This window comes from Budorcas taxicolor, chromosome 5 (assembly GCF_023091745.1).
Source record: "Budorcas taxicolor isolate Tak-1 chromosome 5, Takin1.1, whole genome shotgun sequence".
In the NCBI taxonomy this organism is placed as follows: Eukaryota; Metazoa; Chordata; class Mammalia; order Artiodactyla; family Bovidae; genus Budorcas; species Budorcas taxicolor.
The window spans coordinates 4,369,865-4,430,812 of record NC_068914.1 but is presented as its reverse complement, the minus strand read 5'-3'; the positions used below and the strand labels follow the sequence as shown (position 1 = coordinate 4,430,812).

The window sequence follows — 60,948 nt, the reverse complement described above, 5'->3', positions numbered from 1 at the left end:
AGCAGGAGACCCTGGTTTGATTCCTGGGTTGGGGAGATCTGCTAGAGAAGGGACAAGCTACCCACTGCAGTATTCTTGGGCTTCCAAGAGATTTATTCAAACACAATAAATGTAATGTGCTTGAATCATCACAAAGCCATCCACTGCCACTCCCAACCCCCACCGCCGATCTGTGGGAAAACTGTCTTTCACGGAACTGGTCCCTGGTGTCAAAAAGGTTAGGGACCACTGTGGTAGTAACCTCAAGGCTCACACTCATGGATAAAGGAGAAAATACATGTGTCTCATGTATGCCCTTCCTCTGTCCCTGTGCGCAGAATACTCTGTGGCTGTTAAGGGACTTCCCTGGTATCTCAGCTGGTAAAGAATCCACCTGCAAAGCAGGAGACCCTGGTTCAATTCCTGACTTGGGGAGATCTGCTGGAGAAGGGATAGGCTACCCACTGCAGTATTCTTGGGCTTCCCTGGTGGCTGTTAAGAATGAGAAAAATGTACATATATCATTAGGGAACATGTACAAATGAGTTAGTAACATGTGAAATATGTATGTAGAACTAGTTCACTTTTTTCAAAGCAAACAAGAAAACTGGTAGAATATATATGTGTATGTATATAGCAAATGTTAACCATGTCTGTATGTATATAAAATATTAACCGTGTGCAACTCTGTGTTTCTTTGGAAATATGAGGAATCCTCACTTTTTCTATTATATAAATGTAAATGATGCTTGAATTTAAGAGAAAACCAATACAGATATATTTTGAAATGTGGTTATGGAGGCCACATTCTAGCTTATTGAAGACTGCTTCCTAGTTAAGTGCTTCTTAAAGTTTGCTGGTTTCATATTTGAAAACCAGTGTGATAGGAAAGTACCTTTGTGTTCTATTACGAGTTGATCACTAAAAGGATCTCCTGTAAGCTTAAATTTTAGGTAAGGGCCTGTCTCTGGAAAACCTGCCTCCCAGGTAACAAGCATTAAGCTAAAATACCTTTATTTAGCTCTCAGGAAACATGCTGACCAGGCATACCTGCTAGAGTCGGACACGACTGAGTGGCTTCACGTTCCCTTTTCACTTTCATGCACTGGAGAAGAAAATGACAACCCACTCCAGTGTTCTTGCCTGGAGAATCCCAGGGACGGGGGAGCCTGGTGGGCTGCCGTCTCTGGGGTCGCAGAGTTGGACACGGCTGAAGCGACTTAGCAGCAGCAGCAGCAGCAGCAGGCACACCTGTGAATGACGACAGGGAGGGAGAAATGAACACATCTCTCCTGGAGGCTGATGGGAACCAGGAAGTGTTTGACTTTACCCCTTCCCCTTTTTGTGTGAAAGAACCCAACCTCAGGCAGGATGGTTCTGTGGAATGTGAGGCCACCATCTTCTTGTGTGCTGGCTTTCTGAATGAAGTTGTTAATCCTTGCCCTAACAACTCATTTCTCCACTTATCGGCCTATAGTGTGGGGAGCAGCATGAGCTGCACCAAAATTTGTTAGAGTTCAAGATTTGCTACTCATGGCTAGCCAGCCCTTGTTGGGGAGTTTTCGGGGAAGGCCCTAGCAACTGCCGGGCCACTTAACCTGAGAATCTTGCCTTCAAAATTCCCCGAAGCAGCACCGACTTCCCCAGAACTTGACAACTGGAGCAACAAATCGACATTTAGGAGTTGACAAGCTCCATCCACACAGTAGGGTAAGTTGCTCTGGTGTGTTCAGCCAGAAACTTTTCTCTTCATTTGGGGCTTTTCCTTGGGAATAAGCCAACTTGTTTTATATTTGAGTGGAGTGCCCTGCTGGAAAGCGTAGAATTGTTGGGCTTTTACTAGACACATGACCAGTTCCTTTGCTGCTTTGGATGCTAGCATTGTGTGTGAGGTTTGTGTTTTGTTTGTCTTGAGTTTCTTTCTTTAAAAATGGGGAATATTTTACATATGGTAATATGGATGTTTCAGTGTGCAAGTTCGATGCATGAATCAGGGCACGCAAAGCTGGTGATCTGGGACAACCCAGAGGGATGGGGTAGGGAGGGAGGTGGGGGGGTTCAGGACAGGGGAACACGTGTACACCAGTGGCTGACACGTGTTGAAGTATGGCAGAAACCACCACAATCTTGTAAAGTAATTAGCCTCCAATTAAAATAAATAAATTGATTTTAAAAATAAATACAAAAATATGTAATTGCAAGATTGAAAGAAAAAAAAATGGAGACTGTTTGAATTAACCCTAAAGAAAGTTCTCTGAAGCTTATTTTGGATAAGTCATCTGATTACAGCTATGAACCCTGGGTGAGAGGAAGATGCTGTTTTATTGTACTGATAACAATGTGTGAGCACAGTACCTGTTAGGATCCCTACAAGGGATTTAGGCAGGGTTATCGTGGGACCCTGTGCACCATGTCCTGCTGTCCTTGCTGTGTTAAGTACTTCACTTATGGTCTCCTATGTTGTTGGCGTCAGAGAAGGCGATGGCACCCCACTCCTGTGCTCTTGCTTGGAAAATCTCACGGATGGAGGAGCCTGGTGTGCTGCAGTCCATAGGGTCGCTAAGAGTCAGACACGACTGAGTGACTTCACTTTCACTTTTCACTTTCATGCACTGGAGAAGGAAATGGCAACCCACTCCAGTGTTCTTGCCTGGAGAATCCCAGGGACGGGGGAGCCTGGTGGGCTGCCATCTATGGGGTCGCACAGAGTTGGACACGACTGAAGTGACTTAGCAGCAGCAGCATGTTGTTGGCGTATGTAACATCCCCAAAACCAAACCTGAGGGTTTGTTTAGGATTTTCTGTTTGTCCTTTGGGTTTGTCATTTCATTTTGTTTGGTATAGCCAAATCAGTTTTGTGATATTTGAAACTTTTAATGATGTCAAATGGAGGAAAGGAATAGGAAAAAAAAACAAAAACAAAAACTCTGTCTCCTCTTGTCTAAAAGTGGGACATTCTGAGGAAGAAAAGGTTCCACTTCATTTCTAAAATCACCAAAAGTTACAAATAGAAGTAAAATAAATATTTATAAAAAGTGTTTAGTCATCTAGACCAGTGATCTTGATTTGCCCCATTTGCCAAAACCCAACCTCTTTTGTAACTGATAGGTTTTTATGTTGTTGTACCTGAGTCAGGGCTGAAATTCTGGAGTGGGAACTGTGAGGTCCTGGTGTGTGTGTGTGTATGTTTGTATATGTTATAGATTGTAGAAATGCCAGCATTACTTAGTAAAACAGCTCTATTGAATTCAGTTCAGTTCAGTCGCTCAGTCATGTCTGACTCTTTGCGACCCCATGAATTGCAGCACGCCAAGCCTCCCTGTCCATTACCAACTCCCAAAGTCCCACACAAACCCATGTCCATTGGGTCGGTGATGCCATCCAACCATCTCATCCTCTGTCGTCCCCTTCTCCTTCTGCCCTCAATCTTTCCCAGCATCAGGGTCTTTTCAAATGAGTCAGCTCTTCGCATCAGGTGACCAAAGTATTGGAGTTTCAGCTTCAACATCAGTCCTTCCAATGAACACCCAGGACTGATCTCCTTTAGGATGGACTGGTTGGATCTCCTTGCAGTCCAAGGGACTCTCAAGAGTCTTCTCCAACACCACAGTTCAAAAGCATCAATTCTTCGGCGCTCAGCTTTCTTTATAGTCCAACTCTCACAACCATACATGACCACTGAAAAAATCATAGCCTTGACTAGACGGACCTTTGTTGACAAATTAACATCTCTGCTTTTTAATATGCTGTCTAGGTTAGTCATAACTTACCTTCCAAGCAGTAAGTGTCTTTTAATTTCATGGCTGCAATCACCATCTGCAGTGATTTTGGAGCCCAAAAAAATAAAGTCTGCCACTGTTTCCACTGTTTCCCCATCTATTTCCCATGAAGTGATGGGACCAGATGCCATGATCTTAGCTTTCTGAATGTTGAGCTTTAAGCCAACTTTTTCACTCTCCTCTTTCACTTTCATTAAGAGGCTGTTTAGTTCCTCTTCACTTTCTGCCATAAGGGTGGTGTCATCTGCATATCTGAGGTGGTTAATATTTCTCCCGGCCATCTTGATTCCAGCTTGTGCTTCTTCCAGCCCAGTGTTTCTCATGATGTACTCTGCATTTAAGTTAAATAAGCAGGGTGACAATGTACAGCCTTGACGTACTCCTTTTCCTATTTGGAACCAGTCTGTTGTTCCATGTCCAGTTCTAACTGTTGCTTCCTGACCTGCTTACAGGTTTCTCAAGAGGCAGGTCAGGTGGTCTGATGTTCCTGTCTCTTTCAGAATTTTCCACAGTTTATTGTGATCCACACAGTCAAAGGCTTTGGCATAGTCAGTAAAGCAGAAATAGATGTTTTTCTGGAACTCTCTTGCTTTTTTGATGGTCCAACGGATGCTGGCAATTTGATCTCTGGTTCCTCTGCCTTTTCTAATACCAGCTTGAACATCTGGAAGTTCATGGTTCATGTATTGCTGAAGCCTGGCGTGGAGAATTTTGAGCATTACTTTATTAGCGTGTGAGATGAGTGCAATTGTGTGGTAGTTTGAGCATTCTTTGGCATTGCCTTTCTTTGGGATTGGAATGAGAACTGACTTTTTCTAGTGCTGTGGCCACTGCTGAGTTTTCCAAATTTGCTGGCATATTGAGTGCAGCACTTTCACAGCATCATCTTTCAGGATTTGAAAGAGCTCCACTGGAATTCCATCACCTCCTCTAGCTTTGTTCGTAGTGATGCTTCCTAAGGCCCACTTGACTTCACATTCCAGGCTGTCTGGCTGTAGGTGAGTGATCACACCATCGTGATTATCTGGGTCATGAAGATCTTTTTTGTACAGTTCTTCTGTGTATTCTTGCCACCTCTTCTTAATATCTTCTGCTTCTGTTAGATCCCTACCACTTCTCTCCTTTATTGAGCCCATCTTTGCATGAAATGTTCCCATGGTATCTCTGATTTTCTTGAAGAGATCTCTAGTCTTTTCTGTTCTATTGTTTTCCTCTATTTCTTTTGCATTGATCTCTGAGGAAGGCCTTCTTATCTCTCCTGGCTTTTCTGTGGAACTCTCCATTCAGACAGTATATCTTTCCTTTTCTCCTTTGCTTTTCACTTCTCTTCTTTTCACAGCTATTTGTAAGTCCTCCCCAGACAGCCATTTTGCTTTTTTGCATTTCTTTTCCATGGGGATGGTCTTGATCCCTGTCTTCTGTACAGTGTCATGAACCTCCGTCCATAGTTCATCAGGCACTCTGTCTACCAGATCTAGGCCCTTAAATCTATTTCTCACTTCCAGTGTATAATCATAAGGGATTTGATTTAGGTCATACCTGAATGGTCTAGCGGTTTTCCCTACTTCCTTCAATTTAAGTCTGAATTTAGCAATAAGGAGTTCATGATCTGAGCCACAGTCAGCTCCTGGTCTTGCTTTTGCTGACTTTAGAGCTTCTCCATCTTTGGCTGCAAAGAATATAATCAATCTGATTTTGGTGTTGACCATCTGGTGATGTCCATGTGTAGAGTCTTCTCTTCTGTTGTTGGAAGAGGGTGTTTGCTATGACCAGTGTGTTCTCTTGGCAAGACTCTATTACCCTTTGCCCTGCTTCATTCCGCATTCCAAGGCCAAGTTTGCCTGTTACTCCAGATGTTTCTTGACTTCGTACTTTTGCATTCCAGTCCCCTATAATGAAAAGGACGTCTTTTTTGGGTGTTAGTTCTAAAAGGTCTTGTAGGTCTTCATAGAACCTTTCAGCTTCTTCAGCATTACTGGTCGGGGCATAGACTTGGATTACCATGATATTGAATGGTTTGCCCTGGAAACGAACAGAGATCATTCTGTCGTTTTTGAGATTGCATCCAAGTACTGCATTTCAGACTCTTTTGTTGACCATGATGGCTACTCCATTTCTTCTAAGCGATTCTTCCCACAGTAGTGTAGATACAATGGTCATCTGAGTTAAATTCACCCATTCCAGTCCATCTTAGTTCTCTGATTCCTAGAATGTCGATGTTCTCTCTTGCCTTCTCCTGTTTGACCACTTCCAATTTGCCTTGATTCATGGACCTAACATTCCAGGTTCCTATGCAATATTGCTCTTTACAGCATCAAAGCTTGCTTCTATCATCAGTCCTATCCACAACTGGGTGTTGTTTTTGCTTTGGCTCCATCCCTTCACTTTTTCTGAAGTTATTTCTCCACTGATCTCCATTAACATATTGGGCACGTACCAACCTGGGGAGTTCATCTATTGAATTAGCTTGAAGGAAATTAAGCACTTATATAAATACTCAAATATAAAAGACTCTAGCTAGAATGAATTTTGTGTTCATGTGATCTAGGAAATATTCATTATTAAATTAATATCTGGTATGAAAGTTTGTATAAGCTTGTTGGTTTGATTTATATGGATTTGTGCTTAGGGTCGTCAACATTAAGTATATTACTTTTATTGTACCTAAGTTTATTAGAAATCAAAGAAGACCTGTTCTTGCTACAAAGTTTCTCAGCAAGAAAAATAACAAATGACAAAGCTTTTAAGTAAATAAAATAGAGTTATATGAAGTAAAATTTAGGTAAATTCTATAGGAATAATTGGGCTTCCCAAGCAGTGCCTAGTGGTAAAGAACCTGCCTGCCAATGTAGGAGACGTAAGAGACGTGGGTTTAATCCCTGGGTTGCGAAGATCCTCTGGAGCAGGGCATGGCAACCCACTCCAGTATTCTTGCCTGGAGAATCCTATGGAAGAGGAGCCAGGAAAGCTACAGTCCATGGGGTCATGAAGAGTCGAACACGACTGAGGCGCCTTAGCACGCATAGCACAGCACATAGGAATAATTATATTTGGGGAATGTCTATCTGAAATAGTCTCTCTAGATTTTTATAACTTGAAACTAAGTTAAATGAAGAGAATCATTGACTATGTAGCTCATTTCAAATAGGATAAAATATTAGAACATTAATTGCTGCTGCTGCTGCTAAGTCGCTTCAGTCGTGTCCGACTCTGTGTGACCCCATAGAGGGCAGCCCACCAGGCTCCCTGTCCCTGGGATTCTCCAGGCGAGAACACTGGAGTGGGTTGCCATTTCCTTCTCCAATGCATGAAGGTGAAAAGTGAAAGTGATGTCGCTCGGTTGTGTCCGACTAGTAGCGACCCCATGGACTGCAGCCCGCCAGGCTCCTCCGTCCATGGGATTTTCCAGGCAAGAGCACTGGAGTGGGGGGCCACTGCAGGCATGTCTAAATTTACCAACTTCTGCCTTCTTAGAAGAGGAAGACTAAAGCATAAGTGTGTCAATCAGGAAATGCTGATTTGACAGTTTCAAAATTACTTCTTGGGTTTTCACTGGAGATTAAAGTTTTAAGGTTAAGAATTGTAAGGAGAGTATTTCAGTATGCAAGATGTAGTGTGTGTGTGTCTTTAGCAAAGAAGGTATGAGGCATGAAAATGTATTTTGTTAAAGGGAAAAATGTGATTTTGTTCTAGAGCTTGTTCTGAATGGAAAAAGTGAGGGACAGATTAATATGCATATAGAAAATTGCATAAGGTTTTTGGAGGCAGAACACTGAAAGTTTTTTGTGTGTGATCGGGATTAGCTAAGATTGAATTTAAGAAAGCAGAGTTTAAAGGTAAAGTGGTGCAAAACCTGAATTTGGTTCTCTAAGAGGACAAAGTTTTCTTAAAATATTAAAATGCTTTTGGTAATTGTTTCTTTAAGTGATCTGTATTTGCTACTGAGATCTTTTCTTTTTTTTGAGATCTTTTACCACTGGTTAAAACTTTTGATACTTTTGATAAACTTCCTAAAGATCAAATTCTAAATGAAGTTCATTTGAAGCTAGTTAACTTTGAAGTTTTCCTGGGGGTTGTAACATCTCAAATTATTTGTTTTCTTTTTGTCTCAGAGGAATATTAAACTAATTAGGCTTATTTGGTATGTTAAATTATGTGGGAAGCATTGTCAAATAAGGGGTGATAAAAATTCTTGCAGTGTATCATATGTAAATGAGGTCCACAGCAGTACTTTGAACAATTTTTTTCTCAGAACTCCTTAATAAATAAGCATGGTGATGTTGGAAAAAAAAAAAAAACACCACCACATTTACATCATGTGGTAAAATGATTAACCTACATGTTCTAGAAATTATATGGAGCTCCTAAAATTCTGGTGTGTGCATGAGTGTGTACTAAGTCACCTCAATTGTGTCTGATTCTTTGTGACACCATGAACTGTAGCCTGCCAGACTTCTCTGTCCATGGGTTTCTCTAGGCAAGGATACTGGAGCTGGTGGCCATACCCTCATCCAGGGCATCTTCCCGACCCACGGCTTGAACTCTCATCTCTTACTTTCTCTGCACAGTGACTTTTGAATGACTCTATAGCTATTTTGTGAAGAAGTGGGGAAGAGGGATGAAATCCTTTGTGAGCAAGCATTTGTGCTATTACATCGGGAAATGAAGGAGATGAGAGCGAGGCTATGTTGCTTGAAACCTTAACTCCTCTGGCTGAGCTAGCAGTCCCAGCCATTCTGGCCATTATGCCAATTATATCCAACCCTCTAGCGCCTATCAGGAGAAGGCAATGGCACCCCACTCCAGTACTCTTGCCAGGAAAATCCCATGGACGGAGGAGCCTGGTAGGCTCCAGTCCATGGGGTCGCTACTAGTCGGACACGACTGAGCGACTTCACTTTCACTTTTCACTTTCATGCATTGGAGGAGGAAATGGCAACCCACTCCAGTGTTCTTGCCTGGAGGATCCCAGGGACGGGGGAGCCTGGTGGGCTGCTGTCCATGCGGTCGCACAGAGTCAGACACGACTGAAGTGACTTAGCAGCAGCAGCAGCAGCAACATCTATCATTCCTACACAGCCCCAATTTCTGACACTGGGGCTCACGACTTCCCTTCCTAATAGAGGTCAATTAGAAAATCCCGTGTTAGGTTTTGGGGCACAAGTACTTGGTCTGGTATCATATAAGATCTGACAGGGCACTCAGTTTGGGCCAGAAGCCACTCCCAGGGGAAGACAGTTTCCCTTCCCCATTATCTCATAGGGAAAGTGAAAGTGAAGTTGCTCAGTCATGTCTGACTCTTTGCAACCTCATGGACTGTAGCCTACCAGGCTCCTCTGTCCATGGCATTTTTCAGGCAAGAGTAATTGAGTAGGGTTGCCATTTCCTTCTCCAGGGAATCTTCCCGACCCAGGGATCGAACCCAGGTCTCTGGCGTTGCAGGCAGACGCTTTACTGTCTGAGCCACCAGGGAAGCCTAATCTCATAGGGAACCTAAGTGCAAATGATCAGCCCACTGGGTTTCTCAGTTATTTAATTGGAGAGATTGCAACCTTCCTCAAAAGGGAGGATCTTCCACACCCAAAGCCCACTTGGCAGTACCCTGAGCTGAACCAAATTGGGACCCCAATGAAGGAAGAATGCCCTTATTAGAAAATAAATGCATCTTGGCAAAACTTTATAAAGGAGAACCAAAGCAAAAAGAGTTTCAAACAATTCAGCAAAACAGATGAAGACCTCTCTGAATTTTTAGAAAGGACTTGTCAGGTTTATAGATGTCACACTAATGCAGATCCCAAGGCCCCTGAAAACATTAGAATGGCAAATTTGATGTTTTTGTAGGGGTGGGGGCAACGTACCTCAGATATTGTGAGAAAGTTGCAAAGATTAGATATTTGGAATGAACGCTTTTTAATCTGTAGATGTTGCTTTTAAAGTGTTCAACAAGGAACAACAGAGGAAAAGATGCAAAACAAAGCCACTATTTTTGTCTGTGAGTCACCACCGGGGCCCCTCTAGGGGGCTGTACATGAAAACACAGGAAAACCCTAAAAGAAGAGAGCCTCTTACTGGCAGAAAGAAAGAAACCGTCTGGTGAATGAGAAGGCTTAGGGGCTCCCTTGGACTTGAGGCAGTATGAGGTGGTAAATAACAGTTTAAGCAAGTTTAAAAAAACAATCAGTTTAAAAGGAAAAACTGGGGGCTAAAATGTCCTTTCGGGGCTTTGAAAATTCCCAACTTACTTTGAAGATTCCCAATACACTGCTGGGAATATAGGCCATGAACATGTGTGAGGCCATAGTTCAGTAAAGACCTGAGAAGGCCTGAGGTTCGGCTCTCATCTTTAACCCTGAGGATTTGTGCAAGCAGGATGTGAGAACCAAGGCCAACATGTAAACTGCCTGGCTTAGTGTTGAAGGTGAGGCCCAGCATGCACAGAGTCTTGGCAAAGACAGGAGACCTACTGATTCTAGGTCCTGGAAGAAATCTCTGTCCAGTCATTAGCTGACCACTAAGCTAGCTGAGGAGAAATTTCAGTGGCTACGTGCAACAAAGAACACTGACTGTTAGAATTAGGCAAGAGCACTGGTGTGGCTTGCCATTTCCCTGGTGGCTCAGAGGTTAAAGCGTCTGCCTCCAATGCGGGAGACCCGGGTTCGATCCCTGGGTCGGGAAGATCCCCTGGAGAAGGAAATGGTAACCCACTCCAGTATTCTTGCCTGGAGAATCCTATAGACAGAGGAGCCTGGCGGGCTACAGTCCATGGGGTCGCAAAGAGTCGGACACGACTGAGCGACTTCACTTCACTTTTCCAGCCACGACTTGATGGCCACCACTAAAAGCCAGAAAAAGGTAAGAAGTTCTTCCCTTTGGGCTTCAGGGAAAGCATGGTCCTGCTGACACCTTAGCTTATTGCAGCCCAAACTACAAGACAGTAAAGTTCCATGTGTTTTTTAAAAAATGTTTGTTTAGCTATTTGTCTTTGGCTCTGTTGGGTCTTAGCTGCCGTGGCACATGGGATCTTCGTTAAAGTACGTGTGATCTTCTGTTGTGGCATGCAGGCTTTGCTAGCTGTAGCACGTGGCTCAGTAGTTGTGATCCAGACTTAATCCCCAACCAAAGATCAAACCCATGTCCCCTGCTTTGGAAGGTGGATTCTTAACCACTGGACCACCGGGGAAGTCCCCAAAGTTCTGTGGTTTTAAGCCATCCAGTTTGTGGTACTTTAAGTCAGCCTTGGGGAACTGATACAAATGATGTTGGCACTGTTAAAAAAAAAATCAGTTAACCATAGACGTTTCTGGACTCTCAATTCTATTCCATTGGTCTGTAGCTTTATAAGGCTTTCACCTCCTTGGTTAAATTTATTTCCTTCCAGACATTTTATTCATCTGGATGCTATTGTAAATGAAATTGTTTTCTTAATTTCCTTTACAGATTGCTTTTTGCTGATGCATAGGAAAACTGATATTTGAGTGTTGGTCTTGTGCCCTGTAACTTTGCTTAGTTTATTAGTTCCAGTAGAGTGTGTGTGTGTGTGCGCGCGTGTGTGTGTGTGTGTGTGTGTGTGTTCTATGGGATTTTCTATATATAGAATCGTGTCATCTGTAAAGTTTCTCTTGTTTTCCAATTCAGATGGCTTTTTTTTTTTTTTTTTTTGCCTAATTGCTCTGGCTGGGACTTCCAGTATCATGTAGAATAACAGGGTGAAGGCAAGGACATTGTTCTTCAGGGAAAGCTTTCTATTTTTCACCGATGAGTATAATATTAGCTGTAGGTTTTTCACAAACGTTGTTTATGTTTAGAAATGGCCTTGAATTTTGTCAAGTACTTTTTCCACAGCAATTGAGATTATGTGTCCCCTCTCCACTTTGTTCAGTTAATGGGGTTTATTAGATTGATTTCTTCATTTTCATACAGTGAAAACTTTTATATTTAGAATTAGCCAGTTGGACTCATTTTAGACGATCCCAGTTTTGTTTGCAATATCTAAAGTATTGTAGTTAGGAGCCAGTTAAACACATGCCTTCCTCAGGTCTGATCAGGGTGCTGACCTTAGCCATGTCAACATCATAGTGCTTTTTCACTGCATGTTTAATCTAGTGCTGTTGGCCTTGCCATCCGCAATGAATACCAGTGTGTTGTCTGTTTCCATCGGGGCTGACTCAGCGGGGAGGGGGAGCTTGATGATGGCATAGCGGTCAAACCTGTTTCTGTTCCGGGTGCTCTTCTAAGGATATTCGGCTGCCTCTTGAGTCAGTGTTTTGGGCTGTCAGAACATGTGCGATGTCCAGGTCTCCTTTTTTTGTGGCTGTGGATGCCTTTGAACACTGCTTTGTTGGCTTTCCAAAGCCTTTACTGTAGCTTTGGCTTTGAGAGGGCAGCAGCTTCGGTGGAGACCCTTTGGCGCCATCTTCATTCATAAAAAAGGTTTCAGATTGATTCCTTATGTTGATCCATCCTTGCATTCCTGGGATAAATCCTACATGATCATGACGTATGTATGATGTATATGCTGCTGCTAAGTCGCTTCAGTCGTGTCCGACTCTGTGCAACCCCATAGACGGCAGCCCACCAGGCCCCCCAATCCCTGGGATTCTCCAGGCAAGAATACTGGAGTGGGTTGCCATTTCCTTCTCCAATCCATGAAGGTGAAAAGTGAAAGTGAAGTCGCTCAGTCGTGTCTGACTCCTAGCAACCCCATGGACTGCAGCCCACCAGGCTTCTCCGTCCATGGGATTTTCCAGGCAAGAGTACTGGAGTGGGGTGCCATTGCCTTCTCCATGATGTATATACTTATGTGCCATTGGATATGGTTTCTGAATACTTTTGTGTCTTTGTTACTAAGGGGTATTTTTTAAAATTGAGGAATAATTAACTTATAGTGCCGTGTTAGTTCCTGGTATACAGCAAAGTGGTTCAGTTACACATATGCCTTTTCATTATGGTTTATTATAGGATAATGAATATAGGTCCGTGTTATACAGTAGGGCCTTGTTTATCCATCCTATATGCTCAATCACACATGGTAATCCAAAACTCCCGGTCCTTCCCTCCCCTACTTCCCTCTCCCTTGGCAACCACAGGTCTGCTCTCTGAGTCTTGTCTGGCAGGTCTGTGCGTTTGACATGTTTTAGATTCCACGTCTGAGTGATGTGATCTGGTTCTTGTCTCCTGATTTACTCCGCTTGCTGTGGTGATTGCAAGGTTCCTCCCTGTTGCTGCAGGCTGTGGTATTTCATTCTTCTGTGTGGCTGAGTGATGTTCCATTGTGTGCACCGCAGCTTCTTTATCCATTTATCTGTCAGTGCACATTGAGCTTGTCTCCATGTCCTGGCTATTCTGTTATGCTGCTCTGAACATAGGGATCCAGGTATCATTTTGGACTAGAAATTTGTCTGGAGACATGCCCGAGAGACAGATTTCTGGACCATATGGCACCTCTAGTTTTTTTTTAGTAACTTCCACACTGTTTTCTATAATGTCTATAGCAATTTATAATCCCATTAACAGGGTAAGATGGTTTCCTTTTCCCAACATACTCTCCGACATTTATTATTTGTAGACTTTTTTAAATGATGGCAGTTCTGACTCGTATTACAGGATATTGAATATCATTTATATATATATATCTATCTCATATACTGTTTGGTTGCCACGCTGTGTCTGACTTTTTTGCACCCCATGGACTGTAGCCCACCAGGTTTCTCTGTCCATGGGATTTTCCTGGTGATAAGACTAGAGAGGGTTTTCATTTCCTTCTGCAGGGGATCTTCCTGACCCAGGGACTGAACCTGTCTCCTGCATGGCAGCTGATTTTCACTGCACGGCGCTGAGCCACCTGGGAAGCGCAGGTACACACACACACACGGGATATTGGTGTGTCATCTTCTTGCCTTTGCCTGGCTTTGGTGTAAGGATAATACTAACCTCATAGGTGTTCGGGCCTCCCTGGTGGCTCAGCGGTAAACAGTCTGCCTGCAATGCCGGAGACGCAGCATGACTATATAAATGCTCCCAATATGTCAGCCCAAGACCACACCAAGATTTATCACCCCACTCTCACATGGCCTGAACGCTACTCACCTACCTGGTACTGTTCCAAAGAGTCTGGAGCTTGTTTTCACATCTTTCCCCGCCGCCCCATCCCTATTTTGATGTTCCATTTAGAATGCAAATAGACATTGGGAAGGGCCTGCCATGACCACAGGGCCATGGGCTTATTTACTCCTTGCCCAGATGCTCAGAACCATGGAGAGACAGACTCAGTACAAAACAGACACTAAGTTCAGCTGACAGTTATGTTCCAGATTTGCCAGCTATATAAGCTGGTGGACTCAGGTCTGGAATCCAGTTGTTGATTACGGATACTACGATTACTATCAATCATATGAATACTATGATTATTAGTATTCTGTCTTGTTATATCCTTTGACTAAATTATTAGAAACAAAACCATAATCAACAAAACCTCCCTTTGTTAAAAACTACTTATATATAAAAAAAGGTATATAAATTATGTTGGTACATCAGTTTTAAGCCCTAGAACCTCTTCCCTGAGAACAGCCACTGATAATGTTTCATAGAATAAAACACAAAAGAATCCAAGAATCAAATTTGGGCTGCTCAATATAATCCAAAGATACGTTATGTATGTGTTTGTTTCAAAAATTTCAGAAACCCAATTATAGTTTTATCATGTACTGAAAGAGGCAAACATATCAAATACAAAAACACAGAAATGAAACATAAGCTTTGGAAAAGGTAGTCTTTTTAATAACTGTTTTATCACCAGGTTAAGTCATGCAGTTACAAAGTAGTTAGAAATTTCTAAAAGGATATTATTGTTAAAAAAAAAAAAAAGAAAAGCTCATTCTTACATAAATACTCTCTAGTATTTCATTGGGGCACTACTGTTCAAAGGCCCTGGCCAAACAACTCCCAACAAAACAGAACCCCGAGTTGCTTCCAGCCCACTAGGGACGAAGCTGTGCACAAAGATGAGGCCTCTAAACGAGGACACCAAGTCAGGGCGAGTTGGGGCCATTGGCAATGCTGCCAGCCAGACTCCGAAGAGGGAGCCCACGTGGTTTTTTCTGGGATACTCTACTTGAATTATCGTTCAATTAGTCAATGCAACAGATCTTCAAAAGAGAACAATTGATTAACATGATAAGGAGGTCACTACATTCTTTGGACTATATATCATAATTGTGGTTAGCAAATTCCGACAGCCTTAACAAAAATAGCCTCCATCATTTGCAGGTATGAAGATAACTTAATTCTCTACTGGGCTTTTTATTTTTGCTGGATGACAGTATGCAATTGACAAGCTATAAATGATACTGTTTTATGTTATAAAAATACTAGCTTTTTTCATTTATTACGTTTATAGGCATTCACTGCTTGAGTCAAGGTTAGGCTTGTTAAATGATTAAAGGCAATTTTCTTACAGCAGCATGTACTTTTTCTAAAAGAATAAAATACATAAAGAGAGACAGTTTTGTTTTTTTTTGTTGTTGTTTGTAACCTATAAAATCGAGTTATTTTGCTGATGTAAAATACCAGTAACTCACTTGAGAACCATGCTGCCTCCTGAAAATGCCATATACCTGCTTCTTACATGTGTCAAAGCACCTGACAGACGTGTTCAGAGCTGAAGCGGCGAGTGACTGACTGGTCTTGGCCGAGAGGGGCTTTCCTAGGGCCACAGCTGACCGTGCTGGAAGCAGCCATGGAGGGAGGCAGCACAGGCAGACGGAGAACCCTTAGTTAAAGGCAAAATGCCCAAACGACTCTCTGGAGTAGCTGATTTCTACGATCACCTATTAGCTTATATATGATCCCCTAACCTTAATTTCTTTTTCTTAAAGGGCTGATTTGGATTGACTTGCTGCGAATGGTGTCCGTTATCTATTATGTCATGAGAGAGAGATTTCTGTGGTTACATGTAAACTTGTGATAGGTCTGCAGATGAAGAGGTGAAAGGGCAGTGAGGATGTCAGCCACAGCCTGGTCTATGTGAAGGTCACACCAGCTTCATTGTACACCTTGAAGACTTTCTCGATGGCGTTGACGTAGGCGGCCGTTCTCAGGTCCAGTCCCAGGTTATACTTCATGGCTGTGCGCATGATTTGCTGAGATGAAGGAGAAAACGCAGTGATTATCACCCCGACTCAAGCAGCCAATCCGTGAACACACAAGGTGGATGTGAGCCTGGTACAGCTTGCCCGGGTGCCACTTTAGGGCTGGATTTGTATAGCCAAAGAGAAACTGCATAGGCGGTAGAACAACTTCTAGTTGGGAAGGATTAAGTCTCTGGAATTGATACAAACTATTGTTTAGGCAACAAGAAGGTGCTACTCTACTCTTCAAGATTTAAGATGTGAGCTATCTCTAGGCCCCTTAGACATCTAGTAATCTGAAGCAAGTATGATATACACTAATAATGTAAATGAACTAAGGATGGGGTGATGGAAATGTTCTGGAGTTAGTGGTGATGGCTACACAGCTTTGTGAATAAACTTAAAGGCTGTTTTGTTATATATTTTAAAAGGGTGAATTTACGGTATGCTAGTTATCTCAAAAAATTAACGGCAAACACCATGATCAATATCTGCTCTGCTATTTCAACTTAATGCCAAGTGGATAGAATCTGAACTTGAGAAGAAATTAACACTCTCCGACATAAATCACAGCAGGATCCTCTATGACCCACCTCCCAGAATTCTGGAAATAAAAGCAAAAATAAACAAATGGGACCTAATTAAAATTAAAAGCTTCTGCACAACAAAGGAAACTATAAGCAAGGTGAAAAGACAGCCTTCAGAATGGGAGAAAATAATAGCAAATGAAGCAACTGACAAAGAATCTCAAAAATATACAAGCAACTCCTGCAGCTCAATTCCAGAAAAATAAATGACCCAATCATAAAATGCGCCAAAGAACTAAACAAACATTTCTCCAAAGAAGCCATACAGGTGGCTCACAAACACATGAAAAGATGCTCAACATCACTCATTATCAGAGGAATGCAAATCAAAACCACAATGAGGTACCATTTCACGCCAGTCAGAATGGCTGCGATCCAAAAGTCTGCAAGCAATAAATGCTGGAGAGGGTGTGGAGAAAAGGGAACCCTCCTACACTGTTGGTGGGAATGCAAACTAGTACAGCCACTATGGAGATCAGTGTGGAGATTCCTTAAAAAACTGGAAATAGAACTGCCTTATGACCCAGCAATCCCACTGCTGGGCATACACACCAAGGGATCCAGAATTGAAAGAGACACATGTACCCCAGTGTTCATCGCAGCACTGTTTATAATAGCCAGGACATGGAAGCAACCTAGATGTCCATCAGCAGACAAATGGATAAGAAAGCTGTGGTACATATACACAATGGAATATTACTCAGCCATTAAAAAGAAAACATTTGAATCAGTTCTAATGAGGTGGATGAAACTGGAGCCTGTTATACAGAGTGAAGTAAGCCAGAAAGAAAAACACCAATACAGTATACTAACGCACATATATGGAATTTAGAAAGATGGTAATGATAACCCTGTATGCAAGACAGCAAAAGAGACACAGATGTGTAGAACAGTCTTTTGGACTCTGCGGGAGAGGGCGAGGGTGGGATGATTTGGGAGAATGGCATTGAAACATGTATAATATCATATGTGAAATGGATTGCCAGTCCAGGTTCGATGCAGGATACAGGATGCTTGGGGCTGGTGTACTCAGATGACCTAGAGGGATGGTGTGGGGAGGGAGGTGGGAGGGGAGTTCAGGATGGGGAACACGTGTACACCCGTGGTGGATTCATGCTAATGTATGGCAAAACCAATACAATATTGTAAAGTAATTAGCCTCCAATTAAAATAAATATATATTAAAAAATAATAAAAAAAGAAAGAAAACTGGACTACAAACTGTGCTTGAAAGGCTTTGCAATAATGATCAAGTTGTCAAGAAAACTTTCATATAGACCAAATTCTATGCAGTAAGGTAGCTTCCTATAGCTGTGACAGAGTAATGTGCACTGAGCTGCAATCCAGTTTGGCTGACTAAGCTAAACATCACTCCTCCTAACTTGGCATTATTTATTTCAAAGTCTGGAAATCGTATTGAGGACCCTAGAAACAACGCTCATCATTTAAGAATGAAAAAGCACACGTTCTGGAACATTTAAACAGACTGATATTTCCTGTCACTGCTCACACAGTCGGGCAGCTGAGGTGCCGCAGCTGAGCTGCACTTCATGCAGCCAGCAGAAACACCAACGGCATCTGTATACGTACCCTGGCAGAGCGCTCCATGGTGTAAGCTAAACCAGAGTGCACGATGTCTTTCTCAGAGGCACCCTGTTAGGAAAAAGAAGAGTTTAACCAAAACCATACAAAGACATGCTTCACCTGTCAGAGCGCAAAGGATTCTTAAGTCAATATACAGCGAGATAGAATTGTTTTCTTTCAGGCAAGATATACTTAATTTAAAACATTTGTATAACATTTGTATCAATTAAGAAACATGGGTTAAACCTTATTCCAAACTTGTTCTACCAAAGTAGGAAACACTTACTTTACAAGTGGAATACTGCTATGCCTTTCACTCACGCACTCATTCATTCAAATATTGTATATATACTATGTGCTAGGAACTCTTCTAGGTATTGGGGACACAGCAGAAAACAAAACAATGAAACTTCTCTCTTCTCATAGTTTAGATTCTAGCAGAGGAAACGGCATACACACTTAAAAACCAGGCCGCTAAGATCACCAGAATTTTGAATTCAGACTGAGAATGGCTCAGGGCCTGAGGGCTTCCACTGTTAACAGGGCAGAGTGATGGCAGGCCTCAGCAGAAGGGCCGGCGAGTGAAGCAGGGAGAAATCCAGGAGGATGCAGCGCCCTGGGAGCTTAGACGCATTTCCACGGAGGGTGATCACCTGTGAGCAGCGAAGTAGCTGAGAACTGGACAACGACAACGTGGCAAATGACAGCTTGGCAATGCTGCCAAAGCGGTTACCTGGACAAGAAGAGCTTTGGTGGCGTGCTGGGCAGAATAGGAGGTATGGATACAGAACTGAGAACAGAGCACGTGCGCCTCTTACGGAGGTATGCTGATTAGCAGCGGCCCCTACTTTTGGCACCGGGGACGGATTTTGGGGAAGACAATCTTCCCATGGACTGGGGAGGAAGGACAGTTCTGGGGTGACTCAAGCACATTTACTGTGCACTTTATTTCTATTATCACACTGTGGTATATAATGAAGTATACAGCTCACCATCATTTCCCACTCGCTGACAGCGTTCTGATATGAGCTGCAAGCAACTGATTTATTGCGGTCTCTGTGCAGGCAGATCTGTTGATGACCTGTATCTGCGGCTGCTCCACAGTGCTAGCGCCACTGCTTCAGCTCCGCCTCACATCATCAGGCACTAAATGCTGTGGGGCATGTGCAAGTCACAGTAGGGCTTGCGAGGCGGAGCTCAGGTGGTACTGCCAGCAATGGGCAGTGGCTGTAACTACAGATGAGGCTTCACTTATTTGCCTGCTGCTCACCTCCCGCTGTGCAGCTGGTTCCTAAAAGGCCACGGATGGTACCCAGGGGCTGGAGGCCCTTGCTATACAGGAAATAAAAATGACAAGACCTGGAAGGGCAAGTGTGATTGAAAGATCTATATTTTCTTAAGAAAGCATTTGTTACATTGATAGCAAAGACTGAAGAGGGAAAACTGATGGTGCAAAAGAGACAAAGGTTTGCTGGAAGTTGAAAGCAGGTCATCTAGTTGCCCAGAACAAGGTGTGGGCTGAGATGGAAGCACAAAGCGTTGCTCTGTAACAGCAACAGGGCACAGACACCAGAAGCTGTGTAGAGGTGCACGTTCCCTGATGCTTCAATCTTCTGTGAACAGATTCCAGGACATGAACTGGAGTGCAGGGAAGGGGAAAAGGAGAAAATATGATACAATCACCAGGAAAGTGAGAAGATGAGTGGAACAGGGAAAGTAACTCAATTGCTGGGGAACTGAGAGCCTACTTGAAGTTAGAGTTTGAAGAGTCACTGGGGCTTCCTGCTACAGGGAAGGAACGGAGGAGGCAGAGCACGGAATTTCATCAGGTTCTGATGAAATTCACAAGGGGGTGTGATGAAGCAAAACAAGACCAGGGAGTGCCTGCAATGATGGTGAATGGAATTTAAGTGAAGATAGGGGTAATGAGGGACAGCGAAAAGATGATCAGGTCAATGATACAGGTCCTGGCAGGGCCAGATCATGGCTGGGGAGGGGGAGCCTAGAGGAAAGGAGCTGGGGGCAAAAACTTGTTTTTCAGCTAAAACTTATTACAAAACTCCTGTAATAAATAAGTCAATAAGAGGTGAGAAACAGCCTTAAAGTTGAAAATTGGAAGCACTGAAAGCATCTGAAAGTTGCAAGGCCGATACACTGGCTGCTACGTGGCAGGCCATGTGCTGAGACATGGGGCGAGCTGCTGCAGCGGCGGGAGCTGGGAACGCACGTGACTCCCCTGGGATGGAAGGACAGGTGACATGCTGGCACACAGAGGGAACTTCCAGGGAACAGAGATGTGATGATACTTGAGCAGGGCGTGGGTCTGGGTATTCCAGAAGGAGGGACCAAAACTAAGGGATACACAGTTGTGGAGAAGAGGAAGGTTCTTTGAAGAGAACAGTTAGTATCCAGAGTGGAAAAAAACATTGTCTCGTTCAAAACAAAGCCCTTAACATTTCCCCATGTGGTAACAGTCTTAAATTATTTTCTATGATGGACTATTTCATAAGATATATAATTTAGCCATTTTCTGGCCCTCCCCCACCACCAGAATGTTAAATCAAACCTAATTTTGAAAATGACTACACACACAGTTCAGTGACATCATGCACAGAATCATTCCTCTCCTGTTTTTATAACTGTTTCTGTAGGATTAATTCCCAGAAGGGATGTTATTATAGTGTCAAAGAGCAGGAACACTTTAATAACATTTTTGCACTGTCATCAGAATAAAGGTACAACTGCTTCACCACAGACATGGTGAGTATAAGATCCATTGTTTATGCTAGTTTAATACATTAAAGGATCCTTACTTTAATTTGTATTTCTTTAACAATGAGGTTAAACATTTCTTCTAAGCCTATTTCCTGTGATTTTTTTCCATGATGTCTGCCATTTACTGGTAAAGAGATTCTCTTTATGATGTGTATCAATATATTCTATTGAGAACTAAGTAACATAAAACATCTGTTCTCATCTGTTTTCTTAATGTGTCCATGTTACAATTTCCATCTTTATATAAGTTAATCTAATATTTACTTTTCAGTTCTATTTCTCTAAAGCTTGAGAGTCAGAGTACACAATAATTCTTCACAATCGTGTTAGAATCACTCGTTGAGTCATCTATATTGTGAAAGTATCAAAAGCAGTAGAACCATGAATTATTTCACACTAAGATACTCCATTTTTAGAACATAATAAAAAGGGAAGTCATGTAATTGTCATGTTGATCACCACCCCTCAAGCCCATTTAACCTGCCTGGCCTCATCTAAAGAAGAGAGCAGGCCGTGTATGGAAAATACTGTCACGAGCACACTCACCGATATCCTGTCTTGGAACTCTGCTGTGGGTACAATGGGAATAGTTCCACCATGTTTTCCAAATTTCCTTTCCAAACTCTCTTGAACAGACACTATAAAAAGCCGAGAAATGAAGATAAAATTTTGCTAGTAGGAGAAAACAAATGAAATACAACCAAAAGTAATCCCAAACTATATTCACAATCCTAAACTGAGTAGTTTTAGAAACCTTCAACGCTAATGACATAAAAGGGCTACTCATTTAAAACTGAGCTAAAAAGAATAAAGCACTTTGCCAAATTCCTATGTAAGTGTGAATTTAGGTCACCGATCTGTTTCCATAACACCCATTACCAGGGTTTTCCTTGGCTCTTTTAAAAAGAAAAAGGAACAGAAATTGATGGAAAACTTCACCCAGATTCTCAGTGGGCTCAGTAAAGCTCAGCTGGAGGTCTTGGTCTTATTTTAGCTTGAGGAAAATACTAGTGTTAACTCTGAAGCCTACTCTAGTCAAAGACAAACAGCATTCTTATCAGAAGATGCAAAAAAATTCTTGACACTAGATAGGTCTTTACCAAGAGCAACCTGAGAAAGAAATGGATGAATATCAACAGGGTTTAAAATGATACTCTTTATATACTACTAACTTACAGATTATGTTCTGGGAACACTTGCAGAATAAACACTGGAATATAAACACATTCTAGAGAGTTCATATATTGAATACCTCTAAAGGAATTGTATAGTTTTGGTCTAAGACTCATGAGACAGAATGGTTTCCTATTCTGAGATTAAACAAGAAGGGAGGGAGGAAGGTTCCAGAGGGAGGGGACTTACATATACCTATGGCTGATTCATGTTGATGTATGGCAGAGACCAACACAATATTGTAAAGCAATTATCCTCCAGTTAAAAAATTTTTTTTAAAAACTAAAAGAAAAAAACATCTAATTATGTAACTATTACTCACTTAATACCACTGTATCATTATTGGTCAACAGAAAAATAACAGAATTCTATATCACCGAAACTACCACTTAATAGAAAAACCTGTAATTACTTTTTAAAACCCAGATGCATATCAGAATTATCTTGGAATTTTTTTTGGGGGGAAAAAAAAAAAAGAAATTAGTCCTTTTATTAAACACAAGCTTTCCCCAACCTTTTAGATGGTCCAAAAGGTTACTCTTAGAGAATACAATAATCAGAACTCACTAAGCAAGTGGTAGTTAGAATCCCTTTCATATTTGAAGGTCAAGCGACCGTAGCTGACGTGATTCAGATTCTTCAGCCACTCAAAGTAGGACACTGTCACTCCCCCAGCATTCAAGTAGAGGTCCTAGAGACAAAGAAACGAGATGACGGCTTTAGTAAAAGCTTACCGTGAACATAAGAGCTCGGTGTGAAAGCAGATTAAATTTCAGACTTCCCATATGTATCTTAGACAGGGGCAGAAATTTTGTCCTTAAGAAATTCACTTTAACTGAAATTTTTAAAGTGCCTGCAGCAAAAGGAATTCTTCAAAATGCATCGCAAGTCAACACGAACTTCTAATGGCTTTTTGCTACAGACCCCATGCTTAACCACTGGAAAACTTAAGCACATGTTACTCGCATTGGCTTTCTGAGTGGAAGGAGCGAGGGGCACTTGCCAGCTACAGCAGAATTCCTAGCACGTGTAACACTCACACAGCTGGGTTTAAGAAGTCTAAACACATACTTAAGAAAGAGCCTCAAGTTGAAAGAAAATGTTCAGGTCCAAGTGAACTATCTTTTTTTTTGGACAGGCTTATTATATTAGCCACACTTCCACTTTATTTTCTTGAAAGCAAAATAAAGATGAAAAATTCACTAAGGCTTGGGAAGCTAATAATCCTCTCCCCACAATTCCTTGCAAAAAAACCAGTATGACTCTGAGTACATATAAAACCTGGCAAACATAGTTTACTTACTGGGATAACCATGATGTTCCTCTCTAGGAAAATCTTATCAGCTTCTGGAGTTGTTGGTCCGTTGGCACCTTCAGCAATGATCTGCAAGAAAGTTAGAAACATAGAGAAATGCTGACAACACTGTGAAATCCCCTCCAGCTGAGCCTCAGAGATATGTGTGCACGGGAGAAGGCTGTGAGAGAGACAAAAAACTCCCCTTTAAACTGCATGCTGGGGAACTATATGTGCATTACACCCCAGTAAAGCTACTTTTTTAAAGAACAAGCCCGTTGGAGCCTTTCTGCGACCTTCAGTCCCATCAGTAAGGCTGGGCCCGCCAGCATGTCACCTTGGCTTTCACTCTGGGTGCATTGGACCTGGTCAGCTGCTTCTCGCTGGCGGCAGGGATCAGTATGTCACAGTCGACCTCCAAGATGCTCCCTTCATAGATCTTTGCTTTGGGGAAGCCCAGGATTGTTCCATGTTGCTATAATTGATTAAAAATCAGAATTAATGGCTGCAACAGAGTTTAAATGTTTATGTTCAGTGCCTATAATAGGAAGTCTCATAAGCAAACAAAGTGAAAAGACAACACACAGAAGGGAGAAAATATTTGCAAATGAAGAGACCAACAAGGGATTAATCTCCAAAATATACTCATGCAGCTCATTAAAAAAACAAACAAAAGAATGAATGGAAGACCTAAATAGATATTTCTCCAAAGAAGACATACAGATGGCCAAGAGGCACATGAAAAGATGCTCAGCATCACTAGTTATTAGAAAAATGCAAATCAAAACTACAGTGAAGGGCTTCCCTGGTGGTTCAGTGGATAAGAATTCACCATGCAATGCAGGGGACACCAGTTTGATCCCCGATCCGGGAACAATCCCCATGCCTTGGGGCAACTAAGTCTGTGCACTTCAACTACTCAGCCTGCGCCCCAGAGCCCAGGAGTGGCAACGGCCGAGGCTCTTGTGCCCTACAGCCTGTGCTGCAACAAGAGAAACTACTGCAATGAGGAGCCCCCGCATGGCAACTAGGGAGTAGCCTCCTCTCACTGCAACTAAAGCACAGCAATGAAAATGCAGCACAGCCCATAAATAAATAAAATATTAAAAACAAAACAGCTGTACAATGAGGCACCACCTTACCCTGGTCAGAATGGCCATCAACAAGAAATCTACAAACAATAAATGCTGGAGAGGTTGTGGAGAAAAGGGAACCCACCTATACTGTTGGTGGGAATGTAAATGGGCATAGCCAATAGGAAGCACAGTATGGAGGTGGCTACAAATAGAGCTACAGTATGATTCAGCAATCCCACTCCTGGGCATATATCTGGAGAAAACTATAATTCAAAAAGATATATGTAAGTAGCCAGGGCATAGAAGCCACATAAATGTCCACTGACAGAGGAACGGACAGAGAAGAGACGGTACATATACACAGTGGGGTATCACTCAGCCAGAAAAAAAGCACGAAGCAATGCCGCTGGCAGTGACGCAAAAGGGCCTAGAGACTGTCCTCCTGAGTGAGGAACGTCAGACAGAGAAAGACAAACGCGTGACATTGCTTGTATGTGCAATCTAAACAGGGGCATAACGAACCTGTCTATAGAACACAGACAGAGCCACAGGTGCAGAAAGTCAACTTATGGTTACCCAGGGGGAAAGCGGGGGAGGGATAAATCGAGAGCTTGGGACTGACAGACTGCTACATATAAAAACAGATAACCAGTAAGAACCTACTGTATGGCCCAGGGAACTCCACTCAGTACCCTGTAAATGACCTACCTGGGCTAGAACCCAAAAAGTGGATATATGTATAACTGATTCACTTCACTGTACAGTAGAAACTAATGCAACATTGTAAATCAGCTAAACCCCAATAAAAATTAATCTAAAAAGAGCAATGGAAACAGATTTCAATAATGCTTATTTCAACTTTATAACACCCAGGTGGTCAAACTCCTCAGATATTAGAATAACATACCAATTTGAAGTCTTCCAGTTCCTTTGGGTCAATACCATCTGGATTCCATATGCTGCCATCAGACTCACCAACAGCAACACATTTAGCACCAAAACGATGTAAATATCTCATAGAGTGCAGGCCCACATTACCAAATCCCTGTGAACAACAGTTGTACATGAAACAAAAATCAAAGTCCCAGCACAGATGGTTAAGTCATATTCTGACCAATACGCATTCTATTAGTTTAGAAGTAATCCTCAAAATTCTTTTGACAAAAGAATCCATGTCTCTCTTCAATAATAAATTTCTGTGTTTTGGAATTCAGAACTCAACCCTTTGTAATTTGTGCTAGTGAGTCCTGAAGACATTGAGTTATGAGCAGCTTGCTGACTTATAAAGAAATGGCAACTACCTAGGACCTCAGGCCCTGATGGCCAGATGTCCTATGGTCATGAAAAGATAAGTCACTAACTGGGAGGAATATGAGTCTTATTTTAAAGTAGCATTCAACTTAATTTCGATTCTTCTAAGCAAACTAATCAAACATCAATCAAAAGCTGAAATCTGGATCACTGTGTATACACATAATAGTTTAAGAGGATGTATTACCCTGCAAATGTCCATTTTAAACCTTAAGAGATCCAAAGGATCAAATTTTTAAAACTGCAAATCTAGAGGCTCCAACGGAGAGCATGTGGAACTCGCCTCTTCCCAGAAATACATGAAAAATAGCTCTACGAATGGAACAATTTCCACAGAATACCAACTAATCACTAGGCCTCAAACACCTGAAAGGACAAGAAAGATCTATTAGTTTAGATCTTTCCATTAATAGATCTTTAGGATGAAAGAAAAAAAAAAAAGGGAAGTAGAATGGGACCTGTGTCCCTGCAATTAAAGTGTAAAAGTGTTAACCACTCAGTTGTGTCCGACTCTTCGTGACCCCATGGACTGTGGCCTGTCAGGCCCCTCTGTCCATGGAATTCTCCAGGCAAGCATACTGGAGTAGGTAGCCATTCCCCTCTCTAGGGAGTCCTCCCCGACCCAGAGAGTGAAGCGGGGTCTCTTGCACTATAGGTGGATTCTTTACTGTCTGGACCCCTAGGGAAGCCCTGGAAGGGAGCTACAGAAGGGGAGAGGGTCCTGTATCCTGGGAAGCCGCCTTGCAGGTAGGGGAGATCAGGAAAGGGGTTGAGAGGCTCAGAAGAGAGCACAACTGTTCTGTGGCAGGCAGGGCAGAGAAGAGACCTGCACAGACTGCCCATGCCACCACCCAGCGCACCTAGCCTGAAATACACATCTGCTGGTAGAGGTGGGGGTGAGTGCTGAAACTCGGAGCTGAGAGGACAGACCTAGGGGAGGACTGCTGTTGGCTGCATGGAGACAGAGTGAGTGTGGTATGGCTGCAACAGAGTGTGTGTGAAGAAGCCTGGCCCTGCCATAGACACAGCAGTATAAGGATGTGCCACTGTTAAGGGCATGTGAAGCGAGGGGCAGGGCTGCCACAGCACCCTCTTTCTCTGCAGGCACTGGGAACACGCACCCTGCTGCCCCCTTGCTGGGCTCTTGGAGTTGGCACCAGCAGATTTCCCATGCACAGAGAGGGGCTGAAATCAGAGCTGAGCCCTTGGGCCGTGCATAGGAAAGGGGTGGCCTCGCTGAATATCCAGTGCAGGCTTTGGTCACAACCCCAGTCACACTTCCTATCCAGGGGATAACGGCTAGCATACACTGAGGAAAGAGGCGGCAGGCATCCACACTACAGACGGCCCTCGCACGAAACAACACTACACCCACGCAGGCTACATAGGGATGCACCCACACGAGAAACAGTCCCCTAAGACCACAGGAGACCATTGCTTCTACTCACAGACAGAGAGCAGCCATGTAGTGGCAAGGGGGAGGGGGCGAAGGAGGAGTGGACTGGGAGTCTGGGATGAGCAGATGTGGACATGCGATGGGTAAAAAGCAAGGTCCTGCTGTACAGCACAGGAAAACGCACTCACTATTCTGTGACAAAGCATAATGGAAAAGAATCTACATACGTGTATACCTGAATCACTGCTGCACGACAGAAACTAACACAGCACGGCAAGTCAACCGTACTCCAGCAGAATTGTTAAACCTTGCAAATCTACAAACACTGAAAAACTCATGGCCTATTTATCAGTCATTCCTTAAGAGAGCAACAAACATTTTTACCTGAACCGCAAATGTTTTATCTCCAAATCCTGGTGTCATTCCTAAAATACTCATGTAAGAAGCCTCATTGATGAAGTTTTCAATCCCATGGAAAACTCCCCGGCCAGTAGCAGAGATCCGTCCATGGATTCCACCCTGACTGATGGGCTTACCAGTAACACAGGCATGGGCATTAATATCCTGTAAAAAAAAAAAAAAGGCACAAAACTTAAAATTATACTCATTAGAAGTGAGTGTGTCTTTAAGGTATACTTTCATCAACAGAGACAAATCTCCCTTTTTCAGATTCTTGTTCCTAGAAAATATATAATAAAGTATATTGTACTTTCTGATGGGAGAAACAGGGTTTCTAGGAATTTAACATAAAGTAAGGACAGTAAAGGACAGAAATGGTATGGACCTAACAGTAGCAGAAGATATTAAGAAGAGGTGGCAAGAATACACAGAAGAAATGTACAAAAAAGATCTTCATGACCCAGAGAACCACGATGGTGTGATCACTCACCTAGAGCCAGACATCCTGGAATGTGAAGTCAAGTGGGCCTTAGAAAGCATCACTACAAACAAAGCTAGTGGAGGTGATGGAATTCCAGTTGAGCTATTTCAAATCCTGAAAGATGATGCTGTGAAAGTGCTGCACTCAATATGCCAGCAAATTTGGAAAACTCAGCAGTGGCCACAGGACTGGAAAAGGTCAGTTTTCATTCCAATCCCAAAGAAAGGCAATGCCAAAGAATGCTCAGACTACCTCACAATTGCACTCATCTCACATGCTAGTAAAGTAATGCTCAAAAAAAAAAAAACAAAAAAAGGTAATGCTCATAAACTGAAATTCCAGATGTTCAAGCTGGTTTTAGAAAAGGCAGAGGAACCAGAGATCAAATTGCCAACATCCACTGGATCAACAAAAAAGCAAGAGAGTTCCAGAAAAACATCTATTTCTGCTTTATTGACTATGCCAAAGCCTTTGACTGTGTGGATCACAACAAACTGTAGAAAATTCATCTAGAGATGGGAATACCAGACCACCTGACCTGCCTCCTGAGAAATCTGTATGCAGGTCAAGAAGCAACAGTTAGAACTGGACATGGAACAACAGACTGGTTCCAAATTGGGAAAGGAGTACGTCAAGGCTGTATATTGTCACCCTGCTTATTTAACTTATATGCAGAGTACATCATGAGAAATGCTGGCCTGGAAGAAGCACAAGCTGGAATCAAGGTTGCTGGGAGAAAATATCAATAACCTCAGATGTGCAGATGACACCACCCTTATGGCAGAAAGTGAACTAAAGAGCCTCTTGATGAAAGTGAAAGAGGAGAGTGAAAAAGTTGGCTTAAAGCTCAACATTCAGAAAACTAAGATCATGGCATCTGGTCCCATCACTTCATGGGAAATAGATGGGGAAACAGTGACAGACTTCATTTTCTTGGGCTCCAAAAATCACTGCAGATGGTGACTGCAGCCATGAAATTAAAAGATGCTTGCTCCTTCGAAGAAAAGTTATGACCAACCTAGACAGCATATTAAAAAGCAGAGACATTACGTTGCCAACAAAGGTCTGTCTAGTCAAAGCTATGGTTTTTGCAGTAGTCATGTATGGATGTGAGAGTTGGACTAGAAAGAAAGCTGAATGTCAAAGAATGGAAGTTTTTGAACTGTGGTGTTGGAGAAGACTCTTGAGAGTCCCTTGGACTACAAGGAGATCCAACCAGTCCATCCTAAAGGAGACCAGTCCTGAATATTCATTGGAAGGACTGCTGCTGAAGCTGAAACTCCAACACTTTGGCCACCTGATGCGAAGAACTAACTCATCTGAAAAGACCCTGATACTGGGAAAGATTGAAGGGGGGAGGTGAAAGGGACAACAGAGGATGAGATGGTTGGATGGCATCACTGACTCAATGGACATGAGTCTGAGTGAGCTCCGGGAGTTGGTGATGGACAGCGAAGCTTTGCGAGCTGCAGTCCATGGGGTCAAAAAGTGTCAGACACAACTGAGTGACTGAACTGAACTGAACTGAAAATTGTAGCAACCAGAACAGTGTGCAATAGATAAATCGATGGGTGGGACATGAGAAAACAGTCTTAATATATATAGGAAGTCAATATAAAATACAAGAAGCATTTTACGTCAGTGGCTAAAGTATGTACAGTTTAATAAACTGAGGGAATTTGTCACCCGTATGAAATAAGATAAAGTGCCTTATTTCATACCATATCCCTTACCCTCCAATGTTCTAGCTGGAGAAGTTAAAAAATGACTATAAATACTTTTACAAAGAGAATTTAGGATTGTGTTAGCTGTATCATTACCAACAAAGAGGATAAAATAAAAAAACCAAAATGGTCCAGTAAAATGATTTATGGTATTAGTAGTTTTCCCACAGTTTTCCTTCATGAATAGTTAATGCCTATGAATACAGAATTACAAACCAGGTGCCAAATGCTTTTGAACAGAGAAAATGCAAATGTTGGAGCTGACAGTGATCCTCTCTGAGGTCAGGCACTGTGCCGGCTGGCTGTGAGCTGCCCCGCATACCTAATTGTTCTGGAAAGCCTGGGCCAGGGTGGAGAACTTGCTTGCTTTCCAGTGCCCTCACATCTGAACACAAGTAACAAAAACTATGGCTTCTTATCTGAGGCCTGGCCCTGATTTTGGATTTCCTATCACTTTAAGGACAGTCTTTTACCAGCGTTTAGTTTAAGGTTTAGTTGGCAAAGCCTCACGAGACTTTCTTTTGTCACCTCTGGGAATGAGCTAGGAAATAACAATGTACTGCCCACTGCTTTGTCCTATTCAGTCTAATGCTTTGCTTAAAAAGACCATACCCAGAGCTCATTTAACGTAAGAAGGTAACACAGAAAAGCAACCTTTTGGGAATGGCAGTCAAAACCAAAATTCTCTGAAGTGCCTCAGACTGCTCCTGTTTTAGGGGATTTGCAGAATTTGCCTTGTGTAGTATTTATACTTACTTCTTGTGGTTACCAAGAGCCACATTATTCTCTGACTCACTTAATCCTAATGGCTATCACATGAAGTAGGTGCTACTGTCATTTTCTAGAAGAGGAATGCGAGACAGAGCTTAAGGCACTTGCCGCAGGTCACAGAGCTGGCATGTGAAGGAGCCCGTTCTAGAACCCAGGGTGTTTACCCGTGCTCCCGACTACACACACACTGCGTCACCTCAGGAAACGAGACAAGTCTAAACTTCTCCACTAGATGCTGTGGCCACCTTCCTCTCTTTCCCAGGAAACAATATTCCTCCTCTTCTAAGGCTGATTTTCCACTCAGGCCCTTAAAAGACGAAGCTGCGGCCCACAGCCAATCGACATGCCAAACAACAACAAAACCTTTCTCTTTGGAAAACAGGCACCTTTCAAGTTGCCTTCTAGCCAGCGCCGCTTTTCTTAAGTGAAGGCTACTGTTCATGCCCTACTTCACTCTCCACGGCCCCCCCGGAGTCTGGCTCCATCCTCGCCATTCCAGCCTAGCTGCTGAACTGGCGTCTCCTCAGAACCACCCCCAGCATCCACAACGCAGAGCTCTTGGTACTTCTCATTCTTCTGTAACTAATTGCTTCCCCCTCCACCCCGCAAACAGTCTGCAGTCTGTCCATTCCTCTCGATTCTATGGCAGGCCAGTAGCGCTCTGGGGCTCCTGGGTAGCCTTCTCTCCCCAGCAATCCCATTTTCTGCTGCACACACGGTGAAGCTTCCTGTGGCACACACCTGCTCACTTAGCACCTCACTGGCTTCCCTCTGTTTTCAGGACAAAGACCAAAGTCCTTGCTGTCGCCTACAAGGTAGGAATCTGGTCTGACTCTCTTCTGCGGGCCTTTCTCATGCCCTCTCTACTCTGGCTACCACAGTCTTCCCTCAGCCTCTCGGGTTCGCTTCTTTTCACATAAGGACCCAGGTGCTTCCTTCTGCCTCTAACCCTTGGCTAGCACCACTTCCCCTGGTTGATTAGTACTCCTCTTTCAGAGTGTAGACCAAAGGTTACATCTCAAGGAGGCTTTTCTGATCCTACTCCAGAGATGTGGTTAGGTTCCCAGTACTCTTTTCATGCCATCAAAACGCTTCCTTCTAGCCTTTACCCCAATTGTATTGAACACCTTGCTTGTACTTTATTTCATTCTCCAATTAAAAAAAAATTAATTTATTTATTCTAATTAGAGGCTAATTACTTTACAATATTGTAGTGGTTTTTGCCATACATTGACATGAATCAGCCATGGGTGTACATGTGTCCCCCATCCTGAACCCCCCTCCCACCTTGCTTGTACTTTATAAGCCTCACATATAGTAAGTGATCTCTCTATATTTTTAGAATTGTGAGCAGTTAGGGTATGGAGTTCTTAGAGGAAGAGAATCAGGAAAAGCCTTCCTCACAAAAGAAAAGCCATTCTGTTACCTGAGCCTGCCCACAGTGCTTGTACTTGGACAGGTCTCAGAACTCAACCATCAGATCAGCTGAAATCTAAAGGAAGATGCTGACCTTTTCTGCTCTTAGTAAGTTCAGTCACCTAAAGCTTGGACTCTGCCAACCACCCAAGCCCCTCCATGAATATGCATGTACCCTTAGCTTAACAGGCTCCCGCTCTTGCTGTTCTGGGACACGCTGCTTTGGGAAAGATCCCTAGTGCTGACTGGTAAACCTAGCCTATCTTCAGTCTGGTCATGTCTTGGCCTAACACCCATCCAGGTGAATCCAGGTTTTGGGTAACAAAGTGTCTTTCTTCAGTTACTTTCTCTTCCTATTCCTAAGTGGTTTTCAAGGCTCCACCCCTTCAAGGACAGAACGTCAACGGTCCTTGTGTTCTGTCTCAGCGGCACTACTTCCACGAAGCCCAGAGACTCAAGTCCTCCTGGTGTCCTCTGACTCGACCTTGTCCTTTGCCTTGGTCCCACACGTGCAGCCCGGTGCTGCTGAGTCTACCTCTGAGCCAGTGCTTCTCCCTAGCCACGTGGCTCCCAGGCTAGGAAGGCGGATGCTGACACTGTGGAGGCCGTCTCTCTGCTCTAGCCTAACACTGCGGCCAGCCCCTCTCCCCTAAGGAAGAGTCAGCATCAAAGGCTCCCCGCTGACTAGCAAGTAAAACAAAAACACCGGGACTTGAGTATTTTCTTATTCTTTCATGTACTTCTTCATTCTGTTACCTTTCTAAATGTGCCTTGTCTTCAGGCAATCCGAGCTCTACAGTTTCTCTGCCTATTCCCCAAATCCCCACATTTGAATTCTATCCATTTTCAAGGTCTCAGTTCAGTTCAGTTCAGTCGCTCAGTTGTGTCCGACTCTGCAACCCCATGAATCGCAGCACGGCAGGCCTCCCTGTCCATCACCTATATGCAGGTCAGGAAGCAACAGTCAGAACTGGACATGGAACAACAGACTGGTTCCAAACAGGAAAAGGAGTACATCAAGGCTGTATACTGTCACCCTGCTTATTTAACTTATATGCAGAGTACATCATGAGAAACGCTGGGCTGGAAGAATCACAAGCTGGAATCAAGATTGCCGGGAGAAATTTTAAGGTCTACCCCTGACCAAACACCTCCTTCCAGGAAGCCTGCCTTCAGAAACTCTCCCACCCTGCTATCACAGTATCTCCATACCTTATGTGCTTAATGTGTCTTAGTTTCTTTGAGGGAAAAGCCCGACTTGAACGCTTCTTTATTTCCCATCTACTGTCTTATAAGGAATCCTGCCCTGGTAGGTGATCTTTGAGGGTCCCATCCCAGTGTTGAGAACAGGATTGCATGTGAGTAAAAGCCTAACCCAAGTTCACTACGTTTATGATGTAAGATTGTTGTTTAGTCACTAACTTGTGTCTGACTCTTTTGCAACCCCGCAGACTGCAGCCTGCCAGGCTCCTCTATCAGTGGGATTTCCCAGGGAAGAATACTGGAGTGGGCTGCCATTTCCTTCTCCAGGGGATCTTCCTGACCGAGGGATTGAACCTGCATCTCCTGCATTGGCAGGCAGATTCTTTACCACTGAGCCACCAGGGAAGCTCATGATGTAAGACGGACAGGAAGTAAAATAATATATAAAACGAGGCATAATTCAAGGAGAGGAGACAAGCTCGATGAATTTTCCCCTTATATAATCATCATTCGAACTGTCACTTCTGACAGATAACAAACGGAGCCTTCAGGGGCTCGGTGGGTACTCACATAGTGCCCTATGGTGCTAGCGTAGGTGTCCGCAATCCAGGACATCTCCCGCTCGCCTGTGCTCATGTCTGGGGCAGGCACGTCAATGCCAGGACCTGGGGACACAGAGAAAGGGCACGGCACCAATGTTTAAGACAAATGCATCTCAAACACACCCTTGCAGTTCTCTATAATAACAAAGCTACCATGGCTAGAAAACTTCAGATTTCATCTAGGTTACTAATTCAAATCATAGAAATACTAAATGTTCCATTACAAAGTTGACACACACAGTGTTACATAACTTCTCCCACTAGTGTTCACTCGCTCTGAGTTTGGAAATTAGCTCCGTACATGAGATACACCACTCAACAGACTTCTGAATGTGCAAGCATGGGCAAACCAGTCTAACCTCTCTTGACCTCAGTTCCTTAAACTGCACTTAGAGATTACAGTGGCATATGGAGGCTGCAGCTAGAAAGTTTATGTGTATGACACAGCTCAATGACATACCTGCTTCCTGGGGATGTAAGCCCTCCTCACCAAGTAGAAAAAGCAAAAACACACAGTGCTGAGGCAACTGTGTTAAGCCCATAATACTTTTGCCTGTGACAGAATCCTGCTTTGACCTATTATTACAAGCTTACTCTGTACAGAAAGTTTTAGACCTTGGCTTTCAGTTCCTCAGAGCAGCAAATTAAATGGTTTGAAGGTAACAAGAACTTAGGCCACAGGCAGTGACAAGTAACAATGACAGTCTTAATGCTGATGTCCTATGAGATCTCAGATGGAAATGTATTAAATGGTGCCCACTTAAATCTGTAAAGGCAGGAATATATAGAAATATACTCATCAAAATGGTAAGTAAGAATACAAAACAACCTGTTTAGTGGATCAGTTAACTAAAATACAGTATATCATGCAAAGAAATACTATTCAGCAGTTACAAGGAATGATGTGCACCCATGTAAATGACTTGGAATCATCATTAAAACGTACATGTGGAGAAAAAAGCAGGTTTTGTATAGCAAGTCCAAGTTCCCATTCATATAAATTTTTCTTTCTTTATACATTTGTTATTGTTTAGTCACTAAGTTGTGTCAGACTCTCTGCAAGCCCATAGATTGTAGCCTGACAGATTCCTTTGTCCATGGAATTTTCCAGGCTAGAATACTGGAGTAGGCTGCTATTTCCTTCTTTGGGGAATCTTCCCAACCTAGGGATCAAACCTGCATCTCCTGCAAGTCTGGGAGGCATATTCTTTACCGGTGAACCACTAGAGAAGTCCGTCTCTATATATACCCATGTGTAACAACTATACTTATTTCCATATAAATGTATGCAGAGGTTTAGAAAGGTAAACTTTTTCATTATATTTAGAGTTCAGTCTTGTTTATAGCTTTCTATATTGCTTCAACTGTAAAATACAAACTCACTGCCTTTATAAAAGGAAAACCACAACTTTAAAATGACAAATTGCTCCTGCATCCTTTTAGAGGTTCCCAGATGGCTGAGCAGTAAAGAATTCACCTGCAATGCAGTAAACATGGTTCGATCCCTAGATCGGGAAGATCCCCTGGAGAAGGAAATGGCAACCCACTCCAGTATTCCTGCCTGAGAAATCCCGTGGACAGAGGAGCAGGAAAGGCTACATACAGTCTATGGGGATGCAAAAGAGTCACATGACTCAGAGACTGTTACCACCACCACCCAAAGTAAAACTACAAAGTATTATTACTACCTCATACAAAATCAATGTATAGGGATACACAGATTACAGATAATTCCCGAGAAGAGTTACAGGTAAATTCTCAAATACCTTACACAAAGTACAGGTGTGAAAGTCTAGCCTTTTAACACTCAATCCTGTAACAGTAAAATAAGATAAAAAGTTGACTGAAAAAAGCAACTGCTTTCGCAGGAGCATAGAGGAAAAGCTAAACAGGTAATTTTGGGGCACAGAGATATAGGGGGATGAAAAGGGAGCTCCACAGTTTAAAAGACGATATCCAAATGCACATAACAGAATTAACACCCTTTCACAAAGTAAAAAAAAAGAAAAATGAAGGACTACTTCTCTCAGTTCATTCTATGAGGCTAGTATTATCTTGATATGAAAGACTTCATAAGAATACTGAAGACCAGTATCTCTTAGAACAGTATCAGAAAAAATAAAATACTTATGAATAAACTTAACAATAGGTAGTACAAAACTTGTACCTAGAAAACTATAAAATATGATTAAACAAATGGAAAGACATTCAGTACTCATGGACGGGAAGACTCGGTATGGTTAAGATGGCAACACACTACAGATAAGTCAACAGATTCAAAGCATCCCTACCAAAACCCCAGGCGACATTTCTTTTTGGAAAAAATTGAAAAGCTGACCTTAAACTCATTCAATATGACAGGGCTAAGACCCAGACTCAGGTCTAACTCATAATCTGAAACTCTGTGGAAAGGCAAGTCAGAAAATAATGATGTCAGTTCCAAAGGCTTGCTCAGGACTAATTCTGTGCCCTAGGGAGAGGAAAAGAAAGCCAACCGCCTCCCTCTTAGGCTACAAAGCTTTCTGGGCCCACATGTCAGCTTAGTTGCAGAGTGGCTTAGTAAAGCTTTTATACATAAACAAAAAAAGTTAAATTGCTAATATTTAAGCTTTCAGCGTTTTAATGAATCACTTTTTAACCTTTGAAATTACAGGGTTCTTATCAATATAGAGAAAATTAAGTTGTATATACTCTATATAAGGGCAATAAAAACAACTGAATAAAGTCTGATACCACTCAAGACTATTAAATATGTTTGAGGTTTAAGCTAAGCTATGATGTAAAAAATTACGAAGGCTACCAGAATTGGTAGTCACTCTGCCACCTCATTAGTGCTTCCCCTGTACAGTGACTGCAAGCAAAGCCCACAGCAGGGCCAGGGAGGACGTGCCAAGAAGCCAAATGCCTTTTAAATTATGAAAGACAGGACAAACCTAGTAAAGTTCTCGTGTTACTAGAAGGGGAACTGCAAAATAGGAATACATTAAGTCAATAGGAACTTGTCAACAGTGAGAAGAATACTAAGAAAGAAAAACAGAGGGTCAGGAAAACAGAAAAAGGAGCTTTTCTTTCCTGCTTAGTTTTCCGAGTTTACTATGTTAAACTACAGTAGCAAAATTCTATCAAACCATTTTATTTATTTATTTATTTTTTACCACAAATCAATCTTTCGGGACAATAAACAGGTTTAATTTGCTTGAAACTTAAACAGATTAAAGAATAATTATAGATCAAAGAATAGTCACATTTCACACAAAATAATGTATGATACACATAATACTATGATACAAAAACATAAAGAAATGAGTATCAGTACCCTCAGAAATTTAGTCTGACCAGCAAAAACTCCTAGTAACAAACAGTAGGAGCCCCAGGAATCAGCCAGTGATGGCAGAGTGAGTCATGGGAATGAGCCTGCACACCTCCCAGCCTGCGCCCACTTCTCTGAAGGGAAAGGCCTGCTTCAGCCTCCGACTCCAAATAGCATGTTTTCTCACTGCTTTCCGAACAGGATTACTATTGCAAAACTCCTTTTCGCATATTAAAAATTATTTATGATGAAGGTATTATTTAGTTCCTAAAATCTTTTCGGATGTCACAATTGTGACTGTGCCTGTGGTTCAATGCTATTACAGTGATCAAAAATCTTATAATGTTATGTCTGTACAAGGAGAAGAGGTGCAAGTGACCTCCGCCGCTGTCCACACTGTATACCGAGAACGTGAACTTTTCTATTAGAGCGGAGTCACGAACGTGCTCTGGTGTGCTCACCATGTTTCACACAGAACCCAAGTTCTCAAAGGAAAAGGACAAGTCCATCCATGTCTGTATCCATATACAGACAAAAGCAGGAGTTTAAAATCATGACAACTACTTTTTAGATGTTCCCACACTGTGGAAACCTACATGGCAATACATACCAATAAAGCCCTTCTTTGCCAGCTCCATGGTGAACCTCCTTGTGATCTTTTCCAATTCGTTATCCTGTAAAGGAGAAAGGTGAAAACATAGACAACAATGAAAAAATAATTTTTGATAGAAAAACCACTAGAGGAAGTAACTAACAGGAGCATCCTATTTTCTACTTATAGAACATGTTCATATTATCTTGTATAATCTTCAGAAAAACAACTCCTGAAGTAGGCATTTCCATTCTAAATGGAAATTAAAATTTAGATTTCTGAGACCAAAAATTAGGTTACCTAAAAAGGACAGGGAAGTCTAGCATGCCGCAGTCCACGGGGTCGCAGAGTTGGACAAGATTTAGTGATTGAATAGCAAGCAACAGAGGAGCACAGTGCTCACACTTGTTCTTCTTGCATTGATATAGGAGCCTGTGAGCAATCCTCATGGTTTATTTTCATTTAATCACAATTTAAAAAACATATATATTGTTTGTATGCAGATATTAATTCATATAATCTATTAAACGTAATACAGAGGCTAATTAGTAACATTAACTTGGAATTGATAGGATAAATAAAATTTTTACCAAATTACATATCACTAGAACCTTGAGATCCCAACATAAAAACCTCAGATCATAGCTGTATTAGTATATGATATATTTATATATAGTGTATTTACATTACAGCCATATATGATAAACATGTACACAAATGCCTAAGAATATGAATGTATACTTACTACCTTTTAACCAAGTCGGAAAATGAAACAGGACACTGCTGTGAGCAGGCGAGCTTTATCTGGCAGAACATTCAAGGCGCTAGTTGTCTACTTGTTTGTCCATTGCTTTTCAAAGCTAGGGAACCACTAATCTCACTGGTGTAAGGGATGCACAGACGCACAGTGATTTCAAGCCCTTTATGAATGTGCCATGTGCACTAATGTCATTTTGATACTTACAGTATAGTTCTTGGGATTGATCTTAACACCAGCTTTGGCACCCCCAAATGGCACATCTGAAAGAGAAGTTGGAAAGCCGTTATTCCATATAAAGGATAAAAGAAGTAAACAGGCAGAAAGCACTATGTAACACTATAACAGTATGATGCTTTTAGCTTTAGTTTCGGAAAGTTCAGTAAATAAGCCCGCAATGATCTCTCCTCAAATGATGTGATATAAATTCTAAGAGGATGCAAATTACAGTGCATATCTAATCAGAGTCCTTACTTCTAAAATGTAACAAAGTATTTTTCTTGTATTATGAAAAGTATACTATGAATAAGACTATGTTTGGTCTTATTCACAGAGTAGAGAAAGGGATTTAAACAAATATCTACACTTTAGGAAAATTCAGTTAATTCCTATAAAAAGTTTCCCATTTAGAAAAAGGTAAACCAAGACTTATAGAAAAAAATGATGTAAGTCTTTCGCAACCTAAAAAAAAAAAGCAAAACAAACACCAAACACTTCTCCTAAGGTACATTTCTCTAACATCTTAAAAGTAACCTTGTATGCAAACATATTTTCCCGGAGTTCTTATTAGGCAGCAACAAAGGAGATCACTTACCAACCACTGCACACTTATACGTCATCAGAGAAGCCAGAGCTTTAACTTCGTCTACACTCACATCGGTGCTGTAACGGATACCTGGTTGTTTAAAAAAAAAAAAAAAAAAAAGATGGGGTAAGAAAGAGGGGATGTATTTAGAACATCCTTCCAGCATGTTAAAAAAAATACAAGAACTTAAAAATGTCCACACTTTTTAAAGAACAATCAAAGTAGCTTATAATTAAAGAGTCAGTAACGGATGGAGTTCCCTGGTGTCCCAGTGGTTAAGACTTTGCCTTCCAATGCAAGAGGTACAGGTTTGATCCCTAGTCAGAGAACTAAGATCCTGTATGCCCCAACAGAATAAGCACTGGATCTGATGCAAGTATTCTGACATTTTAGAGAAAAAGATTTGCCCACAAAGGTCTGTATAGTCAAAGCTATGGTTTTTCCAGCAGTCATGTATGGATATGAGAGTTGGACCACAGAAAAGGCTGGGCACCAAAGAACTGATGCTTTCGAATTGTGGTGCTGGAGATGACTTAAGCCCCTTGGATAGCAAGGAGATCAAATCAATCAATCCTAAAGGAAATCAACCCTGAAAATTCATTGCAAGGATTGATGCTGAAGCTCCAATATTTTGGCCAACAATACAGAAAGCTGACCCATTGGAAAAGATCCTGATGCTGGGAAAGACTGAGGGCAGGAGGAGAAGGGGGCGACAGAGGATAAGATGGTTTGATGGCATCACTGACTCAATGGACATAAATTTGAGCTAATTCTGGGAGATAGTGGAGGACAGAGGAGCCTGGTGTGCTGCAGTCCATGGGGTCACAAAGAGTCAGACATGACTTAGCAACTGAATAACATATAGATATTCAAATGGATAGAATATAGAAAATACATGCACACCACATCTTTATCTGCTCATCGGTTGGACACTTCGAGTGCTTCCATATTTTGGCTATTACAAATAATGCTGCTCTAAACACTGAGGTGCGTGTATCTTTTTGAAATTAGTTATTTTCATTTTTTTCATATACATTCCCAGAAGTGGAACAGCTAAATCATATGATAGTTCTGTCTTTATTTTTCTTGAGGAAGCTCCAGTTTTCCAGAGATTGGCTGCACCAATTAACACTCCCACCAGCTCTACCGTGTTCCCTTTCCTCTGCTTCCTCACCAACATTTGCTATTTGTGGTCTTCTATTTTTAAATTAGATTGTCTTTTTAGTATGGAGTTGTAGGAGCTGTTTATACACTTTAGATGTTTAACCCAAATGTTTTCTCCCAGACAGTAGATAATGTCTTTTCACTTTGTTGCTGGTTTCCTTTGCCTTAGGAGACAGATCCAAAAAAAATATTGCTATGATTTATGTCAGAGTGTTCTGCCTTTGTTTTTCTCTAAAAGTTTTATGGTTTCCGATCTTACCTTTAGGTCTTTAAGTTTTGAGTTTATTTTTGTATCTTTTCCCAATTGTATAGTCTTGCCTCCTTTTTGGTAGATTAATTGAAGACTCTTGAGGGTCCGTTGGACTGCAAGATCCAACCAGTCCATTCTGAAGGAGATCAGCCCTGGGATTTCTTTGGAAGAAATGATGCTAAAGCTGAAGCTCCAGTACTTTGGACACCTCATGCGAAGAGTTGACTCATTGGAAAAGACTCTGATGCTGGGAGGGATTGGGGGCAGGAGGAGATGGCTGGATGGCATCACCGACTCGATGGACATGAGTTTGGGTGAACTCTGGGAGTTGGTGATGGATAGGGAGGCCTGGGGTGCTGCAATTCATGGGGTCGTAAAGAGTTGGACACGACTGAGCGACTGAACCGAACTGAACTGAATTGACTGTTAAGTGTGTGGGCTTATTTATGGGCTCTTTATTCTGTCCCATTGATCTATGTGTCTTTTTTGTGTCAGAAATACACTGTTTTGATTGCTGTAACTTTGTAGTATAGTCTGAAGTCAGGGAGCGTGATACCACCAGCTTTACTCTTTTTTCTCCAGACTGTTTTGGCTATACAAGATCTTCTGTGGTTCCATACAAATTTTAGGTTTATTTTTTTCTAGTTCTTTGAAAAACTGTTATGAGATTTTGATAGGGGTTACATTAAACCCATTGATTACTTTGGGTATTATGGACATTTTAATATTATGAATTCTTCCAGTCTATGAACACAGGATATTTTCCACTTCTTTTTATCTTCAATTTCCTTCACAAACATCTTAGATCTTTTATCTCCTTGGTTAAGCTAAAAAATTGCTTAAATACTAAAATGTGTTTATACAAATTAATGAATAGGAAGGACTGATGCTGAGGCTGAAACTCCAGTACCCTGGCCACCTCATGCGAAGAGCTGACTCATTGGAAAAGACTCTGATGCTGGGAGGGATTGGCGGCAGGAGGGGATGGCTGGATGGCATCACCGACTCGATGGACGTGAGTTTGGGTGAACGCTGGGAGTTGGTGATGGACAGGGAGGCCTGGCTGCTGAGATTCATGGGGTCGCAAAGAGTCGGACACGACTGAGCGCCGGAACTGAATGAATAGGCATTACTTAGGCACGTTCATGGGGCTTCCCTGGTGGCTCAGCAGTCGTCTGTCTGCAATGCAGGAGACCTGGGTTTGATCCCTGGCTTGGGAAGATACCCTGGAGGAGGGTATGACAACCCACTCTAGGACTCTTGCCTAGAGAACCGCATAGACAGAGGAGCCTGGCAGGCTGCACAGAGTTGGACGTCACTGAAATGACTAAGCAGCAGGCATATCATTTAGTGGAAACTAAGCTAGGCCAGGAATCTGGGTTGGGTGCAGTGCCCATCATTTTCTAACAAGTGAATCCCCACCCAAACAGCAACTGCAATGGATGTCTACACCTGCTCACCTGGTTGAGCAATGAGGTATAAGCAATGCTCTTAGGCTTCACGCCAGAATTGCTTGGGATAATGTGTATGAGCCAGCTGGAGCGGTGTCTGCATGTGGTCAACACTTCACTCTCAACTAGTTTCACTTCTATAATAAGTACTACAAAGTAGTGGCAAATAGCAAAGAAATGTACATTTCAAAAGTCTAAATGGATAGCACTTTAAGCAGTTCAGTGAACTTTGACTTGAACTTCTCAAGATAAATTCATATGGGTGGTAAAGTAGTGCACTATTAAGAACCAGCATTTTTCTTATTATATATAAAGCCCTTTTATCAGTGTGCTTTTAGAGTCTGTGCAGTTCAGTTCAGTCGCTCAGTTGTGTCTGACTCTTTGCGACTCCATGTATCGCAGCACGCCAGGCCTCCCTGTCCATCACTAACTCCTGGAGTTCACCCAGACTCAGGTCCATTGAGTCGGTAATGCCATCCAGCCATTTCATCCTCTGTCGTCCCCTTCTCCTCCTGCCCCCAGTCCCTCCCAGCATCAGGGTCTCTTCCAATGAGTCATCTCTTCGCAAGAGGTGGCCAAAGTCCTGGAGTTTCAGCCTCAGCATCAGTCCTTCCAATGAACACCCAGGGCTGATCTCCCTTAGGATGGACTGGTTGGATCTCCCTGAAGTCCAAGGGACTCTCAGGCGTCTTCTCCAACACCACAGTTCAAAAGCATCAATTCTTCGGTGCTCAGCTTTCTTCACAGTCAAACTCTCACATCCATACATGACCACTGGAAAAATCATAGCCTTGACTAGATGGACCTTTGTTGGCAAAGTAATATCTCTGCTTTTGAATATGCTATCTAGGTTGGTCACAACTTTTCTTCCAAGGAGTAAGTGTCTTTTAATTTCATGGCTGCAGTCACCATCTGTGGTGATTTTGGAGCCGCCCAAAAAAGAAAGTCTGACAGTGTTTCCCCATCTATTTGCCATGAAGTGATGGGACCAGATGCCATGATCTTCGTTTTCTGAATGTTGAGCTTTAAGCCAACTTTTTCACTCTCCTCTTTCACTTTCATCAACAGGCTTTTTAGTTCCTCTTCCCTTTCTGCCATCAGGGTGGTGTCATCTGCATATCTGAGGTTATTGATATTTCTCCCGGCAATCTTGATTCCAGCTTATGCTTCTTCCAGCCCAGCGTTTCTCATGATGTACTCTGCATATAAGTTAAATATATGAGTCTGTGCAAGTAGTCACTAAATTATATGAACTTCTTTTTTCTAAAAGATTTTTTTTTAATGTGAACTTTTTTTAATTGAATTTGTTATAATATTGTTTCTGTTGTGTGTTTTAGTTTTTTCACCAGGAGGCATGTGAGATCTTAGCTCCCCAATCAGGGATCAAACCAGCACCCCCTGCATTAGAAGGGGAAGTCTTAATTGCTGGACCACCAGGGAAGCCCCCCTTCCTTTCTTAAGTGGGGAAAAAGTTATACTTTCCCTTCCTAGTGCTTATAACTAGTGCCTTCAACGAAAAACAGCTTGAAATATTAACATTCAGAAATCATACAGAAATTTAAGTTCTAGACTTACATGCTCATTGGAAACCAGACCCTTCTTTCTACATGGTGTAAACAAAACGTCTATTTTATTGCAGAAGTCGTGGAATGATGAGTCAGAAACTGTGCATGTAAGAAAAAACATGTTTCCACTGGATGGCACCCAGGAATTCCTGTTTGTAAAGTGAAATTTTCTTTCCTAGCCACACCCATTTACAGAGTTCAACTCAAAGACACTGAAGAACAGTAGTTACATAAATTACCTCTCATTCCACAGGCATTTTCTGCAGGCTAGGAACCAATGACAACTTCCAGTGAATTGAGGCAAGGGATGACTACAACGAAAGTAGTGGAGTCAGGGGAATAAGCCTTGGAACAGATAAGGGTAGACACAGAGAGGAACCTAGAAACCAGTGCAGGGGTGCCTGGGCTAAAGAAGATACATGCTTTTATTTTAACTTTCTAATTAGTAATACATGAATGTTTTTAATTCTGGAAATCAGCAGATATACTAGTACAGAGTGACTCACACTATTAATCTGAGGGGGAAAAAAACAACCTCAACAAGTACTCCGTGCTAAACACTTGAGATAACAGGTTAACAAACTCCAGTAATACAGGAAATTACCTACACCCAAGGGATAGTTGGTTACTCTTCTTCCTTTGGGATTGCAAATCAAAGAAAATTATTAAAAATATACTGCCACCTGACAAATTCTTCATCATATTCTAACTGATGTTTAAGAATATGACTGCAAAGACGAATATTTCCACTAAATTTGTAAATTAAGTGGATTGGGAGATACTATATTAAGACAAAGTTACGCATAAAGCCAAATACCCACATGCATAAAAGAAAATCAGAAAAACTTAAAACATTTTAAACCAAAATGAAGCAAGAAGGACCTTATTTTCAGTATGAATATTCTCATTTTTTTATAGAACCAAGGCTTTCTTTCCCTCTTTTCTGTGGCAGAGAAGGCTAAAGGTAAGCAAGACCAACAGAGTGGATGGGGGACAGGGACAGAAACTAAAAGGAACAAATCTTATTAGAGAAATGGAGGAAAGTTCGTTAGAGTTTTTGGGTATCCTGAAGTCTCAGAGCCTATGCTGACATCAGCACTACTAGTGTTTGCGAAGAGAGCAACTGGGTCTTTGAACAACAGATGTAATAATGGAGGTAGATGCTTCCAATGGAAAGCCTAACTCCACCGCTGGGTGCACTAGAAAGGGAACTGGGTGATTATGGAGGTGTGGACCACAGGTCTAACGTTATAAGAAATGGGGTGTGGGGAAAGGAATAAATTAGAAGGTTGGGATTAACATATGCACACTATATAAAACAGATCGACAAGGACCTACTGTATAGGTAGGTCTACTGTACAGGAATCCTACTCAGTACTCTGTAATAACTTCTGTGGGAAAGAATCTGAAAATAGAAGTAAACATATGTATAACTCAATCACTATGCTGTACACCTGAAACTAACATTGCAAATCAACTATACTGCAATATAAAACAAAAATTAAAAAAAGAGAAAGAAAGGGGGTCTGAATTCAAGGACTATGGCTCACAGTAATCTGTGCTTTCAATTCACCAGAGTAGACTAAAGAAACACCACCCAGGACAATGTTTATTATTTATCAAACTTAGTAACATTGGAGGAAGGGTTGGTAATAGAACTTTGTAATCACTCCTTTGATTCTCCAGAGAAGTTAGCCTAATATATACTTATTTTGAGCTAACTAGTATCCAGATGCTTGAAAAGAACATCACTGAAATGCAGACATCTGCAAACCATACACAGCACGAAAGGTTTCTCAGCCTTTTAACTTAATTCTCAAAGATTTTCCTTACTACCTTCAAGAGCCTAAGATTGGTGTACAGTAAGTTTTTCTAGAAGGAAAAAAATCGAAAGCAAAAACTGGCTACGTTGCTATGGTGATAAAGAAAACACACCAGCTGATTACGCTAAAAAAGATGCAGTGAAAACCACTGCCGAGTAGCTTGAATTTTTCTTCCTTTTCCTAGCTGACTCAAAATCAAAACATACAAAAAGCTCTTAGCGACTGAGGAAGCTTTGTTTTTTTATGATGAATCATTAACTAAATAATACATTCATGTAAATTCAAATGGTTTTAAATGTCACTTGAACCTGGATCTTTTAATAGGGTTTGATTTATGGATTAGAAATTCGATTCCCATCTGTATTTTGTCTTTTCAGAAACTATACTCAATAACCAAGAGTTCTGTCACAAAAACAGAAACCTATAAAGGCAAAGAGGACTTACAACTCTTACTAATGTTCACGCACTACCACACTTGCCATTTACTCATTAGAACCTATTTTCTCAATAACATAATCCCCTAATTCGCAATGAAAGAACATAATTTAAAATGAGGAGAGAAGGCAAAGAACCAGTGAGAAACCAGTAGCTACCCACCAGCAAGTAATGGCCATATAAAATACTCAAAGTGTCACAAAAATTCCTTCAGCCTCAGGAAGGAGTATTTAGTTCAGGAGCTAAGGACTGCTTTTGAAAGTATCCATGTAAGAAGGCAGCGAACACTTCACAGTTTTAACCTATTATCAAAATTTTTATTTTAAGCACTTTGGAGAGATAAATCTAAGCCTTCTGGAAGTGAATGTCTAACAGATGCTGAAAAAATGGAATGGAAAGTGTATTTCTTTCCACTGACATTTCAAAATTATATAACATATATGCCTGTCTTCATCAAAATTCAAATATGGAAAAGCAGATGTCTCCTGATTACCGCTTATGACCTCATTCTTTAGGGGTGAATATTCTTAGCGACTTAAATGCATATGTACCCTTCCAAGTCATTTCCCTGCATTTATGTACATACATATCTATAGAACATATAACTCTGTTTTATGCTTAAGTATTTAACTTACTGCCCAACGGATGGAGGAAAGAATATGCACTAAGGGGGGGAGGGAAGATTCTGTTAATTTTCGTTTTACTGATTCCTTACTCTGATGATAATACTAAACTTAGTCACACCTTCATACCAAATAGGTCTTGGGAATGATGCTAGTAAGACTTGTGAATATACAGTAGGTAACATTTAGTAAAAGACAATTTGTTATAAAAAGGTTCAAAGAGGTAAAGGCTCACATTTTCAGATATCTAGTTTCATATCTATTATTTACAAGTCTAGGAGATATCTGAGAGGGATCTTAAGAGAGGAAGAGAATTATGGGGATATTGGAGGCAAGGTAGGGACAGGTGCCACAGAGACTATACTTTGCAAGGATAAAGCTGAGAAAAATACATGCCTGTGTTTTTTCCTAAGGACCATTTTACACCAGATTTCCTTTATTTTCAAAGTCCTATCCTCTATCCTCGTAACACTTCTTTCCCTAATACCAGTTTTTCTATCAGTGTCTCAGAGGAGAAAACTGAGTTATCTTTGACTCTCCATTCCATGCACCCTACCTGCAGGGGAATCCTGAAGCTATCAAGGAGCCAATAATTGGTTCATCAGAACAAAAGGTGCTCTTATTCACCCAGGAAATTCTAAGGGCTTTAGGAACTCTGTATAGGATGCTCCTGCCATCCCCCATAACTCTGGAAATTACAAGGATTTCAGGGGCTCTGTGTTAGCAACTAGAGTCGAAGGCCAAATAGTGAAACGATGGGCACGCTCAGAACCCCTATCACTCAGGAAATTACACGGGTTTTAAAAGTTCTGTATTAGTAATCAAATGAATATTTATGCTATAAAACCCTACTTTTCACTATTGACAAACACAGTCTGTCCTCACGGCCCCAACACACACAGTCCTGCCTCCTGCTAGGCCGATGGTCACCTCCTCTTTGACATCTCTTTATCTGAAATGACCTTTTCCCAATCTAAGTCCTATCCAGCTTTACCTACCTCTAGACAGTTTTTCTCTGGCATCTTCCCTGAACTCCTACTGCAGCAACATATTATTCAGAGTGCTTTCAACTGTGTCACTAGAATCCGCCTGCAATGCAGGAGACCAGGGTTCCATCCCTGGGTTGGGAAGATCCCTTGGAGAAGGGAATGGCTAACCACTCCAGAATTCTTGCCTGGAGAATTCCATGCACAGAGGAGCCTGGTGGACTACTGTCCATGGGGCTGCAGAGTCGGACACGACTGAACAGCTAACGCTTTTTAGGAAAGGAAAATCAGCCTTTATAATTTTCATTTGTGTCATCTTTCACATTTTCAACTAGGCAAGAAGCAATTCAGCAAAAGTAGAGGGTCTGAGAGACTTTAACCAGGAACAGTCAAGAGAAGTAATAGTGATTCACGATCAAGTTTGCTTAGTTTATAGAAGAGACACCCAGAAGAAAGCTATTTTAAAAATTATTGCACTGACTAGTAACAAATTTTGATTAACTCTTACATGATTCAATTTTTAACTTTTTACATGAATAAACCCAGACAGTAAAGACTCAGAAGGTGGGTGCCGGAATCATATGGCTAGAACCTGAACTGAAGCCTACTACTTACTGCCGTGAACCACCCCTCCAAAGAAGACATTCTTTCACCTTGGTAGCTGCATCGGAAATCTGGGTCAACAGTGCATTCATGAGGTGGTTTTGAGGAATCAAAGCAGTGATGTATGAAACGCTCTTAGCGAAATGAATGGTGTAAGACTCCACAAATGTTATCTAGCCCCTTGTTTTGCCAGCTGACCTTTGTGAAAGCAGACTCTCCCAGGTACAGTTGCCTTTTGAAAGGTACTCAGAAATATTCTGAGCAGCCCTCTCCCAGACTGTCTTCTTGCCCTTCAGAAAACCTTTTCTGCCTTTATTAGTAGTATTAACACTTCAGTTTTGATAGTGTGTAGTGCAATCTGCATTAATTTCTGCCTCTGGAAAGGCGAAAACATCGATTCATCTGGATAGCTAGGTCAGTTTTAGATAACAGTTGTGGTCTGAAGACTGTTCACGGTTATCTTGTAGGAAAGGACTGGGAATAGAGCTGCTTCATTTTATAACTTTCACAAATATTCACAAAAATTATTCACAATTATTCACAAATGTTCACAAATTATTAGAACATTTGTATTTTAACAGGGATTTGTAGGGTGGAGCAGTTATGGGCCCATTTATGAATCAACATGCTTCATTAAAGTGCTATTTAAAGGTTTTTCCCTTCATTATTTATAACAATCTAATTATTATGCAAAATAATCAGAAAAAAAAAGGTCTCATGTCAGAGACTATATAGCCTAGGAATTTTCAACATCCAGAAGTTGATATTTTAGGCTTTATTCCTCAGTTATCTTTAACATAACTGGAAAAGAAACAATTTTATTAAGCAATCTAAATTATCACCAACAGCACTAAAGCCAATTTCTTCCCACTATATAAGTTATAAAGTCTAAGTAATTCTCTACACTTAGCAATTTACATGTCAGTTTTGCTGGAGTTTGATACATACTATTGATGTTTGTCCTCAAATTTTTGATGCCCTAATTCCTGCAACGTGTCCTTTGCATAATGAGTAAGTAGTAAGTGTTTGTCTTTCTGCATATAGGGTTTTTACTGCCAAAGCAAACTAGCCAGAGGAATCCACACCAAGCGACAGGAAGACGGAAGGACAATCAGGTCTCTTGTATAGGTCTCCATTATCAGGGCTTTTCATTCCCTAGTATTTCTGGGGAAAGCATCTGGCCCCATGAAATAAAAAAGACTCTTATTATAACAGCAACACCAATTCATATTTAACTCAACAATATTAAAAAGAACAACAGGGCTACTACCACAGGGCTAAGGGCTAGAGGGTAGAAGACATATAAGCTACCTGTGCTCTAAATGACCTTTCAGGCCGAGTTAAATGTATAGATACAGACTCACTCTAAACATACTACACAGTGTGAACTTATTCAAACTTACCTATGTTTTGACCGTTGTCAATTCAGCCTAAGAGAAATAAATCTGAAACGTTTTTTTTTTTCATTGTAAGCAGAGGAAGTCTCATTTTGAAACAGTATCAGTACTTTCTACAGTTTTCCCCAAAGTACTACTATTTACCACAAAATCAGATCCCAAAGGCTGAAGGGGGCTTCAATACTGTATTAACTCCAACCCTTATAGGGCTTCCCTGCCCCACCCCCTACACTCAGCTGCCCAAAGACAACAACAAAGACCATCTGCCTCCTACTGTTTCTTTTTTGCATTTTGGTTCTTAAAAAGTCAGTCAATGGGTTAATATACACTTCTTTTGGGTGCCGACATTTGCAGCTGAATAAGACAATGTATCAGAATTACATCAGCTTTATTTAAATGGTAATTTTAGAAAGTTCTGAGAGGAAAAGTCAGTCACAGGAATTTGGACTCAACATTTTTAGCCTGAGGACTAAAAGGGAGTGGGGGATGGGAGGACTGGAGAGGAGAGAAAGCAAATTGACTCTTGCATCGATGAACTGCTCTCATCAATCTCTCTGCTTCTCTCCAATGAGTTAAATGATTTTTCTCCTAAAAAGGTACATTAATCTCAGGTAGAACCATAGCCAATAAAACACAGAGGGTTTATTCTGAGACAGTTAATAGGAATAATCACTGATAGTGTTTTCAGCACGTTTGAAAGAGTCTTCTCACAGCAAATTACACAAGATTAATCTTTGCTGAAAATATCTCAGGCCTCTCTTGAAACTTTCCGTCAGAGCATGAAGCACACTCTTTTGCAAATCCTTAACAGATGCAAACCTACTGGCTTCCTTTAAATATGGTATGTGGGAAAAGAGAAGCATAAAAACATTTGTATTATTAAATATTTACTTGGTACACATTAGCCACCCTCAGTTCTTAAGACTACCTGTTTCCCTTACAGAGATTATAAATTAGATTGTTGTTTTGTTTCAACCTTAAGAATTTTATGTTGGAAAACTCAGGTGTAAGGTTGCTCTTGAAGAAAGATTAGAAACCTGAGGATTGGAGAGAACGATGATGAATAGCAGACAAGGGTCCTCCCCAACTCAAACAAGCTGGTTGAGAAGGCAGTTGAGTGAAGATGGGGAGAGAAGCGTGCTTAGGAGGGTAAATTCACATGGCTAATCCAAAGCATTTAAAAAGTTTCAATCACCTAATACATGTTGTATTTCTAAAAATAGTTAATAACTTCCTTGTAGTATTTAATTAGAAGCGAAAAAGAAAAAGCCAGTGAAAATAAGTCCTTCTTGGAATATACATTCTCTGCAATAAGATGGGGATGATAAATGGGTAGGAAGATTCCAGAGTGTCATGAAAGCAAAGTATGGATGTCTATAGTACCTCTGTTTTGCAGATCATCTATTTAGTATCCTGTTCATTATCTTAAGCAATCTAAAATATGTTGAAGAGCCTTCATAGCTACATAATCCTTCCCAATCCGGCTCTCTCTGTATTCCTTAAGATAATATACTCATCAGTTTACACACGCTGATTTTCTTTTGTATTATCTTGCAATGTTTGCTACTACTTATTAGGTGCAATCCAGTTTCTGTTTATATGCTGGGATTTAGCAGTGCTTTCAGTAGCAAACCTTCTTGTAAACAGGATAAAAAGAACAGAGAATTGTATCTTAACATTCCAGTTACTAGGACCTAGTAGAAACAAGCGCTACAATAACAGTGCTTTCTATAGCTGATGCGATTTATTCATGTTTTGGTATTAAAAACTATGGCAAGATGAAGAGGACTAACAAACTAGGGCAAACTTCGGTTGCTTTCCTGAGTTTGTGGAGCTGTGACTCATCATAGGAGAGGACATGGCATAAAGAAACAGAATATAAAGAACTTCAAAGAAACGAACTCACATCCTGCAGGAAAACAAATATACTGGCTTAGCTGTGTATCTCTTAAGCAACTGGAAAATAAAGTCAACAAGGCACATAAACGTGATGGCCACTCTTCAGAAGCAACTACAATTTAATATTTGCTAACTTGGCCTCTTCTAACATCTTCGCTTCTCTAGGGAGCCGGAATATGAATTGCTGGTTTTGAGAACAAGGGAGTGGACAGAAAGAAGGCAGCCGATGTAGATGGACAGTGTGTTTTATATAGTATTGGGGCTGCAATGGGAAATCAGAGATCAAAGAAGTTCCAAAGTTGGTTTTAAAAGAGGAAATTGAGAGCTAGAGGATAATTAAGCTCTAAAGGTTAAGTCCTAGAAGTGGGTGGGGTCAATGCAAATTTAGCAAGAAGTAAAAGTAAATCATTAAGCAGTCTGAAGCAACCTTTGTTCCTGGGCTAAGAATGCCAGCAGAGCGCAAACTTTCCTCCTAGAGGGATTTCTAAAAATCATCCTTAGAAGTCAGCCAGTATTAACAGAACACTGGACCTGATTTACTGAGACAAAGGGTCCAGCCCAACATCCTTTGTGCTTATTAGGCAATCCCCAGCTGGATTCTACCTCCCCGAGTTCTTTATTCTACACATTTTTTTAGTAGAAAAAAGTGGTTTTGCCACTGTTAAGCACGATTAAAAATGCACTGTGCGATTTTAAGGAGTAAAAAAGAGAGGGGAGTCTTTTTTTTTTTTTGCTCAAAAAAAGCAATCTGACTGCAGAAGCCAAATCTACAGACACTCAAAAACTACTACAAACCTGGTGACTATCAAATTCTAGCCGATTCAACCCCTTTCTTCAAGTACTTTTCCCCCTCAAACTCAAATGTGGTGCTAGCCTGGACCAGTACACACCCCCACAGCTGCTCCATTCCATTGGCTGGCAGGCGGTCTTGCAGTCTACACCCTTCAGGTCTACCCTCGGTGTCTGTCTGATGTTACACTGCTCACGTATTACCATTTTGTGTGTGTGCGCAAAGCTGCCACAGTAGGAAAATAATTTAAAAGATCGACTATAATTAATAAATTCATTTAGTTAGTAAAACTGTAGATTTCGATTCATTTTGTTATGTTCCTGTATCATCTGTCACTACTGTGAAAGAGTGAACAAATCCGAGAACAATTATTTCATGCTTTGCATTCGCTTGAGTCATAGAAGATCACAAAATCTTGCAGAGGCAGACAGATGGGGCTGTCATTTCCTTTTCTACAAGTGCTCTTCGTCAAGACCCACACTGTTTGCCACAGTGCCTAGGATCAAAAGAGCAATGTAGTGTCTTCTGCATACAGCATCAAGCTCGCGGGGGGAGGACCAACTACGGGGTGGTGATGGAGCAGAAAATTCACTATCCATCGGAGCCTGACACGGCTGAGGCCGGGACTTGGGGGAACGGGGACAGCGTGGGAGGGCGACGGTACCAGCCCGGGCTGGGCTGAGCGGTGAACCCCCGAGGCTGCAGGCCAGGCGGGGCGGGGCAGGACACAACGGGCTCACCTCCCTTGCAGGGCGTGCGGTGCTGGCTGTGCTGGGCCCGGTAGCCCTCGATGACTTCCCAGGAGCCGTCGTCGCGCCGGATGGGGAAGGACAGGCTCAGCACATGGTTGCAGGGCTTGATGATCCGCAGGATGCCACGCACCCGGTTCCGCTTCTGCTCCTCGGTCTCCCGGGTCTTGAGGTCCTCCACCAGCTTGTCCTCCACGATGCTGGCACCGCGGTCAAAGAAGCCCTCCACCATCTTGAAGAAGTTGGGGTCGTCCTCGCGGTCGGCCGCCGCCTCGCTGTAGTGTCGCCGAGCGGGGGGCACGGGCCCTGGCTGCGGGGCGGCGACGGCTGCGGCAGCCTGCCCGCGGGCCCGGCCCAGCAGCACGGCCGAGTCGGCAGCCACGGAGCCCAGGGCGGCGGGCCCGACGCGGGACAGCAGCAGCGCTTCACCCAGGCACCGGTACATGGCGGCGGGACGGAGGCCACGGAGGAGAGGCGCGCTCACAGGCCCGGAGACGGACGGAGGCAGGAAGGGCCCGGCGCGGGCTGCCCTTTTAAGCCACAGCTTCCTGCCTTCCTGGCTATGCCCTCCCCTCCGGCGCTAGCCGCCTAACGGGGAGGACGGACTCTGGGAGCCACGGGCCAATGTCGCCTGTGAATGGCGGGGCGGGGGGCGCGCACCGCCCAGGGAGCCGGGCCTCCGCCTCCGCCGCGGCCTCGCCCGGCCTCCCCGGCGGCGGCGTGAGCCGGCGGGGACGCTCGGGGGCGCGCAGTCGCGGTCGGGCCGGACGCGCATGCTCGCAGGGCGGGGGGCGGGGCGAGGGCTCCCGCACGCGGCTGGGATCTGCGGGGAAGAGCTGCAGCCGCAGGTCTGTGCGCAGCCCGGGCCTCGCCCGGGGAGGGGTGTTGACTGCGTGGGGGGGGGGGGGGGGGGGGCCCTCCGTGGAAGAGGCCTGCCCGCCTCGTGGGGGCGCTAAGAGTCTGGTCCCAAGCCCGCGGGCGGCCTGGCGGTGGGCCCAGGGTGGGTGAGTCATGGGTGTCCCTCCTTTCCGCCCGCGCGCTCTCGGGCGGGGCGGCCATCCTGTCACCCCTGCGCCTGTCTTCGGGTGGCAGGGAGAAGCACCGTTTGGAGGTCGGGCTAAGAGCTGGTCTTTATCCGCTGGGGCTGAGACGCACTTTGGTCTTTGGAGTTGGAGTTTTGAAGTGTCTGTCTTGCAAGAAATGGAAAGGAGAAGGCTTGGGAGCTAGGGACTCCCTTGTCTATTGGCTTTCACCGCTTTAAGTTTTAAATTTTGTCCCATTCAACCACTGCGTGAGGTTGAGATAGTTATGTGAATCATTGTTGTTGTATCTTTCTGAAATTTACTGAGTGTTTCCGCATTTCAGAGATATGTTCTCGAAATAGTTAAAAAACAACACTATAGAACTGCAATAATACTCCAGGATATTCTTTCTCAGGAGTAAATGTACTAATAGTCCAGAATAGAATTTGTAAAGGTTAAAAGACATCAGGGTTTAATTATGTACTTACACAAACTTGATGAGAAATGCTAGTTAATAGACTTCTATGGGTACAGTTAGATGCTTGTAAAAGTCTGATGACTCAGTTTTTAAGACAAGCTATCAAAGGCCACATTACCAACTTAAGTGGTTCCAGTGTAGGTTGGTGATTTTAAAATAGTACCTTTTTGACCTGCAAAACGACTTTATTCATCTGTTAATTAGCATATGGAAGAGAATGTTTCAATTCTTACAATTTTCTGTGAAGTATAAGGTGACAACCTAGATCAATTAAATTACTTTCATCTATTCAGTGTACTGTCAAAAAAAAAAAGGTGGAGCTTATGTTTTATCTTATTTGCTAGACAGTTAATAGTCATTTATATTTGTATTGTGTTTTCAGTGGTAACTGTTCTCTGGACTGAATCCTGAATTTGTCTGGTTGGTCAAAGGATTAAGGTATCAAGTTTCCTTTTCACTGGTTAGTGTTACTGTATATTGCAAAAACAACAACAACCAAAAACCTTAAAAAGTATCAGAATAAAATGATTAGAAGCAGTAAACATGGAAATTCAGATTAAATTCTTAGGTATGGTTTGAAGAAAGTGTTTTAAAAGCTTAGTTTTATTGCACTTCTCTATCTCCTTCTTGATAACGACAGCCTTCAGAAAAATAAATGTTTAACTTTTCTTCTTCCAAGTTTTGTTCACCTGAATTCAAGAAGTTATTAATAGAGAGGCAATGGAAGGAGTGAGGAAATTTAACTGAGTGTGCTATGTGTCGATGTCTTATGAAATATCTCTAAAAGAACCTCCTAAAGTAGATTTTTAAATTTTTAGAATCTTTGTTATGTTTTTAAATTATGTACAAGTTGCAAAACAAATTCAAACGGTAAAGATAGATTTTTTTAAAAAAGAGTGAAATCACACTACTCCTCTCCTCACCTTCCCGTTTAGTAAGTAGGTGGAATGCTTCTTTTCATACTGAAGTAGGTATTATAATTTTTGATTTTAACAGGAGGCTGAACTGAGGCTTGCAGAGACCAAGTAAATAGTTGATCACCTAGATGATAAATAGCAGACTAAAATTCAAACTGTATATCTGACTCCAAGTTCTGCCATTTCTAGGATTCCAAGAAATATTTCAATTATGTGTTGTATTTAGTTTAAAATTATTTACTGTGATGTAAATCTAGTAAGTTTCAGCTTTACACTGATGATTGCCTTTATAAAATATACAGATATTTTGCAAATTAAAGCTTAATTATTGATAATAATTTTCAGTTCAAAGGAAGACTTGAATTTAACTTGAAAGGAATTTTGGTCATTTGATAACATTCAATAAAGACAGTTCATTTTCTGCCTTTATGCATTTTCCTTAGCTGTTTCAAAATTCCAGGCCTTTTCTCTTTGATTCATAGCATGCTTTTGTGCTTTCAAGAGCTTTAAAAATTATTTTAGAAGAATTATTTTACGATTTAGAAAGACATAGCATATAAATACAGGAACAACATGGTTGTTTTTAAAAATAATTTAATTAGAAAAGGTAATATATACTGTCTGTCTTAGATTTGTCTATTCTGGATATTTTGTTTAAATGGAATCATGCAGTCAATATGTGGTCCTTTGTGACTGGCTTCTTTCACTTCATGTATTGTAGCATATATCAATATTTCATTTTTTTAATGGTTGAATAGTATTCGTTGTATGGCTATAGCCCTCTTTCACATATATTCAGTTCAGTTCAGTTGCTCAGTTGTGTCCAGCTTTTTGTGACCCCATGGACTGCAGCATGCCAGGCTTCCCTGTACATCACCAACTCCCGGAGTTTTCTCAAACTCATGTCCATTGAGTCAGTGATGCCATCCAGCCATCTTATTCTCTGTCGTCCCCTTCTCCTCCCGCCTTCAATGTTTCCCAGCATCAGGGTCTTTTCAAATGAGTCAGCTCTTCGCATCAGGTGGCCAAAGTATTGGAGTTTCAGCTTCAGCAGCAGTCCTTCCAACGAATATTCTGGACTGATTTCCTTTAGGATGGACTGGTTGGACCTCCTTTAAAGTCCAAGGGACTCTCAAGAGTCTTCTCCAACACCAGAGTTCAAAAGCATCAATTCTTCAGCGCTCAGCTTTCTTTATAGTCCAACTCTCACATCCATACATGACTACTGGAAAAACCATAGCTTTGACTAGACAGACCTTTGTTGGCAAAATAATGTGTCTGCTTTTTAATATGCTGTCTAGGTTGGTCATAGGTTTTCTTCCAAGGAGTATGCATCTTTCAATTTCGTGGCTGCAGTCACCATCTGCAGTGATTCTGGAGCCCCCCAAAATAAAGTCAGCCACTGTTTCCATTTTCGTATATATATGTGTCTGTGTATATATATATATATATCTTCTTAAAAATTTTATTTGGCTGTGCCAGGTCTCGGTTGTGGCACATGGGATCTTTGATTTTTGTTGTACCATGTGGAATCCTTTAGTTTTGGCATACGGGTTCTTTAGTTGCAGCATGTAGGATCTAGTTCCCTGACCAAGGATTGAACCCTGGTCCCCTGCCTTGGTAGTACAGAGGCTTAGCCACTGGACCATCAAAAAGTTCTATGGCCCTCTTTTTTAAATCTATTAATCTTTGACAGACGTTTGGTTATTTCCACTTTTTGGCTATTGTAACACTGCGATAAATGTTCTTGTAGACACTTTTGTGTGGACAGATACTTTCAAATCTTTTGGGTACACACCTGTTAGAGTTGAATTGCTGAATTATAGGGTAACTCTCTGTTTAACCTTTTGGGAAGCTGCCTAGCTGCTCTTCACAGCAGCTGGACGATTTTAATTCCTACCATTGGAGGATTCCAACTTCTTTTTATTCTCCCAAACACCTGTTATTATCTGGTTTAAAGGTATAACTCATTTTGATTTTGATTTGCATTTCCTTGATGGCTAATGATGTTGAGCATCTTTTAATATACTTATTGACAGTTTATATATATATATATGTATTTTATATATTAATTAATTTTTATTGGAGGATAATTGCTTTACAATATTGTGATGGTTTTTGCCATACATCAACATGTATTGGCCGTTGGTATACATGTGTTTCCCTGCCATCATGAACCCCCACCTCCCTCCCCACCCTATCCTTCTGGGTTGTCCCACAGCACTGGCTTTGGGTGCCCTGCTTCATGCATAGAACTTGCACTGGTCATCTATTTTACATATGGTAATGTGCATGTTTCAATGCTATTCTCTCAAATCGTCCCACCCTCGCCTTCTCCCACTGAGTCCAAAAGTCTGTTCTTGACATCTGTGTCTTCTTTGCTACTCTGCAGGTAAGATGGTTGGTACTGTCTTTCTAAATTCCATAAATATGCATTAATATACAGTATTTGTCTTTTTCTGACTTCACTGTGTATAATAGGCTGCAGGTTCATCCGCTTCATTAGAACTGACTCAGATGCGTTTCTTTTTATAGCTGAGTAATGTTCCATTGCTTCCTTATCCGTTCATTTAGCAATGGCCGTCTAGGTTGCTTTCATGTCCTAGCTATTGTAAATAGTGCTGCAATGAACGTTGCGGTACATATGTCTATTTCAGTTCCGGTCTCCTTGGGGTGTATGCCCAGCAGTGGGATTGTTGGGGTCATATGGCAGTTCTGACAATTTGTATGTATTTTTAAAGAGAGATGTATAGTCACATCCTTTTTCCACTTTTCAGTTGGATTGTCTTTTTATTGTTGACTTGTAAGAGTTTGGAGTTTTTTAAAATTTGCTCTTGGCTGTTCTGGGTCTTGGTTGTTGCACAGGCTTTTCTCTGATGGCGGCAAGTGGGGCGCCACTCTGTGGCTGTGGTGTGTGGGCTCGTTACAGGGGCCTCTCTTGGTGCAGAGCACGGGCTATAGGATGTGTGGGCTTCAGTAATTGCGGCACATGAGCTCCATAGGTGCCACTCAAGGGCTGTAGAGGGCTGGCTCAGTAGTTCCGGTGCACTGAGTTCTGGCTCATTAGTTGTGGCACGTGGACTTAGTTGCTCTACGGCATGTGGGATCTTCCTGGATATAGAACCCGCGTCTCTTGCTCTGACAGGTGAACTCTCTACCACTGAGCCACCAAGGATGCCCCTTTGTAAGAGTGATTTATTTTTGCTTTGTTTTCTTTTGAGAGCTCTTACATATTTTACATGCAAATCCTTTATCACATATATGATCTGAAAGTGTTTACTTCCATTCTGGGGCTTGTCTTTTCACTTTGTTGATGCTGTCCTTTTAAAGGTTTTAAGTTTGATGAAGTGCAGCTTACAAATGCTTTCTTTTGTGGCTTGTGCTTTTGGTGTCATGTCTAACAAATGATTGTCTAGTCGAAAGTCAGGAAGATTTGCACCTGTGTTCTAAAAGTTTTATACTTTTAGTTTTTACATTTTGAGTTGATTTCTGTACAAAAAGTGAGGAAGGAATCCAGTTTCATTCTTTCTCATGTGGATAACAAATTGTCCCAGCACTATTTGTTCAACAAAAGACTATTTTTTTCTCCATTGAATTGTCTTTGAATTCTATTGAAATCAACTGACCTAAACATCAAGATTTATTTCTTCATTCTTTATTTCTTTTCCGCTCACCCATATGTCTATCCTTATGCTGGTACCACATGGTGTTGGTTACTGCAGCTTTGTAGTAAGTTTTGAAATCACGAAGTGTGATTTCGTTTCAACTTTGTTCTTTTTCAAGATTGTTTGGTTCTTCTTAGTGTCTTGAATTTTCATATGAATTTTAGGATCAGGTGGTCTATTTCTGCAAAGAAGCCAGCTAGAATTTTGACTGGCTTAATGTTGAATGTGTAGCTCAACTTGGAGAGTGGTGCCATTTTAATCAGAACATGAATATGTCTTTTAATTTATTTGAGTCTTTTGAAGTTTCTCTCATTCATGTTTTGTCTTTTCAGAACATCTAAGTTTTGTGCTTCTTTTCTTAAATTTGTTAATAAATATTTTACTCTTTTTGATGCTATTATAACTGAAATTGTTTTCTTAACTCCATTTTCAGATTATCTATTGCAAGTATACAGAAATACAGTTGAATATTATATATTGACCTTTTTAAAAAAAATACTCATTTATATATTTATTTGGCTGCCCTGGGTCTTAGTTACAGCATGCAGGGTCTTTAGTTTCAGCATGTGATGTCTAATTCCTCACCAGCAATCCAACCTGGGTCCCTAGCATTGGGAGTGCTGAGACTTAGGCACTGGATCACCAGGAAAGTCCCTATATTGATCTTTTACCAATATAGGTCTCGTTTATTGACTGAACTCATTTATTAGTTCTGATAATTATTTTAGTGAGTTCATTAGGATTTCCTGTGTACAAGATCATGTCATCTGCAGATACAGATAGGTTTATTTCTTCCTTTCCAGTCTGGATGTGCTTTACTTTATTGCCTGATTGCCCCTGACTTTTTTTTTTTAATGTTGTATAGTATTTCATTGTATGAATGTGCCATAATTATTTTTAACTAGTCTCTCACTGATGGTCATGTAGGTTCTTTCCAGTTTCTTGAAGTAACAGCAGTGCTGCGGTAAATAACCTATTCCATAGAATATCGGTTTCCAAACTCTTCATCTCAGGTCTTCTTTAGTGTCTTAAGTATCAGTAGTGAATTTGAACTGAGAAAGAATTTAGTGGTCACCATGATTTTACTTACAGAGTTGTTTAGTTCATATTTGACAACAATCATTGTCCTATTTGGAATTAAAAATGATAACATAAAACCAGCTGATATAAAAAATCAAATTTAATTTTTTAACAAGGGCTTTTAAAACAAGGAGCTAAAAATTTTTTTTTTTAATGTGGTCCCCATGTTACTGAGTTTTATAGGGTTTAGTTCACAAGTGCTTGTCAGTACCTCATTATTCACCCAGATGAGTGTAGCGGAGAGAAGAATATACCCCATAAAGGAAAGATCATTAGCATAGGTCTGAAGATAGGTCGAAATCAGATTGATTATATTCTTTGCAGCCAAAGATGGAGAAACTTTATACAGTCAGCAAAAACAAGGCCGGGAGCTGAGTGTGGCTCAGATCATAAACTCCTTACTGCAAAATTCAGACTGAAATTGAAGAAAGTAGGGAAAACCACTAGACCATTCAGGTATGACCTGAATCAATTCCCTTATGATTATACAGTGGAAATGAGAAATAGATTCAAGGGATTAGATCTGATAGACAGCACCTGAAGAACTATGGACGGAGGTTTGTGACATTGTACGGGAGGCAGTGATCAAGACCATCCGCAAGAAAAAGAAATGCAGGGGAGGGGGGTTCAAGATGGGGGACACCTGTGGCGGATTCATGTTGATGTATGGCAAAACCAATACAATTAAAAAAAAAAAAAAGAAATGCAAAAGGCAAAATGGCTGTCTGAGGAGGCCTTACAAAATAGCTGAGGAAAGAAAAGATGCAAAAGCAAAGGAGAAAAGGAAAGATATGCCCATCTGAATGCAGAGCTCCACAGAACAGCAAGGAGAGATAAGAAAGTCTTCCTCAGCGATCAATGCAAAGAAACAGAGGAAGGAAATAGAATGGGAAAGACTAGAGATCTCTTTAA

General features: G+C 41.7%; 1 protein-coding gene across 1 annotated transcript; it reads right to left on the bottom strand.

Moving 5' to 3' along the window:
• Window positions 1-14,512: 14,512 nt before the first annotated feature.
• GLUD1 (glutamate dehydrogenase 1) lies at window positions 14,513-53,574 on the bottom strand. The gene is made up of 13 exons (XM_052639515.1): window positions 52,866-53,574; window positions 39,149-39,229; window positions 38,542-38,597; window positions 37,596-37,659; window positions 33,644-33,738; window positions 27,464-27,643; window positions 25,280-25,417; window positions 23,634-23,771; window positions 23,306-23,386; window positions 22,570-22,693; window positions 21,376-21,467; window positions 18,061-18,123; window positions 14,513-15,895 (listed from the first exon to the last, which is right to left on the bottom strand). The coding sequence occupies exons 1-13, from the start codon at window positions 53,317-53,319 to the stop codon at window positions 15,776-15,778; spliced, it is 1,686 nt and encodes a 561-aa protein (XP_052495475.1). The 5' UTR covers window positions 53,320-53,574; the 3' UTR covers window positions 14,513-15,775.
• Window positions 53,575-60,948: the final 7,374 nt, after the last annotated feature.

What these genes read in the sequence shown, in the direction of transcription:
- GLUD1 (XM_052639515.1), bottom strand. Translation starts at nt 53,319, where the DNA reads ATGTACCGGTGCCTGGGTGAAGCGCTGCTGCTGTCCCGCGTCGGGCCC. An exon ending in ATAAAACATTTGCGGTTCAG is followed by an intron (nt 25,418 to 27,463) that starts GTAAAAATGTTT and finishes TGTTGTTCACAG; the next exon opens with GGATTTGGTAATGTGGGCCT. An exon ending in AGTTCCAAGACAGGATATCG is followed by an intron (nt 18,124 to 21,375) that starts GTGAGTGTGCTC and finishes TTTTCCTAACAG; the next exon opens with GGTGCCTCTGAGAAAGACAT.